At 38.0% G+C, this 72,089-nt stretch overlaps 1 protein-coding gene across 1 annotated transcript; it reads left to right on the top strand.

The window, feature by feature from the left end:
- The first annotated feature begins 25,650 nt into the window (after positions 1-25,650).
- Positions 25,651-34,468, top strand: VIP (vasoactive intestinal peptide). Its single transcript, XM_025861519.2, has 7 exons — positions 25,651-25,732; positions 26,941-27,054; positions 28,893-29,015; positions 29,834-29,938; positions 30,547-30,678; positions 31,755-31,843; positions 33,540-34,468. The coding sequence occupies exons 2-6, from the start codon at positions 26,948-26,950 to the stop codon at positions 31,798-31,800; spliced, it is 513 nt and encodes a 170-aa protein (XP_025717304.1). The 5' UTR covers positions 25,651-25,732; positions 26,941-26,947; the 3' UTR covers positions 31,801-31,843; positions 33,540-34,468.
- Positions 34,469-72,089: the final 37,621 nt, after the last annotated feature.

The following is a 72,089-nucleotide window of genomic DNA, read 5'->3' on the forward strand; positions in this document are numbered from 1 at the left end:
AAAAGGGAAGGAGATACTAGAATAGCAAAAACCTGGGGCAAAAACACAGCAGCATCCTTTAATAAACTCCTGTTACTTAAGGTTACTTATATATTTTATGATTCCAAAACTTGAAAGACATTAACCCTTAAACCAGTTCAAGAAGGAATAGACCCTTAGCATGTCTTTACTGGGATAATTCTGCCCTGGCCCAGACAGGTGGATTACTGCTCTGGGCCATATGTCTCATAAGACTCCACACTTTGGATTACTTTTCTTGAAATTTTCTAAGTCACAACTCAGTGTGTAGGATTGGCCACTATTGGCAATGTTACCCTGAATAAGATGCCCTGAGCCTAGATCAGAACCCATGTGGACCTTGGTCCCTGTTTCTTCTTTTTGGGAGTGTTCTTTGATCCTCTGTCCTATTGCGGGGTTGACAAGATGTCCCAGGAGCTCCCCAGCTCTCTCTCTCTCCACACACAAACACACACACACACACACACACACACACACACACACACAAGAAACATGCCCCATGCTCCTTGGCTTTTATGTATGGGGCTTCGTGGGTCCCTATGGTTGGGTTCCAGTTCCAGGCGGCAGCCTGGCAACCAGATCACTTCTACTGAATGGGGCATGTTGCTTTTGTAGAATCACAAATTGGATAACCTGAATGGTACCAACATGCTAATCTGGGGTAACTCACTCAGAATGGAGAATTTTTATGTGCATTTGACTGGATAATAAACAAATTTAAGCATTATTTCTCAACGCATTTAAAATATTTATGGGAAGATCACTATACCTCACATGTGCCCATGAATTTTGTAAAACATTTCATTTTTTATATTTTTCTAATTGGATTTATTAAGTGATTCATGAATGGGGCAGCATTCCATCTAGCAAGTAGAGGGGAGCTCCTGCCAACATTTTAAATCAATTTTTTAAAAATAGGGTAGGGTCCCACAAAAAATATTAACTAGAGCCTCATATACCCTAGATGTGCCCCTGAGATAATGTAGGGAGACATAAGACATTTGCCTAATCTGATTTGGAAAGTGAACAGTCCAAGCTTTCAGGTGATAAATGGTTACCACTTCTGATTCTTGTGATTCAGACATGATAGTTACTAAAGAGCTTGGAGTCTTGTAACTTTAGAGTGATTCCAAGGGGTGAAGCCATGCAGGAAAAACAAATCTCTGATCTCTCTTACGGTCTAAGTAAAATAGAAAGCAGCCAATTAAGTACACTAGCATACATGGTGGCCCTTGCAAGGTATGTTGTGGAAAAAATAGATCCTAGTTCCAAAGTAATTGACCAGGAGGAGATAGAACTCCAGTGCTTGTCTGCATCACTGCAGCCAGAAGTCCCTGCTGCTTGTAGCCTTCGCTTTGAGACTACTGAAAACTAGCTGCAGAAACGGATCTGTTTACGAATTGTGGGATTTCCAGAATGCCAGAGACTCTATGATTAAATAGGGTCTTTACTTATAAAATAAGTCAGGCTTATAGGTACGCCCTGGCTTAGCTAAAGGCAGGCAGCAAGAAGGGTAAAATTTAAATTGTGTTATTGGTTACAATTAGGATAGGAGGAACTAGGGCTGGCAGCTAGTAAGTAACAGAAGCCAAACGGCCAAATGGTCATGGAAATCCCAGAGTAAAGGTGTTCAGGGTACATGTTTGTTCAAAAATAAAGAGCAAATTGAGAGACAATATTGACAAAATGCACAACCAATGAGTTAATGATCTTTACATAAAGCACTCATATGATCAATGGGAAAAATCTTTACAAGAGAGAAATTAGAAAATTCACTGGTGAAATGAAAATAAAAAGTTCTGAATAGAAAACAAAACTCCAGGGACTCCTGGGTGGCTCAGTCGGTTAAGCGTCTGCCTTGGGCTCAGGTCATGATCCCGGGCTCCTGGGATCGAGTCCCTCCTCAGTGGGGAGCCCGATCCTCCCTCTGCCTGCTCTGCCTGCAGCTCCCCCTGCTTGTTCTCTCTCTCTCTCTCCCTCTGACAAAATAAATAAATAAAATCTTAAAAACAAAACAAAACAAAACTCCACCCCTAGTAAGAGAAACTAAAAACTCCTATTAAGAATCCACAAAGAATAACAACAAGACACAATAAACTTTGGTTGAGATTGACAAAGGATACAGAGAACAACAAGCAGTTTCCAGCTTGGGGACACAATGTGATATTATAGAGGATCAGCTAAATGGAGGGAATTCTAGCAGGAAATGTGAACACCGACTCTGGAGAGACGATGCCTAGAGATGTGAATGTGGGATTGGAAAGAATCACCATACCTTGCTTCAAACAGTTACCAATCAAGTGATTGGCCAGAGTTCAAGATAATTACTCTGCCCAGGAGGGTATTTGTTTCTGTTTTGGTTTTTCTCTAAGCAGACTTTCCACCAGGGACTGTTGAAGTCTAAAGACAAACTCTTTGTGACCTCAGAGAAATATATATACCTGAAGTTGGTTCTCCTACTTTGATGTAATTACCTCATACATAAAGGGTAGGTGGAATGATATTGGCAGAAAGTCCTACAAGATCATTTGGGATTTTTCCCAACACATTCATGTTTTGAAGTAATAAGCATAAACTCTCAAATTAAGGAAAAGGGCTCTAGCAACATCTGAAAACCACAAGAAAAATGCTGAAAATCTACACAAGTGCACTAAAATTAGTGCAGGTGGTAGCTGATTTACTGGCATTACAAAGCACTGGGTTCTCCATACGTTAAGCTGTCTGGCAAGGCTGTGATTATAGATGGAGAAGCTGCAAAAATATTTCTCCATACTAAAGCAAAGGTTAAGGAAGACAGCTATCACCTGGATCAGATTTTAAATTTATATGAAAATCGTCTCTTAATAGAGAATTAAATGTCCTCCAAGACTATATCTTGAATGAGGAAGCATAAGCTCTAGGCTTAAGGCTATAGTGGATTTACTTTGATCCTAGGTACAAATTCTGTTTAGAGATTTATCTGCCATAATAATACTATAAGGATTGTTATTGCTTTTGCTAGTGCTCTAGTTACAAAGTTCCACAGGTCTTTTGGGCTTTTGAGTGATTTTTTCCCCCAATCTTATCTTATTTGTAAGCAGTATTATCTGTAGTGCTTGATTTTGTAGAAACCAGGCTTTTTTGGGAATGTGTATATAGTCTTACAACAAAAACAAAACACACACACTCACACACACACACACACACAAAGTTTCAGAAATTAAGGGAACTTCCTCTAATATGAATGTCTTGTCACCAAAGTATCTAGCTAAACATTAGGCAGTGAACTAAATTGAAATTCAAGGTATGTCTACCTCAGAATGCAGGAGACTCTTCCAACGTGATAGAAATGGCCACAGTTGATGGAAATTTCACAAATTAAGGGAGAGACTGAGGAGTCAAAACTCAAGATTGCAGACTCTTACTGCTCTATCCACTTGGCATACCGAATATTCAAACCAACCTATTCTGTTCTCCGTCTCAGGTGCTCAGCAAAAGGTCAAAGGGCCCCAAGCAGAGAAGTAAGGGACACATGAAATTCCACCACACAGTAACTGGGCACATAGCAGATCTGGACAGAGCGTTCCCTATATTAGTTCCCAACAGTAATTCATTTGAGCCGGCTTTCCGATATGATTGCAGGAGGTGATTATAGGACTGTCTCAAGGAACCGCCAACAGGGAGAAGACAGGCTTTAGAAGCAACTGAAACGAACTGCAATCATGGATTCCAATACCACATCTCTTTCCCTCTCTCTCTTCTGTTTGCTCTTTTCTACATGTTATGCATCTCTTTTTCTTTTTATAATGTAAAAAAAAAAATGTCAACCACACACTAGGGGAAAAAGTAAAGCCAGAAATTTCCAAAGTTAATTAGCTACTGGAGGCTGGGAGCAAAAGATGGATAGCTTCATTACCTTTCATAGTATGAATGTATAGGACACACTATTTTGTCTGCCAAAACCCCTGCTGTTTTGAAAATCACATTCTTTCCCCTGACTACCTACCCACATGATTATGGCAGGAACAGTCACTGCATTAAATGTCACCTCACTGATTTGTCTCCAAGAACGTATCTGATCAAGCAAATCCAGCGGCCCTTTCCAAAGGATTTTGTGGGAGGAATCTTGAGAGAGATAAGCCAATATCTCTCAGATGGCTAAAACTGGAAGAAGTAAAATTTGAAAGCTCTTTTCTGTCATATGGTAAGGAAGACATTCAACTGATTCACAGAGAAAGCAGAATAAAATAGAAGTGCCAATGGCTTTGAAATTCCTAGTTCTGGTAGCTCCTGAAGCCTGCTTGTGTATATTCTTCTCCTTCCTATGGCATGAGTAATGAAATCTTTGTAGAACTTCACCAGATACCACAAAAGCTTTCTGGAAAATTTCCATTTTTATATAAAACAATTTGGCTTAGATTACAATAACTTGCCAAAAAGATTTGGCAACTAAATAGGGAACAATAGCACTGGGAACAGTATTGCTGGATTGTATAGTAAATCTATGTTTAACTCCACAAGAAACTAAAATTCTTTTCCAAAGTGGCTGCATTTCAAATTTCCATTAGCAATGTATGAGAATTTCCCTTATTCTATATCCTCATCAATATTTGTTATTTTCTGTGGTTTTTAACATTTTATTGATTCTAGTAGATGTACAGTGCCTCTCATTATAGTTTTAATTTACATTTTTCTGAGGCTAAAAACTCTGAGCAAATTTCATTGTGCTTATTAGCCACTTATATTTTCTTTGTGGCATATCTTCTCAAATATTTTACCACTTTAAAAAAAGCTGGGTTGTCTTCCTATTATAGATCTTTAAGAGTTTTTCATGTAATCTAGACAAAAGTCATTTATCAGATGCATGTATTGGAAAATGTTTTCTCCCAACTTTGGCTTGCCTTTTCATTTCTTAATGTGTATTTTGAAGAACACAAGTTCTTAATTTTTATGAAATGAGTTTCATCAACATGTCATGTTTTCTGATTTTAATCCACCCAAAGTCAGAAAGGTTTGAAAGCGGTTGGTTCCTGCTGTGTTATAACTATAGCAACTGGTAGCTACATCAGCCCCCCGAACTCTGAACTCTCTTCAACTCACTACCCTCAGTACCATGAGTATGCTCTATTTGGGAATCTCTCCTGCTCTGGAATGTGTCCTTCTTCAAAATTTGATTGTAGAACTAACTTCATTTGTTTTTCTTCTTTCAGGAATCCGACTCATGGGCTGCCTGTTGCCCAATATGTGGATTTACCATTCTGCTGGCCAGCTCTATTTTTTTTTATTTGACAAAACCTGTTTTGACTTCTCCAGTGACAGTTAGGCTGTTGGTTTTCACAGGTACCATGGTTGCGAGGCTGCTGATTCTCAAGACTGCCATGGAACTGGAAAGAACAAGCAAGGTAAACTGCCACACAGCCCACTGTTCTTACCGAGATTCAATTTATCTTGAATAAGTGCTCCTTGGGTTGTCACAAGTCTTTGGTTAATTTCCAGAGGACTGAAAAAGTTTTATGTATTTATATTTTTGCCTGCATTCTCACTGTTTTTGTGAAGGAGGAAATTTTCAGAGGTCATTAGCACTCCAGAAGTGCTTCTGTCAATAAGACTTATCTTGGTACTTAGACCATCTCACTATAAAAGTCTCCGGGCATAAAGCCCATAGGTCCTAAAAAATGGGAAATAGATCCCACCAGTCCTTCACCAGAGTACTGTAGTGGTTTCTCCAGGATCTGCTTTTCTTATGAAATGAAATAGCAGGTGGGAATGAAGACCATCCTTTGTAAGGAGTTGATAGATTTTAATGGCATACCTGCCCTCAACCATGAATCTCTTGTAAATGGGAACAAAATGTGGGATGCCTACTGATGGGCAAAAGACTGCCACATCATATCTCAGTTTCAAAGTCTGCACCACACATTCCAAGGCTTTCCATCCTCCAATTCTCCGGAATAAATCTCCAACTTTATTAAATTGATGCCTTCTGGACATTGTAGAATTTATTGATCCAATCCCTTCCGGAAAGGTCTCGGAATGAGGAGATGCTCATGTGTGATAAACATTAAAATCAAATATATTGCTTGAGGTAATTTCAGTCTTTGTGTTTAGACATTTCCATTCACCTGACCAAAAAGAAACCCAGTCAGAAGTGCTATTTTCCCTGGGTAGAAATAAACAGTGGGACCTGTGTGTAGTGACTGATTTGTCTCTGCCTTACCCCTAAGTGCATGCATTTTCAGTTTGTTCCTCACTAAAATTTTCATTAGAGGAGACACTTCAGTAACATTTCCCACATGCTTTGACATTTTTTTTTTTGAGGAAAATGTTTCATTCTATTAGATTAATTCTACCCTAAGGTATTTGCATAAGTGGTGTGGGTCTGGCTTTTGACGTTATCTTCCTGAATGATCTCTGATTGCTCACTCAGGCATATCAGAGACACACGGTCTCATTGAATCTTGTGCTATCTTTACCAAATCAAATCTGTAAAGTTCACTTGTAATTTAATGTATTGTTTTTGAGTCATCTTGACATTTTGACTTCATAAGTGTAAACTGAAAACTACATTTACTGGAAATTTGTTTTTAAAAATAAAACAACATATGCCAGATCCCTGATCTACAGATGCTTTATAAAATTAGGCAATGTTTATGATGAGGTAATGCTCCCAAAAGAAAAATTTTAAAAGGAAATTTATATCAATTATTTCTAAAGCACATAAAAGAACTACACTACTTTCAAGAGTGGAATATACAAGGAATGGCGTAAATTATTAGGATAGAATCCAGTTTTTTTTTTTTTTAAGGGAGACCAAGAGCATAATCAAATGATAAAAGAGTGACAATGTTTAGCATTGCTGAAAGAACTGGAAGAAAAGCTTTTTTATTTCAAAGTTATAAATATTGTTAATAAATAAGCTTTGTGATAGAGTGAGCCTATGTTAAAAATCAATGTCTATTGGTTATAATTAATAGAATCTTTGAATATTTTATATTAAATGGTATCTTATTTTATAGTAATATCAGAAGTTGAAATTTTCCTAGAGAATAATTTTTATTAGTGACCTGAATAGACTAGAGTTAACCCTTGATGCTGAATGGAATCCCAGCAGCATCAATCCCAACACTTCATTTTTATTTGCCATTTAGCTGAACCCATGCATGTTGGTGTTTAGAGGTGAAGGAAATGGCTAAACACAGATGAAGAGGAACTTGGAGTATGTTTCCATCACACCTTCTGAGGTTAAGAAGTTTTGGCAGTTATAAAAGGTATTTTTGGGAAGGGGATAAGTGGGGGATTTGAATCTAGACTAGGTTTTAGGTGATATTGGGAGATTATAATGACTTTATGAAAAATGCTATGTGATTATGTAGAAATAGGTCCTTATTTTCAGAGACACATGCTAAAATCTATAGGGGTGAGATATTGTTAATTGTTATTTACTCTAAAGTACTGTAGCAGAAACAAAGTTAAAGAAGCAAATACAGCGCAATATTAACAACTTTAAAATCTAGATGATAAGCATATGAAGGTTCATGATGCCATTTTCTCAACCTCTGTATGTTTGGAAGTTTTGTTTTGTTTTTTGTTTTTGCTTTTTTTTTTTTTAAAGGTTTTATTTATTTATTTATTTGAGAGAGAGAGTGAGCAGAAGGGAGAGGGAAGGAGAATCTGAGGTAGACTCTGTGGTCAGTGCAGAGCCTGATGCCGGGCTCGATCCCACAACCAAGAGACCATGACCTGAGCCGAAACTAAGTGTCAGATGTTTAACCAACTGAGCCACCCAGGTGCCCCTGTTTGGAAGTTTTAATAATAAAGATGTTTAAAATGTTTTGGAGCTAAAAAAATAAAATGAAGTTTTTGCCACTGAGTTTTAGCAACCATCAAGGGGACACATGGATTAGCAAAAGTATTATTACTTGTTTCTGTCTTCCAAATTTTCTAAAGTCTTATAAACTTTAAACTATAAGTCAGAGTTACTTAATTGCTTGCTTTGAAAGACCTTGAATATGAAGAAATATAACAGTTAAAAAAAACCTTTTTTTCCTTCTTCTTCCTATCTTTATGTCCACCTCTTTGCATTGTTATATAACACTTATTAAAGGACTTCTAAACAAGAAAATGTAAATCAGAAATAGACGATAAAGCTAGGAAGAAATAAAGTGGAGCCAGTAATTATGTTACTGCTCAAAAACACAGTCTTACAGTCCAAACACAGATGAGCCAAAGGCCACAGGTTGGACTTTTAGCTTTCTAGCCGTAAATTTTTAAAAAGGACCATGAGCGGATGTATTATTCAGAGTGCTCCTAAGATAAAGGCACATCATTCATCCAGGCAAAGCAAAGCAATTTCTGATTTTAAGTTCTAATAATCATTCGTTTGAAGCTTATCCTGAACAGGATCCCGTATGATGTAATGAACAAAACCCGAAATAACTGCCTTAGGATAGCTAGAGCAAGGAGTTTTATGGGGATGTGTCTTAATTCAGGCAGTTGTCATCATGACAAAAGGAAATTAATGAAAATAAACCTATTAGGGCAAATGGCACAGTATCTTCAAGGTAAACCACACTTCCATGGGCCTGGAAGGAGATTTTTGATGTATCTTGAATAGACCTTGTTAACCAGTTTCAAGAACCCAAAGGGAGTTGACAGATGAACTTTGAAGAAAGAGTTCTAGGAATCCTATAAATTCTATACATTAGCAGGCATTTATAACATGGATGTATTTTCCTGAGGACAGGGTTTGTATCTCTTATCAGAAGGGTATTTGCTTCAGAGAAAACTGAGAACCACTGATTCATAGAAATGAAAAGACTGCTCATCCGTTATGAATATCTTTTTCTTAATGAGCTTTCCAAAAATATATATGATAATGAGTTTTGGGGTTATGTTCTCTACCCACTTCTCAGAATGAAAAAAATCTGTCCACTAAAGAAAGAAAATGTATGCTCTGGGTCAGCTTACCAGAGGAGGCTTGACCTCCTGTCATGAAAGTTAAGGTACTGATTTAGGACTAATTGGTAGAAAAACCTACTTCACATATGCTTAGAGATGAGCCCAGGATATATTCTCTAGGTAAGATAAAGATTTTTACAGAAAATAATTTGGGGTGTGTTTCAAATAAAATTTAAAAAATAACTTCATGTAGTATGTTAAAGTTTAACATGAGCATTTTAAAAGCCGGTGTAGCCAAAAGCTTATCTAGACCATTACAAAAGAGAAGCTGAATAAATCACCCAAAGGCTGTCTAGCTTTAAGCAAAGCAATTTCCTGGAACAACATGCTAATATAAATTGCTTGCAAAATGTACTCCTCTGTAACTGAATAAGATACCTTGCTGAATATGGTTGTTAGCTATAAATGAATTAAAAGTTTTCCTTCTGGCAACAAGGAGTCAGGCCAAAAGTTTCTTAAGGTCTTAGGTAGATCATAAGCATACAAATTTATTATACCTCTGTGTGTGTGTGTGTGTATTTACATATGAATTAAGATTTCATATCTATATATTATAGATTAAGAAAAATATATTAAGTGTATATATGTATGTATGTAAATTTACACATGTATGTAAATGGTGGAGCTTGCATTCAAACCAAGGCAGTGTGACTCCAGCATGTATGCCTTAGCCATTGAGCAAGACTACCTCCATGTGAATAACACAATTCATATTACTTGCTAATAAAAGAATGTTGCCTTTTCACTGTCTGTAAAGAGATTTAATCGAGGAACAATGCATCTATTTCACTCAAAATACTATTCAGTCGTTAAAGAGGAAGTAAACATAAAAAAATTGCTATTATTTTCTCCTGGAGATAATTAACTGCTCTGTCAAGACCATTTGTAGAGTGAACATTTTGTTTAAGGTTTTGCAATTGAGAGAAATCTAGAACAGCTAATGTAATAGCTGGATGTCTTCTTTCAGTAGGCTACGGTCTAAGCATAGGAAGTATTGCTTCATTTGTACATAATTAAGAGAGTCCACTTAAATGGTTTATTCTTCTCACTCTCGAATTTCTCCAGCCAGTTTCATGACTGTTTACACAAGTTCACACAACAATAATACTACGAGGACTTTATCCCAATAAAATGATTTAGGGAAAGCAAAAAGCTATACTCATGGACAGATCCAGTCTATCTTTATAATCAAATATAAGAAAACATCAGGGGGAGGGAGGATCCCAGAAGTCTCATATTAAGGGGGATAAAGGCAGCTATATCAACACAATGGAATATTATTAAAAATATTATAAGTAATTATAAAAATTTTATAAAATCATGGAAAATGTCTAAGTATTGAGAAAAGATAGCAAATACTAATTTATAAATACACATTTAACATCTATTATAATTTTAACAATAAAAAATATAAACTGGTAAAAGGAAATGTGAAAAATGGAATTACGGTGTAATGGAATTATACACATTTTATTATCCTTTCCTTAATATTGTGATTTCTTTTTTTCCTTTCTGATTAACATTTGAAAGTTCCTTGACAGGTTTCTGGGTTTTCATTAGATGTCTTTTGAAGTTTCACTAGTTACTGGGGCACCTGGGTGGCTCAGTTAGGTGTCTGCCTTTGGCTCAGGTCATGATCCTGGGGTCCTGGGATCGGGTTCCCTGCTCAGTGGGGCGCCTGCTTCTCCCTCTCCTTCTGCCTGTCCCTCTGCCTGCCACTCTGCCTATTTATGCTCTCTCTGTCAAAAAACAAAACAAAACAAAACAAAACTTTAAAAAAACAAACAAAACAAGGATGCCTGGGTTGCTCAGTTGGTTAAGTGTCAGACTCTTGATCTGTTGGGCTCTGAGCTCAGTGGGGCATCTACTTAAGATTCTCTCTCTCCAAGAGATAGTCCTAGATGGCAGAAGAGTAGGAGACCTCAGTTTCATCTGGTCCCAGGAATTCAGCTAGATAGCTATTAAATCATTCTGAACATCTGTGAACTCAGCCAGAGATCTAAGAAAACAATACCTGCAACTCTACAAATAAAAAAGTGACCACTTACTGCAAGGTAGGAGGTGCGGAGAAGTGAATCCAAGGCGATATATTGGAAGATAAACCACAAGGGGAGGGAGCCTCCATAAGCCGGCTACCAGAATGTGCTACAGCAGTGGAAGGCAAATCAGGACTTCTGGAAGTCTGCTCAGGTGAGGGATGTCCCTGCCTGAAAGACTCTCAGGTTGCAAAGCTGGGTGGAATCCTAGCTAGGACAGTGTGGTCTCAGGATTCCCAGGGTCACAGGAAGACCGGGGATGCCTGAGTGTGGCAGAGTTCCCAGGCATTGGAGCAGGGAAACCAGCTGCAATCAGCGAGCCCAGGAGTGGGGTCTCAGCTCGGGGTTTCCATAAACTGTGAACCGTGGCACAGTTGGGTGACTGCTCTCCGAGCACGGGCCTGCCAAGTGGCCGATCTGCCTTGAGATCCCCCTCCCCCGCCCCCCCTCCCGCTTCCTCCCCGTGGGTGTGCACTGCAGGGGTCTGTAGTGTTTACAGACTTGAAACAGGGTCACATACCTGAGATAGAAACCCTCAGTCACAGGCTGGGTGAGCCCAGAGTGGGGACAGAGACCAGGGAGACAGGAGGGATTGACTGCTTTTCCCTGAGGGTGCACCGAGGAGAGGAGTCCGGAGGTTTCCGCTCCGGAACCAGAGATTGGGAGGCTGCCATTTTCATTCTCATCCTCTAAAGCTGTGCGGAAAGCCTTCAGGGAATAAGAGATACAGAGAGCAAAACCAAGCAGCTTACTTAGGCTGGCCCCTGGCAAGGGTGGTGCAATTCCACCTGGGGCAAAGACACCCGAGAATCACTGCAACAGGCCCCTCCCCCAGAAGATCAGCAAGAACGTCCAGCCAAGACCAAGTTTACCAATCAATAAGAACTGCAGAACTCCAGCGCTAGGGGAAAGTAGTATATAGAATTCATGGTTCTTTTCCCACAATTCTTTAGTCTTTCAACTTTAATTTTTTTTCTCTTTCCTTTTTCAGCCAATTTCTTATCAACTCTTTTTACGATTGTTTTTAATTTTTATTTTTACAGTTACATTCTATCTTTTCATTGTATTTAATTTTATTTTAGTATAAATATAAGTTTTTCTTTCTTTACAATTTTGGGATGCAGTTTCTTCTAACAAACAGACCAAAATACATCCAGAATCTAGTGTATGGCTCTGTTCTCTTCACCCATCTGATCAAATTCTCTCCCTTTTTTCTTCTTCTTCTTCTTTTTAAAGAAAATTAAGCCTTTCTTAATTTTCATCTTTACAGTTACATTTTATCTTTTCATTGTATTTAATTTTATTTTTGTATATATATGTTTTTCTTTCTTTACAATTTTGGGATGTACTTTCTTTTAACAAACTGACCAAAATACACTCAGGATATAGTGTATTGCTCTGTCCTATTCACCTGTTTATATTCCTTCTTTTTATTTTCCTTTTTTTGTTGCTTTTTAATTTTCATTTTTACAGTTACATTCTATCCTTTCATTGTATTTTATTTTATTTTTGTACATATATAAGTTTTTCTTTCCTTACAATTTTGGGATCTAGTTTTCTAAGAAACAGAACCAAATTCACATAGGATCCAGTGTACTGTTCTGTTCTGTTCACCTGTCTGATTATATTCTCTCTTTTTTTAATTTTTATATAATATTTTTCATTTTTGTGCCTCTTCTGATTCATTTAGTGTACATTTCTCTGGGGTTGTTGTTGCCATGTTAGTATTTTGTTCTCTTGTTCATCTATTCTTCTTTGGACAGAATGACAAGACGGAAAAACTCACCTCAAAAAAGAGGCATTACTGACTGCCAGGTACCTAACCAGTATGGATGTAAGTAAGATATTGGAACTAGAGTTCAGAAGAACAATTATGGAGATACTAGCTGGACTTGAAAAATGCACAAGAAGACACTAGAGAATCCCTTTCTGGAGAAATAAAAAGAACTAAAATCTAATCAAGTCAAAATCAAAAAAGCTATTAATGAGATGCAATAAAAAATGGTGGCTCTAACTGCAAAGAAAAATGAGGCAGAAGAGAGAATTAGTGACATAGAAAACAAAATGATGGAGAATAAAGAAGCTGAGAAAAAGAGAGGTAAACAACTACTGGATCATGAGGGGAGAATGAAAGAGATGGATGAAAACCATAAAGCAAAATAACATTAGAATAACTGGGATCCCAGAAGAAGATGGGGGGGTCAGAGGGTATATTAGAGCAAATTATAGCAGAGGACTTCCCTAATCTGGGGAAGGTATAAAATAGCTACTAAAAAATGCTCAGGTTTTTTGATTTTCTCCTATTTAAAAAACAAAAAATAACCATCCCTCTATATTCACATTTCTCTTGAACGATTGTCATGTCTCTCCTGCAGGACAAAATCAAACTCCCTTGAAAGCTTTCTTTTCAATTTCTCCACTTCCTCACCTCCCAGAAGCTACTGTGGTTTGACTTCAGCCCCTACAGTGCCACCAAAATGAGTCTTGCCAAAGATACTTCATGCTCATCAAATCCAGGGATACTCTTCAGTGATGACCTTTCTCATGCCCCAGAGATCTGATTGGCCATTCTTCCCTCCCTTAATTTCTCCCCTCTGCTTCCTCAGAACCATTCTGCAATTCTCCTACTTCTGTGCTGTTCTTTCTCAGTCCTATTTAAGTATTTTCCTTCTGTCCATGCCTTAAACATTGGTACTCCCCTACAAAGTCTGTTCTATGCTCTTCTAAATCTACACTCTCTTCCTGAGCAGGCTGTGCTACTCGTTTGACTTCTACTATGATATCAATGCTGATGATTCTCAAATCAGTATCTCCAGTTGAGATTATTTTCCTGGACTTTAGGCCCTCATAGCTACTGCCTTTTAAATATCTGCCGTGGGATGGCTCATACATGCCTCAAATTCAACCTCTCCAAAACATCATCTCTTTAAAATCTGTTCCCTTTCCTGGATTTCTCATTTTCCACCAAAGGACAAATGATTAATATCCTAATTCGTTGAGGTTCTCAACATTTCCTATATATTCCATTTCCTATATGTTCCCAACATTTCCTATATAGTCCTGTGTATTTCTAGTTACTTTAATTTTTTAAATGATATTTTCAACCCTTCTCTCTCACAAAACTGTCTTTTATCATAAAAATATTATACTTCTGCCTGCCCTCAAATTAAGATCTCACCTTCTCTTTTCCATAGAAGCCATAAAATGTAATTTGCTCAACTTCCTACTAATACATTCTCACATCTACATCAAACCTTTTCTCCTTCTCTTCAGGTGCCATGGAATAGGCCTTAATGACTTCTCAGAAACCTGGTGCTATTGTTTAGCCTCCTCCCCTGTCCTGAGACTTCAACATTTTGCTTTCCACTGGCTTCTTTCCATCATCACTAAAACATATGTAAGCCACTTCACCATGAAAATTCTCCCCTTTTCAATTACTAGGCTGTCTTCCTCCTCCCTTTTCAAGCCAGATTTTTTAATAGAGTTTCTGGCTTCTTTTACTTTTTTCTGACATTTGAATCTGGATTTCTCTCTCCCCATTTCATCAATATTGTTTTTGCTGAGAACCCCATGCCAAATAATTTTATGTAAAGTTTAAATTAGCATCTTACTTAAACCCTCAGAAAGATTCACTACTACTGATCACCTTAAAAAAGGAGTTTCTATTTACTTTTAAAACCCCTATTCTTTGGATTTATCCTGTACTACCCAGTCTTCTTTTCACTTGTCCTTCTAAACCCAGTGGTAAATCATGGAATACTGTAGGGTTTTGTTCTGATCTTTCTTGTATCTCTCTATAATTTGTCTTTAGGCAATCCAACCTAGCCCTGTGGTTTCCTTTACCTTAGTCAAGTTGGTGAATCTAATATATTTCTTTTTCTTATTTTTAAAGATTTATTTATTTATTTATAGAGCACAGGCAGGCCTGATCTGGGGGAGGGGCAGAGGGAGAGGGAGAGAGAATCTCAGGCATACTCTGTGGTGAGGGCGTGGAGCCCAATGCGGAGCTTGATCTCAAGATCACGACCTGAGCCGAAACCAAGAACCCAGAACTCAGATGCCCAACTGAGCCACCCAGGTGCCCAAATCTGATATATTTCTTACTCTTAGATTTCTCTTGAACTCCCAAGTCATACGTGTCTCCATCACCTCTCCATTTACATTAGGGATTTAGAGCTCCTTAAACTGAACATTAAGGACTTAATTTATAATCTTCGTTCTCCTCACCTAACTGTACCCATAATTAGTCTGTTTCTTCTCCCCTATATCTTATTCAAGTGGAAGCTATCAACACCTGCCCAGTCCAAGCTAGAAATCTAAGAAAAATCTGTCTTCTCTTTCACATCTCCCATTTCCAAAGAGTCCCCAAGTAACCCATCCACTGCTACCAGTTTAGGACAAACCACTATTATGTTTTCACTTGTACCACCTCTTAACTAGTTGCTTTAATAAAAATTGCTGGGAAAACCCAGCTGGGGGCCCATGATACCCTGTTAAGCAACTTTCACCTACATGTACTCACTACCACCCAAAACTGTTGTCTTGAAATATTCCTTCATTGTTTTAGATGATTATTAAATACTCAAATCTTACAGCCATCAGCTATAAAAGTTGCTATAGCAGGTTGACAGAAGTACAGCCATTCAAATTTAGACACCAACGCTATGGCTATGAAATATAAGCATGTATTGACATACTAGACATGTGCCTTCCAAGGACTGGTGAATTTTTCTTGGACTCCACACATGGAATACCTGCCCAGTCTAAACATTTAACGTCCAATCATCTTCAAATCAATTAACTCCCCAGCTTCTGCACATCATTCTACCTGAGAAAAGAGTAAGAATGCTGTCCAGCTGGTTTTAAAAAGGAGCAAAGGATGGCCAGCTCTCCAGCACATACACTAGGCCTATGCAGATTCTGTTGTACATCCTAAAAAATGTTCTGTTTACCAGACTAAAGACCCAGTTTTCTGAGGGACAGTGGGTACTAAGAGCATGCCCACCCATTCAACACTGCAAAATTACTATCCCCTTACCACCGAAGCTAAACAGCCTGGAACTTAATTCTCTTTGTGCCCAAAATGTCTCCACTTTTATTCCTGCTATGTACTGTGAGGCAGCATTAAGTTTGCTCTTATTTTTCTCATATTCTGTGAATTGAAGTACCTATAAAAGATCTGCTCATTCTGAGAAAGATATCTGCTTTAGTGCCCTTTGACACTTGAACTCCAGTCGTTCTCAGACTGCTATGTTGGTCTTTCTCTAGTCAGTATTTAACTAGTACTCCATGTAGCAGCCAGTCTGATCTCTTAAAAACAAATATCAGCTTGGGGCTCCTGAGTGGCTCAGTTGGTTAAGTATCTGATTCTTGATTTCAGCTCAGGTCCTAATCTCAGGTTCATGGGATTGAGCCCCAAGTTGGGCTCTACACTCAGTGCAGAGCCCACTTGTCCCTCTCCCTCTGCTCTTCCACATCCCTCTCTCTCTTTCACAAATAAATAAATACATACATACGTATCTTTAACAACAAATATCTGCTCTTATCATATCTCTACTTACCAGCTTTCCTTTCCCTTAGGATAAGGTCCCGTATCAATTTCCTACTTATGCCATACCTCCAGATCTTCTCAAATGTTCTTTGTTAAACCTGGAATATTCTTCTTTATTTCCCTTTTTTTATTATTATTTGTAAAGATGCTTCAGTCACTCAATCAATCTCACCTCAATATAACTTCCTCAGAAATACTTGCTCTAGTTCTCATAATACACAGTACTTCTTAGGTCAATCCACCTCATAATTACTTACGCATTGTCTGTATTTTCCTTTTTTTTTTTTCTTGCAGGCTGGACAGTGTCTGGCTTTTCAACTCTATGTTCCTAAATAAAATAGAAAGTGAAAGAATTACTTTTCCTTCACAGTTAGAAGCAACAGGTTGTACTATTATATTAAAGTGGTCTAGCAAATAAGTATGTTTTTCATTTTATTTATTCATTTACCTTTTAGAAAGAGATACTGTGAAATGTAGAGCATTAAGGAAACAAAGTTAAATGGCATTAAACATTCCATTTTGATTTTCTTTGAACACCTCAAATATGGAGTTCATGAAAAATTTAGTAAAACCAGGAAGGAGAACTATTTCACAGTTGTTGTCCATGAGACAATTTCTATAAATGCAGTACACGAGTGACTAATTTCAAGATTTCCACTAAAAAGAAAAAAAAATAATGGATGTTAAAAAAACCTTTTAGTTGATATAGAGCCAGGGTTGACAAGCTTTTTCTGTAAAGAGCCTGATAGTAAATATTTGTAGCTTTGTGGTCCTCACAGTTTCTGTCATAATGACTCCACTCTGCCATTGCAGCACAAAAGCAGCCATAGACAATATTTGAACAAATGGGCATGGCTGTGTTTCAATAAAACTTTATTTATAGACACTAAAATTTGAATTTATGTAATTGTCATGTGTCATAAAATATTATTCTTCTTTTGAATTTTTCAACCACTTAGAGTGTTTAGACCATTCTTATTTTGTAGGACATACAAACAGGTGGCAGGCTGGATTTGGTCATGAGTGATAGTTTGCCAACTCTTGCTGTAGAGTTAAAGTATAACCACATAATTGAAGAGATAGTTCTTTGGGACACAAGTCTGCAAACAACTCATTCTGCAAATTCAATGAATACAACTCTAAAGGTTTTATAAATTAAAACCAATAATTGGAACTCTTTTATAGAAAAGAATTTCTAGATTTTTTTCTTTTTGTTTCAACCTTAGAAGAAGAGATCCAACATTAAGATTAAATAATACCAGATGAAATTAATTTTTTATAAAAAAAATCTTTCCATTTTTCTCATTTAAATTATTAAGTTCCTTCTAATAAGTAAGCATTTTGGAGGAACTTATAATGTACAAAGTGTTGGGGATATAATGGTGCATAAAACTCAGTTTCAGTAAGGGACATAGTTAAATTAATTGTCATTTGAATGCAGTGTGAAAAATACTGTGAAAGAAAAATACAGATAGCAGGGTGAGAGCAAGTCTAGCAGGGTGAGAGAAGACATTCAAAAGGATTGATGAATCACTCACTTTTTAGAAAACATTCCCTTTTCTTTTGTGAAAATTTATTATTTTTATAATTCTACTGGCTTGGGCCAATGTTTATCCACGTTAAAATACCCACCAATGCACTAATCAAGCATTAATCAGAGGACTGCTAAAACCTAGTATTTCTTTTCAAGATTAAAAACAGCCTATTATTATTTAGTGAAGGCAGCCCTAGAGAATTAATAGACATGGCTGAGAATACTTTCAAAAGATAAAATCGGTAAGATTTTGGGAAAAAAAAATCTTGTACTAAGACTAAGTTGAATTTGAGGATGGGAAAGAAGTATTGGACACTGGGCTAAGAGAACAAAAAAGTAATAAAAATAAAAAGATTTGAGTTCCAAACCAAAAAACGTTGGAATGCATACAACTTCAAATTCATTCATTTATCTAAAATAATTACTGAGCACTTATGTATCAGGCACTGTACCTGCACATGTTAAAATTGTCTAAGGGTATATGAAATGTAATACTCTTACAATAATACAGTATGCTCAGCATTTTACTAGAGGAATTACAGAGTTAATGGGAGCCGCAAAGCAGGGCACCTGGCCCAGAATGAATGGAAGAGTGGTTTGAGATCTTTCTGGAAAAGTGTCCTGTAAGATGAGACCTAAAGGAACGGAAATTGGATTGGGTGTTCCTGAGGGAGGAAACGGTATTGTGTGAAAATCAGAAGCAACAGAGAACATGGCACTTCTGAGGAACTGAAGGTTGTTCAGCATGGCTTGAGAATAAATTATGGCCAGATGGGGTGAGGTCAGCAAGAAGCCATTGAAAGCAGCATGTACCAGGCTTGCATGCCTGTTACTGGGTCAGTACTTTGAGAGCAATGGGAAACCCATAGAAAGGCTTAAACAGGGGAGAGATATGATCAGAGATATGTTTTATGAAGATCACTTTGGCAGCCTTGTGAAGAAGGGATTGGAAGAAAGCCTGGACACAGTGCTAGAGACTAAGGCAGCGGCAGAGGAGAGAGAATGGCCATGTGGCCTTCTTCAGTGAGTCTTCAACTTTGTTTGCAGAGATCCTGGAGTCTCACATTTGATTTTTTTCCCCCTTCCTCAAATGGTAAGAACTCCCACATATGTACATACAAGTACAGTTGTCAGGTCATTGATTTCTGCACCTAGAAACACAGATAACTTTGAAAGTGTCTAATTCTTATTCCCTTTGACAAGAAAAATGCCCAGAACAACTCTTCTTATTATGAAGAGAAAGAAGCACTGTATGCTTTCTCTATCTAATATTTGATCTCAAAACTGTTATGACAAAAAAAGTAATCTAAAGATGCTGGAGCCGTAAAGAGGCTAGTGTGAACCCAGGAAGCCATTCCCTGTTGTGATACCACTCAACACATTTTCATTTGGTTATTATTTTGGGTAAGAACTCTTTCCAAACAAATGTACATCACTGGACGTAACTATCTGTGAATATCATCTCTACAGTCAAGTGTCTGTAATAAACCCACATTATCACAGCAGCAAAAGTAGTCATGCCCTCTCCCTTTCTCTTCCCTGTCACTTTGGTTTATACAACACATTCTCTATTCTGTGGGTTGCTAATCTCCTGGATTCACAGTCCAGTGAAAAGACAGTGAATTTGGAGAGAGAAAAGAAGGGTCTAAATTCCAGATTTGCTACTCATTTGAAGTCACTTGCCTCTTTGGGATGTGGAATTGCTATAATTTCCCAAAACAAGGGATGCTTGAGGGGCTCAGTCAGTTAAGCATCTGCCTTTGGCTCAGGTCATGATCCCAGGGTCCTGGGATGAGTACCACATGGGGTTCCTTGCTCAGTGGGGAGCCTGATTCTCCCTCTCCCTGCTTGTGTGTTCTCTCTCTGTCTGGCAAATAAATAAATACAATTTTAAAAAATTTGTTTTTCCCAAAATGAAGTAGCAGAACTAAATTATCTTAAATTCTTTCAAGCTAAAAAGTCATGGTTTTATGAGTCAGATAGAACATCAGTTTCCCAGGCTGGAAAGTCTAGTGAAATGACTACAGATACAGGATATTAGAATGATGATTTAAAGAAAAAAAAAGTTTATCAAATAGCCAGAGCTCCTGCTTCCTAGACAGTGAGGTTTTTCTTTCCTGAAGATGAGGTGCCAGGAGCCCTGGAGAGGTGCAGGCCATGTTTGCTCAGATCTCCTTCCCCAAGGCTGTTCTGCTACTTTATTCCTGGAAAATACCCCTATCAGAGCTTGGTGTTTGGCTTCTGGCAGCACACTGACCTTTCCTCGACACATGGATTAGCAATGGATCCAGCCTCTTTTCTTGAAGGGGCTTGAGTGGCACCAAGGGTCTGAATGGGCTTCTAGTTTCTTTGTGTTTTGGCCACAGTCTTCAAAAACCAACTGCTCACCAATCCGACAGACCTGCTCAGGGCAACAGTGACCTTCCTCCAAGCTTCCACATTGATTATTCTAAGGAGTCTCCCAACTTGAAATAAAAATATCAAAACTTAAAAAATGAGCAGGCTTTCTAAAGCTATTGAATCCCCAAATTAAATGTCTCCAGATATTCTTAGAAGTGTGAGGTCTGGTGCAGGAATGGGAGTGCACGGGTAGGGACTGGACAGGACACAAATGACTCTCTCCAAAGGTGAACGGACGTGAGTTTAGTAAAGATGTCAAGGACCGATGTAGTGGCAAAAGACCCATGGGCTAGCCTCAGCAGGAAGCTGTTGGCACCTCTCGGGCTGCTGTTGAAGGGGCCACCTACAGGGTCTTGGTCTTGGTGAAGGAATGTAACCTCTACCAAATTATGGTCTATGGCAAGTAAATACTCAGAGCTCTCTTTCCTTTCATCTTCCGTCCTTTTCATTTCCAACCACTGCCTCTCCTTGGCTTAGTCCAACAGAAGCCAGAGGACCTCAGGGCATGGATAGATCTGCAGGTCAGCCTCTAGGGAATAAAAAGCAATGTGGAGAAAAGTAGGTTCAAAGGGGCAATTGGAGAACATCCAGCAGGGAGGAGCATGTACTTTTGCAGCCTGTGGGATCAGATTTGTCCTAAGAACAAGTCCAAACTTAAGTGTACTAGAAGGTCGTAGAAGGACTGAGGCAAAATGAAAGAAACAGGCTGAGAACCTGAAAGCCCAGGAATTGGATGGGGAAGCCTAAGAAAGGAACAGAACTGAAGTTGGAGATCAACTAGGACTGAGGGACAAAGGGGCTGGGGTAAGACGCAAGGGCAGGCAGGCCTTGGTATTCTAGGAAGGGTCAATGGCTTCTGTCTCACAGTCTCTTATAAAGCGATTTTGATAGTAAGTAGGATACGGGGTCTGGACAGTTTCCTTCTATGCAAAGCGCGATCATACAAAACTCAAGTTCATTTGTACAGCGGTAGTAAGAACAAATTTTCACAAGCCACATTGTAGGACCTATTAAAAAATTAGCTTTAAAAGCTTTCCTCTAACTTAACCTCTATTTTAATCCCCATTCCACAGAAAATGTACAACGTACAATTACCATGTTTACCCAGAAATTACTAAGATTTAAAATTCTGTCAATTCAGGATTTGCTCTCCCCTTCTTTTTTCTCAGAGTAACCTCTAAGTTTCTGAGACTGTTTATAATAACATGAAACCTGGGAGGCTGCTTTTGGGTCCTCAAGAGATACTCCGTGCCTTGCTGTTACCTGCTGAGATGGGTGCTGGTCGCTGGGTATAGTCTGGCCTGGTAGACTGGTGGGACCTTTCCACTCTTTACTCCTGACAGTATTTAGGGTCTTACCAAACAGGGCATGGCAGGGGGAGCTTGTCCTACAGCTTTATCTACCACCTCCTGTACCATTGCAAAAAGTGCTTCTTCATGTTTTGCTGTAGCAATCAGAGAAGAAAAGAAGCAAATTAGCCTCTACTGTTTAGTCCCTAAGTGTAATAGGATGAGGTTCTGTCACTCATTCCTTCAACTCTACCATAAACTCCCACATAGGGGCAGAAGGTTGCCTCCTCATCTTGAATAATCTCTTCTCCCCATCTCAGAGGTTATTCCCTGTCTGGGGAGGATGGACATAGTGGTGCAGGGGACACGAGAACTCACTCAATACATATCTTTGCCAAATCTTTCATTTTAATATCTAGATTTCGGTGTTATTTAAGAGCCAGGAACAGGACACTTGTCTTTCACTTCCTTCACTGTGAACGTCTCCCTTTCCTTGTGGATCTCAGATATTCTGATCCCCAAGGTGAGGGGGTCAGTGAGTTTGTTACATGGAATGTGTCCATGGGGGAGTACATGTAGAGGACAGAGGATATTGTGAAGCAGATAAAATTTGGTCTTAAATCTTTAATAACTCTGTCTTTAAACGTTCCTACCTTGGAATTGTGTGCTTTTGTGATTTTCTCCACAGCATTCCTCCAAAATCTACTTTCATAAAATTATCTCATAAACACAACCCTAAAGTAAGGGATAGATGGCTCATTGCATTTAATACATTTTTCTTTCTGCGTGTGTTTTGGTTAAAACAAGAAAATTCTGAAATGTAGGAATGATTTTCTATAAGATACAGTCTTTGTCACAACCATTCAACTTGGCCATTTCCCCACAAAAGCAGCCATAGATAGTGCACATGTGATGAACATTTCCGTGTTCCATTAAAACTTTATTTATGGACACTGAAATTTAAGTTTCATATACTTTTCATGTATCATTAAATATTTTTTAATTTTTTCCAGCCTTTTAAAAATGTAAACATCATTCTTAGTTTAAAAGATATAAAAACTGGAGGGATAAGCCATATGTGACTCACAGACAGTGGTTTGCAGACTTCATCTTGACCTAACCCCTGAGGATTACCCTGGCAGGATGACCAGGTCTCAGGGCGGCGTGTGAGTTAGGCAAGGAAAGCTGTCACACCAAGAGGCCAGAGAGCACACATTGGCATATCATCCATAACAGCAGTAAGGACTCTCTATTAGCAATTTGCACTAAGAAGAAAGAGTGAATCTGGATTTCTGCCTATCTCCTGAGTTTGAAAATTCCTTCCATCTGACGAATGCCAGTTTTTTTTCTCTGCTCTTGGTTCTGTTAGTGAAAAAGGGAGAGGAGAGATGTCAATATTTTTATATGCTTTTATTTTCCTTCTCTGATGTGTTAGCATCGATAATGGTAGTAACAACAGTTACAGAAAATCAACAGTTGTTAACAGAAAAAAAGCTATTATCAAGATCAAAAGAGCTACCTTTCAATACCTTATTGTTATTAGCCACCTGAGTGACCTTGCAAAAATTACTTAAACTCTGGATGTCAGTTTACCTATTTGTAAAAAAAGGATCTTGGACATTTGTTCTAAGTGTACAAATGAATGACAGTTCTTATAAACATCCCTTCACTGAGAAGCCCTATGGTAGGAAATAAATTTTGCTAAAGATGTTAGAAAGTTATAGAAAGATATGTTAAAGTAGCAGAAAAGCAAATTAAAAGGCTAAATTCACATTTGTATTTTTGTATTTACTGAGTTTTATAGTAAAGTATTCAGAATAAATTCAGCTACAGTATTTTTTTATGTTTATTTTTCTGGAAGCATCTATAATTTAACTGGTTAAAGGACCTCTGGTTTACATCCATTTCCTTGAAAGAAAAGACAAGAAACACATAAAAACAAAAAACAAAAAATCAAAAAAACTTGTGAATTAAGACTTTGAACCTGCAGATGGTGCTATGATCCTATTATGAAATTCAGTTTTGCTTTCTAGTTTAAATTCATAGGAAAAAAACGCAGTTCTTTGATTTAGTTTATCTAGAAATAATAAAATTGAATTATTTCTCTTTACTTTTGTGTTTTATTATTATAATGGGAGAAACTGTCTTTACCACTGGAAAAATCTAATGTAGTTATTCTTTATGAATGCTAAGTGCTTCCTGAAACCAAATAATAATCAACTTTTTTGTCTTTTTTCATTTAGATTTTTCTGCTTATCTTTCAGCATTGGTTTTTCTGTGACTTTCAATCAACTTACTTTGCTGTTTCTGTTCTTAAATAAAATTGTCTCACTGAGAATTGAGTGATGAAGAGCTAAGGATAAAAAATTCCACATGAGAACCATTTCGACCTCTAGTTTGTAATAATCAGGTAAAAAAAGATTTCCTGGAATTAAGCCACAGGAACTCTGGCTAAAGTCAGAGCTGTCAACTGGGAAACAAATTTCCAGACATTTTGAAATTTAATTCATTTAATTTTTCTTGTAACTGGATTAGAAAATATGATTAAGCATAGCAGGATATTCTTTTACTGGATCAGTCTGGCTTTGAATGAAGCCAATAGATACTAAAATTTTAAAGTAGAAGAAAGAAAGGGGGCTTTAGAGTCTTTCTCTCTTGAGGAACTTCTGAACAAAAATGTAAAAGGATACACACAGCGGAGATTTTTAAAAATTATAGGGAAGATGGCATTTTACTTTATTGTCCAGAAAGTTGTTCGTGTGGCTGTATTTTTACCTGAAACTCTGAATGAATATATGCTAGTCTAATTTGAATTAAAACCCCCACAAACAGAAATTAAGTATTTATCAAAGTACTCCGCAGATGCTTTCCAACTAGTTCTTTGAAACCTGTCAACTGACTAAGTTGGAAATGTTCAAAAAGCTGGTGTGAGTATAGGTGTGTATTCAGGGATGGAAGGGAGAAACAGAATAATTCTGTATAGTGCAAGGACCTATACAAATGATGAAAATGTCTTCCTTTACAAAGGAGGGAAAATTGAATCCTTTGAGATATACAGTCTGATAGTTTATTTTTTGGATCATTTGAGGTTGTATATGTGAAAGTGTATTGGGAATTATGATAGTTTGAACAAATATGAAATAGCAGTACCACTATGACTTTATATAACAGTGTGTATATAATATCTTAACGCCTTTCTGAAACTTTTATCTTGGGAATAGTTTCAACACAAAGGAAATGTAATAATAGAGAAATGGGAAATTATTTCTAGATGCTTTTAAAATTAGAATAGATCTCAAGAAAGACTAAATTGGGATTTACATGAATAGTAGAAAACATTTTAAAAGGCTTTAGAATTGATACTTTATAATAAAGGAGAATTATACATTTGTAGGCATAATGAACATAAGTGTTTGTTTTTTTTCTGTATCTGTTTCTGCACATAAAACTCTTATTTTCTGAAGGAGCCCCAATGGCCCTGGCTATAACACTAATTATTCTCTAATTTCATTCCTGCTAATTAAAGATGAAAACATTTCATATTAAGCTTGGTACCTTTCTGTTGTTGTTGTTCATTTAAAGAAAAGTAAATTTCCTCTTTATGTCTTACATCTTGAAGTTACTCACTATAAATTTATATAAATCAGACATAATGAAAATTTAATAAGAACTCAAGCCTTATTCATCCTGTGGGAGTACTACTGTGACGTCTTTCAGAGAGCTTTGTGATTGCTCAGCCCTAAGTGTAAGCCCTATAAAATGATGGGCTTTGAAATGCTGGTCAGGGTAGAGTGAAAAGCAGTTGCCAGCAATAATAGCCAACCCGTAGCCAATACCAACTTCTGGTTCAGCTCTGAGGGCAGAGAACTAGTGGAGCCGTTCTTGGCCTCATACGACTTCAGCACCTAAGACAGCTCCAATATTCTCCTTCCATACAGAAAGCTCCGGAGAAACACTACTTGGCAAGGTGAGTAAAAACCCTACCTTTCTTCTTCTTTTTGTCCCTCCTCCTGCTTTGAAACTTTTCTCAGGGTATATTGAATATTTCTCTCTCTTGAAAAGAATTTTACAGTGTTTCTCCTTTACAACAACAAAAAAACAAGTTTCTCAAGTCACCTGGTAAGTGTAGAAAAGCTTTAACTTCTTATATATTTGTGGATTTTCTGAATTCTTTTGGTTGGAAGATGCTTTGCCCTGCTTGCTCAATACTTTTACTCAATACTGTCTTTTTAAAACTGTATTAAAGTAGGATGTGGATTTTTTTTTGCCTGTTATATACATTTTTAACTGAAGGGTTCAGTGGGTACATTTGTTTTACAAGTTTCAACTTGTTTTCTTTTTTTTTTACTGTTGCTCTTTCTATTTCATATGTTAGTTATGTGAACCAAGGAAGCATTCATTTTCCTCTTTAAGTCTAAATGCTGTGATTTTTATAGACAGCAAGAAAAACAAAGCTCAAATTCTAAGTTTCTATCTACAAACTATTTAGAAATGAAATCTGAAAGTGGATTAGATGTAAAATAGCACAAATATTATTTTAATATATTTTTCCTTTTGTAGCAAAAATTATTTCAATGGTAATATGCAGTTTAAAAATTTTTGGTATTAATTTTCATTATTGTTCAAACCCAGACATAAGCAAATAATTCCCTAATAATCTGTACAATTAAAAGAGGAAAAAGAAATGTATGTACAATTTTTATACTGATATGTATATGTACATATATATACATACACATATAGACACACATTATTAAATAGATGATACTCCAGTGTTCTATTAATTAGACACTAGAAACTTAAACTATTTCTTTAGTTAGAAAAGATACCAAATGTGGGTGCTACGACTCTGTTACAAGAAGACTGTTTCCATGGATACTTCCAGCACTATGGAAGCATAGCATTCCACATATACTTGGTCCAACTATGTGCCTAGTGAGAGATAGGCAGCAGTTGAAAAGGACCCTAATTTTTATTCAAGCAGCTGTCACCAAAAAAAAAAAACTTCTTGATTTAAAAATTAATTATATTGTAGTTTAACTCTTTCCATAAGATGAAAATTACTTTTTCCCAGCTCTGCAAGAGCCTTCAGAAATTACTACTAGACACTCAGAATTACTTTGTTGGGGCGATATCTTTGGTTGGAAAGCTGATGTGATTCTCTCTCTTTCAAAGTACAAAGATGGAAACCAGAAGTAAGTCCCAGCTACTTGTGCTGCTAACACTTGTCAGCATGCTCTTCTCTCACACGTTGGCATGGCCTCTTTTTGGAGCACCCTCTGCTCTGAGGTAAGTATTCTTGCAATTCAGAGAGTCGAACATTCCTTCTTTATGTATGTGGAAATTTCCTATATGTTATTTTGGACAACTCAATTTTTTAAGTTACGTATTATTTATTTAAATCTTTTGGCTGACATGTTAAGCAAGTTTTTTGAACATCAAATCAACACGACTATTCTATATCCTGGAATCCACTCTCAGGTCATGAGAGACAGTGTCAATGACTAGTTTTAAGGATAGGGTGGATCACTTTTCCAAACAGAGAGAAAGAAGGATTTGATTTTCTTTTCATTCAAAACCAGTTTTAGATAAGTAATAAGCTTTTATCCATTGTCATCTCAGTTCAGCTCAGTTTCTGATGGAAAAAAAATAGATGTTTAGTTGCATGCCTCATTCTATAGTTCATTTTCAAGATCATTCAGTAAATAATCTTAAGGTTAGTAGTTGATTAGTGAAACATATATACAATCATACTGGACAGATCTACCTATCTATCCAGAATCAATTTGCCAATATTGTAAATTGCAGAATAACTGATCTACTGAGATACCCTTCCCCAGTGAGTGAATTTTAATGCACTTGGTTTCAGCCCTAAATCCTTAGTTTCACTGTTCTTTATGTTGTATTTCATATCTCAAATTCAGAAATTATAACACAACTCTTATTTAAAATTTATCTCAAAGAAGTAAACAGTAAATGAAAACTACATTAGCTTTATTTTGTCTTTCCAATTTATAGGCACCACTATATCTAAGGGCAAAATTGTCATCTCTTTGCTCAAATTCCCATTTCTGATTCTTTTTTCAGGGTAAACTTATACTCAATAGGTTGAATAATCTCTTAGCTATTAGCATTTGTGAAATCTGCTTAAAGCCAGATCTTATGTTGCTTTATAACTAAACAGAATGATTCTATCTGAATGGTTATATCACATATCACAACAAACAATCACAAGAATGCTGAAGTTTGCTTTGATTGCTAGGCTTCATACAAAGAGGACTGCTTGTTACTTCCACCAACTACTACATCATCAAAAGATGCACAAGTACCCAGGAGCTGATACACTCCTTGGAGGTTTAATCTAATAGTGAAAATAGACACACTCATAATTTTAATAGTGTGCTGGTATTCAAAATGTGCATGCATTCAAAAATAATCATATTCCATGTATAAGCATGATATTCTTAGTCACTTAGTAAAACATTGCACATACCTCACTAAAATTGTATTAATACATAAGATTAGAAATAAGAAGACCCTGCAAAATTTATTGAATTTGAGTAACTACTCAGAGATGGAGAGATTCTTTGTACTTTATTAACACAGAGAAATATATCACACTAAAGTGAATCTTTGTGTGTAAAGCTTACAGACCTAGAGAAAGAAAACAGTTAATATCCACCTCTTAAGAAATGTTTGACAAATGATACCAAACACCAACAAATATATGAATTGTTCCCAATTTTTCATATTGAATATTGAAAATTTTTTGAAGTTTCTATTTTGTACAGAATTTTTCTACCTGTGAATAACTTTGCAAAGTGAAGACATTGCCAACAAAGTGTACTTTGTTTACTGCCAGTGCAGTAAACAAGTAGGATTGAACCTTTATGTTTGTTACATACAGCTTGTAAAAGTTGCATGGCATCTATCTTATGGGATAATAAAAAATTTCACTATTTATACTCTAAACCATAGAAGCTAGTAAATCTAACTATGCTATCCATATACTGTGAATGTGTAATACTTTTCAAGAATATTATCTTATTTCCAGTGATTGTAAAACCATAAACACTATCTTCTGAGAAAGAAATACATTATACCTCTACTATATGTTTTCCTAATAGATTGGATGACAGAATACCACTTGAAGAAGAAAATGAACCTGATCAAGTTTCATTAAAAGTAGACACTGACATCTTGCAAAATGCATTAGCTGAGAATGACACACCCTATTATGATGTGTCCAGGTGAGTTTGTTTTTTATTGAGTTTTATTTTAAAAAACATATTTTGAAATATAAATGTTTTACAATTTGCGTCACTGTGAAGCTATTCCTACAGTACTGTACCACAGGTTTCCATGTGCCATTGCTTCATTCAGCCTGATTTATTGAAACTCTAGCAGCTGTACATGATTTTCATGTAGAGAAGGTGTAACAAACCAAGATCAACAAATCCTTCACTTACACAGAACCATTTGTCTAGAGCAGCATTCAAGCATAGACAGAGTAGTTCTCTACTGAAGAAGACAAAGTATAAAAATTCCTGACTTGGGTGGGAAAGTTGGCTAATAGTCACTAAGGGCCTCTCTATCTTAAGAGATTTTGTTTCCAAGTATTTTGGCAGAAGAAATAGCAAAAAATATAATAAGGTTTTTGCTAAAAACCAGGATAGTTTCTCCTTGTATGTATCTCTATTTGGAGTAGAAGAAATAAAGCACCATAAATAAATAAAGAGAAACTAATTTTAATATATTATTTTCCCATCAATATTTATTGGAGAATTAGTTTTATAGACTCTACCAGAAGGCATTACTTAATATTGAGATATACTTCTAAAAATTTGAATTCTTTAATTTTTCAAAGTTTTGTGCTAGAAATATATAATGTATCTCAATATAAGTGGCTAGAAAATATCTTTTATTAGGTTGTCAAGAAACCTTTTGGATTCTAGTTTGCACAAGAAGCTTTCAAACAGCTGATAAATTTCTTTCTTGTTTAATGAGGCGAAGTAATATTTTAGGAAACCATTTACAAGATAATGGCTATCCTTCTTCCTTCTTTTAGGAATGCCAGACATGCTGATGGAGTTTTTACCAGTGACTTTAGTAGACTCTTGGGTCAACTTTCTGCCAAAAAATACCTTGAGTCCCTTATTGGAAAGCGTGTTGGGTAAAGAGAATTTATTATTTTATCAAACACATTATGATTATTTAATCTGATATCCTATGACTCATTGGCATATTTATTTTTCCTAAGTGACAATCATTTATAAATCTGCAATCAAGTTGAACTAGATGCAGTAAAAAATAAGGCATAGTATAAACTGAAGCAAATTTTAATATTTGCCACAGTATTTGTTTTTTAGTTCCTGATCAAACCAAGCATTGGAAGTTCTTTCTTTAAATGGCCAATTGCTGAATATTTAGATGGCACTATTCAGGGTGGCAAAGCTTGTAAAGAATTTAGTTTTAAAAAAATTTTCCTCCCAATGGGGCAGAACACAACTTCAAGTATTCCTCCTTTTTTTTTTGATAAATTATTTGCTCAATTAGTACAGAATGGTGTATTAAGTCTCCCAGTAAGTGCCAAAATATGTTGGATTATTCCTTGCTCCCCTATACTTAGGCTTAGATATATTTTTCTTTTAGTCTTTTTGTAATAAAAAAGACATCGGGCATTGGAATTCTTTTTTATCTGACTCCAAGAAATTTGGAACTTTGGCACATTTATCATTTCTTGTTAAAACCTTTTGATTTCCTTTCCCTTGCATTCCTTAGCAATAGCATCTCAGAAGACCAGGGCCCAATCAAACGCCACTCGGACGCAGTCTTCACGGACAACTATACCCGCCTCCGAAAACAAATGGCTGTAAAGAAATACCTGAACTCAATTCTGAATGGGAAGAGGAGGTAAAGAAACAGAGAACTTGTTAAAATGAGAAATTATAAACAAGTTCAGAAATAGAAGCTCCATATGAAGACTTATTTATCTATCTCTCTATCTCACTATCTATATTCTGTGAAGCAGTAATGCTCAGCCTTGACTGACATTAGATTACCCTGCAGAGTTTTTAAAATCCTGATGTGTGCCTTACCCAAAACCAACTGCCAAAAAATTAGGACCTACGGATTGGTATTTTTTTAGGCGCTCCCCCACTAGATTCTGCTGTGCATCCAGGATGGAAAATGAGACTGTAGAGACATCTACTCTGAATCTGGGGACAGGTTTTATCAGAAGGGCTAGTTTTTTGGCGGTTTTTATTGTGTGTGTGTTTCTTTTAGATTTTATTTATTTTAGAGAGAGAGAGAGAGAGAGAGTGTGTGTGTGTGTGTGTGTTTGTGTGTGTGTGTGTGTGTAGAGGGAGGGGCAGAGGGAGAGGGAAAGAATCTCAGGTAGACTCCATGCTGAGCCCAGAGCCTGCTGTGGGGCTCAATCTCACAATTCTGAGATCATGACTTGAGCAAAAACCGACTGAGCCACCCAGGCAACCCCAGAAGTACTAGTTTTTAAAATATGTAAAGTGCAGTCAATTAGCAATTTGATACCACAGGGAACTCCCTTCATATGCATACTGAATACCTTTTTTTTTTTTTTTTTTTTTTTACCAAATTAAGCCATGAGTTCTTTTGTAGTCTAAGATTCTGTAAGACCTATGTTTCTCTATGGTGTCTAAGTACTGGATTGTAATAAGTAGGAAGTGGGATGCTCTCTCTTTTTATTCCAATTATTTTTGTTTAGATGGTGAGTATTAAGAACAATCTTGCTTGGACAAGATCAGACAAGATGAATGCCTTTGCCCACCAGATTATAATTCTGCAAAAATTAAGGACAATCTTAGATAATAATTAAGCTCAAAGATAATTGTTTAGTCCTCAGTGCACTTTACAGAGCACAGAGAACAGCAAAAGTCACACATCATCAGTTCTGTGGAAGCTTTCTCAACAAAGAGCCTTCACATGCACACTTTTCATTTTCTGTTCTGCAGCAGTGAGGGAGAATTGCCTGACTTTCCTGAAGAGCTAGAAAAATAATGGAAAAGCTCTTTGAAGCAAAGCTGCTGACAACTTCCCAGTGGTGGGTATATCTATGCATTCTTATTCTTATTTTATTCTTAGAGCAAACATCTAATTATTTCAATAGGTAAGAGTCACTTGGTAAAGAACAGCTTAGGGTTCTCACAATGAGGCCTCATGGAAAAGGACACTTCTATCTGAAGCAGACCCCAACCCAGTAAACAGCTGAAAATGATTCATGCAGTGCTCTGATAGCAAAAAAGAGAAAGTTCACAATGGGCTAACAGTTTGCTACCTGAATGGTACTCCTAGTTTACTCAGACTTATTTCTAACCTTCTGTCGAGTTATAAACCAGAGGAATCTGACTCACACTAATGGGAAAAACTGGCTTTTTCTTGAGACTTGAGCCATTCTATTTTTATTAATTTAAGGTTTAGCCCCACGAATGACTATTAGCACCTCATTTAATTTAAGTACAGGGAAATACCGCCAAACTGCAGCATGGTTCATTATTATGAAAATATCAAGGCACTCTGGGTCTAATTGTATTCCTTGAATCATAGCAAGCTTTATGCAGCAAAGTTAAATGTGCTTCTTTTACCTATAAAGTGAGTGTAGGTGCTAATGATCCAATAGCATTTATATTCAAATATTTTTTGAATAGAGAAAACACAAGTAGGCTTTTTTCTTTAAGTGATAAGCTTGTTCGCCCAGTTGCTTTTTTGTACATGTGGATACAAGATATAATTCTTTCCTGAGTTACATTAATGTTTACATTAGCTCATAAAAATAAATTTATAATATTTGGCCAGTGCCTAAAGGAATTTTATGTCATCATTGTATCAGAGGTTGGTAAATTTTTTCTGTAAAGGGCTACTGAGTAAATATTTTTGGCTTTGTGAGTTATATGGTTTCTGTTACAACTACTCAAACTCTGCTCTTGTAGCATGAAAGCAGCCACAGATAATATGTAAGATGAATGGGAGCTGCTGTTACAATACTATTTTAATTGTAAAACCTCAAGGTAGGCTGGACTACAACCTCTGACTACGTCAAGGAGACTAAACTAGACCCACACTCAGACTGAAGGCAATCCATGGTCTTACTGAAGTTCCTGGAGCAGAGAGCTAAGAGAGTCATCAAGTGTGGGCAGAGTGTCTGAGAAGACACCTGCCTGATTGGTTGCTTTTGTCCACTGAGAGACAGATGCTCAGGGTCCTGCACTTGCCTGCTCCTTACCATGCACAGACATTTCAGAGAAACAAGTCCCTTTGCTCAAAGAAGAAAAAATCACATACAGCTTCTAAAAAACATTTATAAGAAGAAGCCTATTTCATTTAATTAAGAAATACAAGAGGCACTAAAATATAAAGGAGGATTAATTTCTCTGTCTTTTGTAAGCTGTAAGATAATTTATGAGATTCCATCCTCCCTTCTTTTCTTTTCTGAATGGGTAACTTTGGACAAATTCTTTTAATGGGAAATCCTCTGTGTCAACCATGTGTGAAAATTACAAATGGGTAATTACATATAATGACTAATTAAAACGCCTCTTCACATTTCCGTTTCTTTCTGACAATCAGTCCTTTGGAAGATACCTTTCTGATATCCCAGAACATGATTTCCTGTCATGACAGGCTGTTCACAAAGGGCAAAGGGAAATAGATGTGATCAAGTGAGTGGATAAGTGAATGAAACTAAGATGCTGTAAATAAAAATATTTTTATGCTTAAAACACCAATTCTTTCTTTTTCAGAATTCTTGGAGGAAAATGATAGGCGAAGTAATTATATTTTGAGTTCTAATATGTAATTCAAGAAAACAACTTCAATATCAAAACCAAATAAAATATATAGTGTTGTGAATGTTGTGGTTTACTTTATCCTAATGTAATAACTGTGATGTTTACATTGTAAATATTATTTGAGAGTCCTGAAACCTGTCTTTAACTCATAAAGTTCCTGTAATTTCATATGCTGTGTATCCTTTCTAACAAAAATATATTTAGTGATAAGTAAATACTAGGCTAATTCCAATTATGTGAAGCTTTTGAGGAGAGTAGTAATAGAACACAAATGATGTGTTTATTTATAGAGCACACTTAACTATTCAGAAGTGTGGAGCACATAATCAGTGTGTCTAAATTTGAATGTTAAGCAGCTAGAATGCTGTGTTAAATAAACTGCAAAATGTCTAAGGGAAAACCAAGAACAAAGATAAAAAGACATTCTTTGAAACTGATTTTCAGAAAGTGGTATATGTTTTCACATTTTTAGGCATCATTTATTTTGAGTAAGATGTAAAGTCTCTCCAATTTGGATCTGTAATTGCCGAAATCTCTCTCTGTCATGGTGTTTCAGTGAAAGAAAGTGGCCTCTGTTCCTGACATTTGACCTTTCCTTTCTGCTTGTGTGAAGTTATGTGTAAAAAGTAAACTGAATGGAACATTTGTTTTTCAGTAATAAATTTTTTTTCCATAACTACTCACATAATGCTTTGGTTATCAGCTTCCTTCAATGAAAGTACATTTGGAGACACAAATATTTTTCCAAAGGGATTGTAGGAAATTAAATAGAGAAAATAAAGAACTTTGATTATCATTGCAGACACTTTCTGTTGTTTTGATTCTGTTAAATGATGCAGCAGTAACTCGTTTTTAGCTCTCAAGTTCCAGGCATTAGATAGTTTTTGTGATGTTTGAGGTAGGACTATGTTTGAAGCTGTGCGAGTTCTAAAATCACAGTGACTTAAATACGAGAGAAATTTCTTTCTCACATAAGGCCAGAAGGAAGATATCACAGGTTAGTTTGAAGGTATTGCTCTGCGAAGCTCTCAGGAAACTAAACCTCTCCTCATGATCCAAAATTGCAGTTGGAGTTCCAGCCATCATCTCTGCATTCTAGGCAGTAAGATGGAAGAAAGAGCATAGAAAAAAAAAAAGGGCAAAGAGTGCATGCAGATTTTCTTTTAACTGATATTTTATGCTTAGGATCTCTTTGACTAGAACATAGTTTTATGATCAGAGTCATTTGGAAAACAGGGTAGAAAAAAATTTTTTTTCTTCTGGATAGTCATGTGCCCTACTAAAAACTGGGGTTCTAGTAATATAAAACAAGGAAAGAATAGACTTCTGTGGGAATTTGTTTTTTTTTTTTTAAATCTTGGGCTATGGATCTTAAATTCTTACAAAAAGCCTTAAAGAAATGATGAAGAAAGTGAGAGTCAATAGACCCTAACCATTAATGAGGAATCATTATCATCATAAGACAAAATTATGCTAAGGTTCATTTGCTACAATTAGAACAAATGGTTATATAAGGAAAGACTAGTCTAGAACTACCAGTAAATGCAAAGCAGTTGACAGAAGTTGAAATGAGTTGGACTAACTATATCTTCTGCTCATTTCTGATTCCACAGATCATTAAATATTTGTTAAGTGAACTTTCTACCAAAGCACTGCAGTGAAAACTGAAAACTTCTAGATGGTATTTGCACATAAGAAGCTTGTAAAGATCAAATGGGGATATAATTGTAATGCAATTCAAATGTGTATCTAAAGAGTTTTAATTATCTCTTATTAAAGTAAGTCTTTTCAATTCAGTCACTATTCCTTCAAGAAATATTGGTCAAATGAATCTGATGTGCAATTTAGATATCTGAGAGATGAGTGTTCTGGACAGAGAGAACAGCAGGTGCAAGTGAGGGGAAAATCCTGGCATATTTGGACAGTAAGGAAGTCCAGGGAGCTGGACCGGGCAGAGCAGGACATGAGATCAGGAAGCTTTCCCAGGACCTTGTGGGGCCTCCCAGGCCACCATAAGGACTTAGCCGTGAGATGAGGAGATGTGGCAGCGTTTCAGACAATGGTGTGATAGTATCTGAACTGCGTTTTAACAGGATCATTCTGGCTGCTGTGTTGGGAATATGGTGAAGGGGTGTTAAGGGTGAAAGTAGGAGGAGGAATGAGGAGGCTATTGCTAGAAATCAGGCAAATGATGGTAGTCGTGACCGGGGTCCACACAGTGCAGATGGTGAGAAGTGGAGTCTGCATATGTCTCAAAAGTAGGGTCAGATTTTTTGCTGATAGTTTGAAGATATGGAAGAGAAAAGTCCAGAATGATTCCAAGGTAAATTGCCTCAGCAACGAAGAATAAGGGCTATGAACTAGGATGAAAAAGACCAGGGGGGTTCGGGGAGGCGGTTTCAAGGGAGGACGGGTTTAGCCTTGGACATGTTATGTTCCTGAGGGGTTCTGAGGACATGCGGCGTTGCAGGCCGAAGGTTGAAAGACCTCAGTATAGCAGTAAGATTTAAAGACACAGATTGTGAGATCACAAGGGACTAAATGTAGCTAAAAAAGAATCTCAGCACATAACCCCTGGATATATTAATTAACTTGGGCTGCCATAACAAGGTGCCACGGACTGGGGAATAAGCAAGAGAAATTTATTGTCTCACAGTTCTGGAGATGAAATTCTGTGCAAGGTGTCAGCGAGGTTGGTTCTTCCTGAACACTGAGAGGGAGAATCTGATCCATGCCTCTCCTTGGCTTCTGGTGGTTTGTTGGCAGTCTTTGGTTTATAGAAGCATCACCTCGATCTCTGTCTTGATCTTCACATGGTGTCATCCCTATGTGTGCATCTCCAAATTTCCCCTTTTTATAAGGAGATGGATCATATTGGATTAAGGCCCATGCTAATTACCTCATTTTAACCTGGTTACCTCTGTAAAAACCTTATCTCCGAATAAGGTTACATTCAGAAGTACTGGGGGTTAAGACTTCAACATATGAATTTGTGGGGGTAGGGGATACAACTCAACTATAACCCTGAAACACTCCAACATTTTTGGATTGGGATGTTAAGGAAAAATTGGGATAAAAAGAACTGAAAGGAGAAGCTAGGAAAATAGGAGAAAAATTGGAAAAAGTATGTAGTTCTGGAAAACAAAAAGAAAGTCTTTCAAAGGAAGAAGGTATCACTGGCAGATTTATATATGTGCTACTATGTAAAATAAAATCCATTTGTCAATTTCTTAAACAAGTATTTATGTGTCCCACACTGTTCTAGGTTCTGACGATATAATAGTGAACAAAACAGACACAAATTCTTGCCCCACATAGAGCTTACATTCTATTGAGGGAAACAGATGATAAACAACATAGTTAAGTAAAATACATATGATAGAAAGTGATAAGTGCTTAAGGAAAAACAATAATGCAGGGAAAGAGGATATGAAGTGTTGAAAAATAAGGTTGAAATTTTAGATAAAGTTTCTATAGGAGGCCTAAAGAGAAGGTGAATTTGAGAAGAGCCCTGAAAGAAATGACGAAATTAGCTGAGAGTCTCTATGAGAAGAACATTCTAGACAAAGGGAATTCCAGATGCAAAAGCCCTTGGGTGGGGACTTCCCTAATATTTTAGGCAGAGAGGAGGCCAATTTGGCTTTAAATGGTGAAAATAACTAAGATATAATATAAGAGAGAAAGTATGAGGAACCAAGCCACCTAGGACATCCCAAGTCATAGCAAAACTGATTTATTTTGAATCAGATGGGAAACTATTAACAGAATTGGTTGTCATCAGTAGCCTTCACAATAATAGTATTGGTGGAATAATGTAGATAAAAGCTGGGTTGGAATGGGTCCGAGAGAATGGGGAAGGGGATGTCTAAACTGTGAATACTGATGACTCTTTGAGGTGTCTTCCTGCATAGGAAAGCAAAGAAGAGGGGAGGGATCTGGTGGGAAAAGAGAGATCAAGTAACTTGTTTTTATGTGGGAGAAATATCAAAAGCATGTTTGCATGCTGAAGGGAAAGATCCAGGAACAGGAAATCTGATGATGCTGCAGGTAAAAGGAGGTTTTGCTTGAGTGATACCCCTTAAGATGAAGAGCAAATGAATGACACACCAGGGGTGGACTTGACATTTGTGTGGCACAGTACTCTTCAATAGGCAGAGTGTTTGGGACAAAGGTGGAAGAATTGGGGGATGAGGTGGTAGTGTTATGGGTTCCAAAGTCAGGTTCAGCTGCTCGTCACTTGAAGATCAATACTTGAGAGACAAGTGAGGGTAGGGAAGGAATGTTTGCTTTATTCAAGATCTGACAACCTGGGAAGATGGCAGTCTAATGTCCCAAAGACTATCTTCCCCATCCAGGTAAAGCTGAAAGGTTTTAAAGGGGGAGACACAGGAAAAGGGAGAGGGGCTCCGTGCAGGAGAAGCTGGTGCCCAGTTGGTTACTCGTATGCTGGTGCCCAGGTGGTTACTCGTATGTCGACATGACCCTGAACAGATTTGTTGGCACCATTGGCAGCTATTCTCAAACGTGGTTAGGTCTTATCTTCTGGGAAAGTTTGATCCTTCGCTCCTTAAGGCCAGTGGTCTACAAGTCTCAAGGAAAGAAAGTTCTGCTATGGACAAGGGATTTAGGTTAGCAAGCAGGGAGTGCATAAGCTTGAATCAAGTGAACCCTTAAGACCTGTTTGGGGTTCTGTTACAGTGGAAACTCATAAAATGCATCTTGATGACATCTGTTTTCTCCAGGAAATAGCTTAGAGGTAGGTAAGGAGATGGTGGAGGTGTGAGAATAGTTAAAAGAGAATGAAATAGTTTAGTAGACGAGTGGGCATGTAAATGAGCTGGGAAAAATTCTTTTCTGATCTGAACAGTCCAGTGATGAATGAGGTGATTTAGACATGGATCAGTTTAAGTACTCTGAGATTATTGTTTTTATTATTTTGAAAGTTAAGCAGCCTTTCCCAGAAATATGCACATATTAATTTTTGTGCTTTTGGAACAGTCCCTGAATCTTGCTTGTGCTTGGAATTTTAAGGGCTTCATTGATTGGTCTTTAAGAATCACTAGGCTGGTAGTCATTCTGGTTGGAATTATGTGGAGACTCTGCAAATAGGGAAAATGGTATGTAGACTGTTAAAGTCATCCAAAGGTGAGACAATGAGTTTGGACTATACTAGTGGTCATGAGAAAGGAAAGGAGTGATAGTAAGAGTTAACACTTATTATATAGCAGGCACTTCCCTAGGGTCTTTATGCTGTTACATCATATCAAATATATGAGATATGTACTATTTATTCTTCCAGCCAGACGAGGAAGCAGAAGTACAAAGTAGATCACAAAAACCACGACCCTGGAAACTCACATAGAAAAGTTCCATGCAGTCCCCTAGTGAGTCTTACTTAAGACCCCAGAAAGACTAAGTGACTCTCCCCAGGTAACATAATTATTTAGTGGCAGAGCAGGGACTGGGGCTCAGAAGATTTCTTCCCCTCACTTTCTTTCATGCCCAGTACTGAAATTGTCAAAATTCAATGCATTCTACAGAGATTCCTTTGAAGACTACCCCAGTCTCGGTCCCATCTCTGCAGAGCCTGCCCTGCCTTCCTGGTATCCCAGAGGTCAGCCTGTTAAGAAGCCAGAGTATTCAACCTCAGCAGTCAGGCTTTTCCAAACACAGTGCTCTGCTTCTCTTCTCACACCAGGGAGCCTCAAGGACCAGACCCCACTCTATGTTTTAGCTGTGATACTGGATGGCAGCCTTTCCCATCTCACTCCTTCCATGGGGGTAGAGCATTGTCAGCCTGTGTGTCCCATTCTGCTAAGTCTCCTGTGTCCTCAACTTTCCTTATCTCGTAGATTTCAGAAGCCTTAGCCCAGAAATCCAGCCTTAGCTAGCTAGTGAACTGCTTTTTGCCAAACCCTTCCCAGAGGTCCCCTGTGGTTTTCCCTACCTTGTGTGGAACACAAGGATGACTTGGTAGTGCCTCAGATGGGTCTTATCTGTGAACATGGCTTCTTGCCCCTCTTCCCTGCCACATCACAGCTTTCTCTATGGAACTCCATCTCTGCCTGCCATTGGGCAAAAGTTGCAAAGCGTCACAAAGATTTTATTTGTGAGTGTAGGTCCCATTCTGAGCAGTCTGTACTATTTCCTACCTGTGATATTCTCACTTCAATTTTGTTCCCTCCCTCCAGCTTGCTGTCTCTTTGCTAGCTGCATGTTCTTTGTCATTGCAGACTGGTGTTCTCCTGTGAGTTATTAGAAAAGAGATCTCTAAGGGGTTTAGGTTTTGATATATTTCAAATAATAGAAAATGCCTACCATTTAACTTATCAGCCTATTGTGCCTGAAACAATACGAATAGCTTTTTTAGGGACACTCTCTAAAATGATAATCTCTAAAGAAGTTGCCTCTTGATTTACATATGACTTGAATTTAAAAGGACTTGTTTTAATGTATTATACAACATTCATCTCAGTGCTTTGGTCATTGAATGAGGTCCTTTCTGTGGCTTTGATGCTTGTTGCTGACTTGGAAAAAGAGGGACTTTCATTTTTAACCCAGCTTACATTTATAAATTAATATGTAGTGCACAATTAGCAATACATTATCTCTTTGCAATTTGAATTACATTTTAAGGTGCCTGTAATGTAAGAGTTAATTAGCAAAAAATTTAGTTTTGGGGACGCCTGGGTGGCTCAGTCAGTTAAGCATCTGCCTTCAGCTCAGGTCATGATCCCACAGTCCTGGAATCGAGTCCCGCATCAGGCTCCTTGCTCAGCAGAGAATCTGCTGCTCCCCCTGCCCCTGTTTCTGCTAGCTTGCTCTCTCTCTCTTAAAAAACAAAACAAAACAAAACTTATTTTTGGTTTACTCTGTAGTAAAATAAATATTTGAAATATTAACTACTGTGTTAGTATTTTATATACCATAGATTAAGTCTGTCACCTCATCGGGGTAGGCAGAAAAATGGCCCCTGAAGACATCCATCCCGTCATGTCTGAAACTTATGTTGCCTTACATGGCAAAAGAGACTGCAGATATGGTTAATTTAAAGATCTTAAAATAGGAAGATTATCCTGGATTATTCAAGTATCCCGGTGTAAACACAAAGGTCTTTAGAAGACTGAAATAGAAGTCAGTAGAGTCAGAGCAGATGTGACAATCAAGCAGAGATTGGAGAGATGCCAAGGCTTGAAGTAGATCAGGAATCAGAGAATGCTGGAGGTTTCTGGAAGCTGGAAAGGACAAGGAACAATTCTCTCCTTAGAGTTTCAGAAGGAATACAGCCCTGCCAATATCTTAATATTAGCCTCATAAGACAAATTTTTGGATTTTTCATCTCCAGAACTATGAAATAATAAATCTATGTTGTTTTCAGCCAGAAGGCATGTGGTAACTTGCTACAGCAGCAATAGGTTACCAATACAATTGTCCTCCAATTACAATAGAACTTGAGTCTGGGATCCACTGCTTTCGGGGTAGGTTGATATAATCACTGAAATTAAAATTTTCTTTGGATTTTATAGTATAACCCCAAGGGAAAAAGCAGGTGTCAAAACCTGAATTTGCTGAGGTAAACCTGAATTGACTGAGATGATAATAAATTGAGATTTTTTCAAAAAATAATAAACATAATGAATGCCTGAGACACAAATTAATTTCAGTTATAAAAAATAAAGTCATATTCTTATATACCGACTTCAAAATTTGACTAAGATTAATGTCCTTTAAAATTATATTAGAAATCGCTCTTTATTGACTTGAAAAGGATATTTATTTCTTCCTTTGCCTTCATTCGATACACACAAAATCTACCCAAAAAAATGACGTATTTCAAGGGTTTTTCAAATACAAAATGGTAGGCTGAGCGTATGAATGTGTCTCTCCTTATTCCCCAAATACCATTCACCTAATAGGAAGAGTAAGGAAATATTATTTCATATAACAAAGATAATTAAAAGGGAACCATGAGTGGTCAAGGGATTGCAATATATTTTGGGGGGAAGATGGGCAGTGTATTTAAGAAAGGATCCATGGAACATCTGCAGCTGATGATTTATCCTACAGACAGGCTCAGATATACTTGCATTTTCACAAGTACAATGACTACTGTTTTCATGTTGAAATTCCTCCCTGGCATTTATTGGAAAACTTGCATACTTCAACAAATGTTGAATCAAAAAAAAAAAAAAAGAGTCAATTGAGAAATTGGGAATGCAAGAATTAAAGTTTAACAATCTACATAGAAATGTTCCTTGTTTAGGGCACATTCTGCATGGAGCACTGGGTGTTATGAACAAACAATGAATCATGGAACAGTACACCAAAACAAATTATGTAATATATGGTGATTAACATAACAATAAAAAATTAAAAAAAAAAAAGAAATGTTCCTTGTTTGAAGGAATTCGCTTGTATTAGTTAGCTAGGGCTGTCGTAACAAAGTACCATAGACTGAGTGGTTTAAGCAACACAAAGGTAATGACTGACTGTTCTGAAGGCTAGAAGTCTAAGATCAAGGTATCAGCAGGGTGGTTCCTTTTGAGGATTCTCTCCTTGACTTGTAGATGGCCATTTTCTCCGTGTTGTCACATGGTCTTCCTTTTGTGCCTGTACATGTCTGTGGCCAAATTTCCTCTTCTTTATATGGGATTAAGATATACGGCATTAGGACCCTCCCTAAAGATCTGGTTTTTAACTTATTTACCTCTTTAAAGACGCTCTCTCCAAATGCAGTCACATTCTATGGTATCAGGGAGTTAGGACTTCAACATATGAAATTTAGGAGGACTTAATTCAGCCTGTGATACCACTGAAGTCAAGTCAAAAGCAAGAACAGGAAATGCTGACACATGGAGTTCACTTCTTATAATGTGTCCTGTTACAAAATGTTTATATTAGGAGTAAAAATGTTTTCCATCTTCTGAAATATATAATTTTGTCATAATGTATCAGTATAATAACAAACGGTACATTTATTATTATGTTATTTTTTGTTATAGAAAATCTCTGAAACTTTTAGTATGATCTTATCACAGAAAAATCATCACCTTTATTATGATTTTTATTTTAGAAATATGTAAATAATTGTAATGAAAAATATAAAACAACTTATAATTTTGGAAATTCCTGAGAATTTCTGCCATTGCTGATTAATCTTTCCTGAATACCCAACATAAATACTGGTCAGGAATTTCACAATAGTACAACTGAGGGCAAGATTCTGGAAGAGCTGAATATAGGGATATAAATAAGTTTATATAAAAGATTTTTGCTTTCCCATGCTTGCTAGAGAATGCTGAAACTCCTGATCCCCGAAGGATAAAAATTAAGAGTTATTCGTTAAAGAAATAATAAAAAAAAAAACTTCTGAGGGGAACTAGCATGGCTAGTGTGAGAGTTGATGCCCCAGAATTAAGCTTTCTTTCATTTGGGCTCATCTGGGTTACATCCAGCTCTCTCCCTGCTCAGCATGGAAAGAAACCTGCCTTCAGTTAACTTCATCCACATACAGTGATCCCTGTCAGACTTTCTAGCTTCTTTTGTTTTTCCTCCCTTTCTTCCTTTAATAATATATTTAAACAGAACTTAAGTTAATGGTAGTAGGTGATATTATAAATTCTGAATATGAGTGAAAAACCAAAGATCTCCAGACATCTGAGGAAAACTTGAAGAAGGAAAGACCAAAGTTCAAAAAGAGAGAGAGAGAGAGAATACAGAGGAAAAAGACACGTCAGAGAAGAAAAGATAAAATCAAATCTAAGAGATAATTAAGAAAAAAATAGCATATATAAAACAAGAAACTGATGTAGGAATAGAGAGAAGAAAAATCTCTTGGACTTTAAAACTGCCCAAATGCAAATAAAATTTAAAAGAAGAGTGATATGTCAAAATCAAGAAAATTACCTAAAATATTAGAGACAAATTTATAAAGAAAAAAAATGAGTCATAGATAATACATGGTCTTGCATCTGATAAGTAAAAGTTTCAGGAAAAGAAAATGGAGAAAAGGGATGGGAGAAAATATTCAAAGAAATATCAGAAAAGTCTTTTTTACCTTCTGTACATTCTACTTCACGTTGGATCTGACCATGAACTTCATCAATTCATCAGAGAATGCATATTGGGTACCATGGAAACTATCCCAGAATGTCTAGTTTGTTGAATTTGTCAATTTAGGACTACATGCCTTGGTGAGGGTATCAAATTTTCTCTATAGTGAGTTACGAATATAGCAAATGAACTCTTAACAATGTTTCTAGACATTTTAAACATGTTTATAATTTCTGGTAGTGTGGGGGGGCAGGGGGATAAATCCCAAATGTTTTGTTTTTTAACAACTCTACAAAAATTGAAGTGACTCTATCCAGTCTAGCAAGCAAAGTTACATCTTTTCTTCTGTTAGTTTTAATGTAAAAAACCTTATATATTACTTTTAATATATAGTACTATTATATAATATATATCATATTATATATAATTAATATATAATTAATATAATATGTAACTAATACATAGTTATATTAATATAACTATATTAATAGTAATACTACCACACACACTCTGTTTCTGGGTTTTAGAAACAGAAACTATTCTACAGGATATCTCAAAGATAGAGACTAAGAATTCTATAGTAATATCCATGAATTCTTGAGAATCCTTCGAGGCGCAAATTTTAGCCGATCTAGATTTGAGAAAAACGTACTCTATTTATTTGCCTCTTATTTGGTATTCCAAACTCAGATAGTACCCTCTCTGGTAAACTGATAGCAATTACACTTGTTTGAAAAAAGAGACAAGGAAAGACACATTAAAAGCATCTCCTTTTTCACAAGGTCTGTTTTATAGCTTTCTCTCTCTGACCTTGTCAGAGGGAAAACATTTCCTTGGTCCTTCTCTTTTGCCATATGTAATTGCAAGTTTCTTGCAAGATGCACCTCCTTTCATACTTTAACTTTTCTCATTTCTCCCCCCTCACAATTTTGCTCTTCCTTCTTCTCTTCCTTGGGAACTCGCCCTGGTTTCATAATTTTGCTGCTTTCTCTTTTACTCTTCTGTTCTCTATAGAGTTGTGGGTTCATTCACTTGGGCTTCTTGCTCAGCTCCTCGCCTTCCCCATGTTAACCTCATTTGTTCCAAAATTCACACAGATCTCCCAAGATTTCTCTTTGTCTCTTAGATTTTCTTTTCATTAGGACTTAGGCACACAGGTGACACTTTTAATGATATATTTTGTAATTTACATTTTATTTATCTTTTTGGTTAGAAAACATAGAATCTTTGACCTGGAAGTTGCCATTGTTTGTAAGGTTAAATTTTACTACTAGGGCATAATGATTTTGTCATTATTCTCTTTTTTTCCCCACTGAATTCCCTTTTACTATAAAATGTATCATACATACAAAAATGTATAGAATACATTATGGATATATATGTAAAAGAATATGAATAAGATGAGCGTATTTTTTGTAAGGTCTTCATTTTTATACCATTATTCTTAACATTTACTCCAGAGATGTTTTCCCCTTACCTTGTTGCTTACGCAGGTGAAGCAACTTTAGCCATATTCTTGTAGTCTTCAGTAGAGATTAGTGACACAGAGGTTTGGAGTAGCAGACATATTTTTTTTTAAAGATTGATTGATTGATTGATTGATTGATTTGTTTGTTTGTTTGTTTGTTTGAGAGAGAGAATGAGAGAGAGCGCACATGAGAAGGGGGAGGGTCAGAGAGAGAAGCAGACTCCCTGCCGAGCAGGGAGCCCGCGAGTCGCGGGACTCCAGGATCATGACCTGAGCTGAAGGCAGTCGCCTAACCAACTGAGCCACCCAGGCACCCGTAGCAGACATGTTTCAAAAAAAGATAGCCAACGTTGAGTTCAATGTAGAGGCTAGTGTAGTAATGTTGTTTTATTTTTTTTCTTAAAGATTTTATGTACTTATTTGACAGAGAGACGCAGCGAGAGAGGGAACACAAGCAGGGGGAGTGGGAGAGGGAGAAGCAGGCTTCCCACTGAGCAGGGAGCCCAATGTGGGGCTCAGTCCCCCAGGAATCTAGGATCATGACCTGAGCTGAAGGCAGACGCTTAATGACTGAGCCACCCAGGCACCCCAGTAATGTTGTTTTAAAATGCTATGAGGAGTAAGATGGCGGAGGAGTAGGAGACCTAGATTTCCTCTGGTCTCAGGAATTCAGCTGAATAGGGATCAAACCATTCTGAACACCTACGAACTCAACAGGAGATCAAAGAGGAGAGAAGCTACAACTATCTGAACAGAGAAGCGACCACTTACTGGAAGGTAGGACGTGCGGAGAAGTGAATCCGAGGCGATATTCGGGAGGATAGACGGCGGGGGAGGGGCCTCCATTGGCCGCTTCTGGCAAGTGCTAGAGCCGCGGAGCACAAAATCAGAACTGTTAGAAGTCGGCTCCGCTGAGGGACGTCGCTCCAGTGGCTAAGCAGGGGGTGGAACCCTCATGGGACAGTGTGGTCTCAGGACCCTTGGGGTCACAGAAAGACCGGGGGAGCCTGAGTACGCCAGAGCTCCCAGGTATCGGAGTGGGGAAGCTGGCTGCAGAGACGGAGCCGAGGCGCGGGTTCTCAGCTCGGGGTTGCCATAAACTGTGATCCGCGGCCCAGTCGGGCCACTGCTCCTCCAGCAGGGACCCAACAGGCGGCAGATCTGGGGAGACCCCCCTTCCTTCCCGGGGAGGAGCGGCGCGGAATGCACCGCAGGGATCTGCTGGGTTTGGAGACTCCACACGGGGTCGGGTGCCAGAGATAGAAACGCTCGGTCACAGGCCGGGTGAGCACGGAGTGCGGCCGGAGACCGGGGACACGGGAGTGACTGCTTTTCTCTGGGGGCGAACTGAGGAGCGGGGCCCCGAGTTCTCGGCTCCTCCGGGTGGAGATTGGGAAGCCACCATTTTTGCCCTGGTCCTCCAAGGCTGTACGGAGAGCTTGCAGGGAACAAAAGCTCCTGAGATCAAACCCAAGCAGCTTGCTTAGCCCGGACCGACAAGGGCGGGGCAATTCAGCCTCCGGCAAACACATTTGGGAACCACGGCAACAGGCCCCTCCCCCAGAAGATCAGCCCGAACAGCCAGCAAGCCAAGACCAAGTTTACCGATCAAGGAGAACGGGAGAACTCCAGCGCTAGGGGAATACTGCACATAGAATTCGTGGCTTTTTTTTTTACCATGATTCATTAGTTCATCAAAGTTAATTTTTGTTAACTGTTTTTTTTTCTCTTTTTCCCTTTTTCAACCAACATCTTATCAATCTCTTTTTAAATAAAAAACAAAACATTTTTTATTTTTCATTTTTAGAGTCATATTTTATCCCTTCATAGTAGTTACCCTTATTTTTGGCATATATATGTAAGTTGTTCCCTCTTTAAAATTTTGAGATACAGTTTCTTCTAACAGATCAAAATATACCCTAAATCACTAGTGTATGGCTCTGTTCTAGTCTCCTGCCTGATCACATTCTCTCCCTTTTTTCTTTTATTTTTTTTAAATCTTTCTTTTTTCAAACAACTTCTTATCTTATCAAGTCCTTTTATAAAATCTTTTATAATTTTCATCTTTACAGTCATCTTCTATCCTTTCATTGTATCAACCCTTATTTTGTACATATATGTCTTTCTTCCTTTAAAATTTTAGGAGGCACTTTTTTCTAACAGACCAAAATACGCCCAAAATCTAGTGTGTGGCACTGATCTATGCACTAGCCTGATCATATTTGATCACATTCTGCTTTTTTTGTATTGTTCTGTTTTTGTTTTTATCTTTTTTTTTTCCTCTTTCTTTTTTCTTTCTTTCCCTTTCTTTTCCCCTGGTTTCAGGTCTTTTCTGATTTGTATACAGTATATTTGCTGGGGATGTTGTAAACCTGTGAGGATTTTGTTCTCTCATTCATCTATTCTCCTCTGGACAAAATGACAAGATGAAAAATATCACCTCAGCAAAAAGAACAAGAGGTAGTACCGTCAGCCAGGGACCTACTCAATACGGACATTAGTACGATGTCAGACCTAGAGTTCAGAAACATGACTTTAAAGATATTAGCTGGGCTTGAAGAAAGCATGGAAGTTATTAGAGAAACCCTTTCTGGAGAAATAAAAGAACTAAAATCTAACCAAGTCGAAATCAAAAAGGCTATTGATGAGGTGCAATCAAAAATGGGGGCACTAACTGCTAGGATAAATGAGGCAGAAGAGAGAATCAGTGATATAGAAGACCAAATGATGGAAAATAAAGAGGCTGAGAAAAAGAGAGAGAAACAACTACAGGATCATGAGGGCAGAATTCGAGAGATAAGTGATACGATAAGACGAAACAACATTAGAATAATTGGGATCCCAGAAGAAGAAGAAAGAGAGAGAGGGGCAGAAGGTATATTGGAGCAAATAATAGCAGAGAACTTCCCTAATGTGAGGAAGGAAACAGGCATCAAAATCCAGGAGGCACAGAGAACCCCTCTCAAAATCAATAATAATAGGTCAACACCCCGACATCTAATAGTAAAACTTATGAGTCTCAGAGACAAAGAGAAAATCCTGAAAGCAGCTCGGGAGAAGAGATATGTAACCTACAATGGTAAAAATATTAGATTGACAACAGACCTACCCACAGAGACCTGGCAGGCCAGAAAGGACTGGCAAGATATCTTCAGAACACTAAACGAGAAAAATCTGCAGCCAAGAATACTATATCCAGCTAGGCTGCCATTGAAAATAGAAGGAGAGATAAAAAGCTTCCAGAACAAACAAAAACTAAAGGAATTTGCAAACTCAAAACCAGCCCTCCAAGAAATATTGAAAGGGGTCCTCTAAGCAAAGAGAGAGCCTAAAAGCAGCAAAGATCAGAAAGGAACACAGACAACATACAGTAACAGTCACCTTACAGGCAATACAATGGCACTAAATTCATACCTTTCAATAGTTACCCTGAATGTAAATGGGCTAAATGCCCCAATCAAAAGACACAGGCTATCAGATTGGATTAAAAAACAAGACCCATCGATATGCTGTCTGCAAGAGACTCATTTTAAACCCAAAGACACCCCCAGATTGAAAGTGAGTGGGTGGAAAACGATTTACCATGCTAATGGACACCAAAAGAAAGCTGGGGTGGCAATCCTTATATCAGACAAACTAGATTTTAAAACAAAGACTGTAATAAGAGATGAGGAAGGACACTATATCCTACTTAAAGGGTCTATCCAACAAAAAGATCTAACAATTGTAAATATCTATGCCCCGAACATGGGAGCAGCCAGTTATATAAGGCAATTAATAACAAAAGCAAAGAAACACATTGACAACAATACAATAATAGTGGGGGACTTTAACACCCCCCTGACTGAAATGGACAGATCATCTAAGCAAAAGATCAACAAGGTAATAAAGACTTTAAATGACACACTGGACCAAATGGACTTCACAGACATAGTCAGAACATTCCATCCCAAAGCAACGGAATACACATTCTTCTCTAGTGCCCATGGAACATTCTCCAGAATTGATCACATCCTAGGTCACAAATCAGGTCTCAACTGGTACCAAAAGTTTGGGATCATTCCCTGCATATTTTCAGACCACAATGCTTTGAAACTAGAACTCAATCACAAGAGGAAAGTCGGAAAGAACTCAAATACATGGAGGCTAAAGAGCATCCTACTAAAGAATGAATGGGTCAACCAGGAAATTAAAGAAGAATTAAAAAAATTCATGGAAACCAATGAAAATGAAAACACAACTGTCCAAAATCTTTGGGATACAGCAAAGGCAGTCCTGAGAGGAAAGTATATAGCAATACAAGCCTTTCTTCAAGAAACAAGAAAGGTCTCAGATACACAACCTAACCCTACACCTAAAGGAGCTGGCAAAAGAACAGCAAATAAAGCCTAAACCCAGCAGGAGAAGAGAAATCATAAAGATCAGAGCAGAAATCAATGAACTAGAAACCAAAAGAACAGTAGAACAGATCCACGAAACTAGGAGCTGGTTCTTTGAAAGAATGAACAAGATTGATAAACCCCTGGCCAGACTTATCCAAAAGAAAAGAGAAATGACCCAAATCCACAAAATCATGAATGAAAGAGGAGAGATCACAACCAACACCAAAGAAATACAAACAATTATAAGAACATATTATGAGCAACTCTATGCCAGCAAATTAGATAACCTGGAAGTAATGGGTGCATTCCTAGAGATGTATCAACTACCAAAATTGAACCAGGAAAAAATAGAAAACCTGAACAGACCTATAACCACTAAGGAAATTGAAGCAGTCATCAAAAATCTCCCAAGAAACAAAAGCCCAGGGTCAGATGGCTTCCCAGGGGAATTCTATCAGACATTTAAAGAAGAATTAATACCTATTCTCCTGAAACTGTTCCAAAAAATAGAAATGGAAGGAAAACTTCCAAACTCATTTTATGAGGCCACCATTACCTTGATCCCAAAACCAGACAAAGACCCCATCAAAAAGGAGAATTACAGACCAATATCCTTGATGAACATGGATGCAAAAATTCTCACCAAAATACTAGCCAATAGGATCCAACAGTACATTAAACGGATTATTCACCACGACCAAGTGGGATTTATCCCTGGGCTGCAAGGCTGGTTCAACATCCGCAAATCAATCAACGTGATACAATACATTAACAAAAGAAAGAACAAGAATCATATGATCCTCTCAATAGATGCAGAAAAAGCATTTGACAAAGCACAGCATCCTTTCTTGATCAAAACTCCTCAGAGTATAGGGATAGAGGGTACATACCTCAATATCATAAAAGCCATCTACGAAAAAATCTCCTAGAATATCATTCTCAATGGGGAAAAGCTGAGAGCTTTTCCCCTAAGGTCAGGAACGCAGCAGGGATGTCCACTCTCACCACTGCTATTCAACATAGTATTGGAAGTCCTAGCCACAGCAATCAGACAACAAAAAGAAATCAAAGGCATCCAAATCAGCAAAGAGGAAGTCAAACTCTCACTCTTTGCAGATGATATGATACTTTATGTGGAAAACCCAAAAGACCTCACCCCAAAACTGCTAGAACTCATACAGGAAATTCAGTCAAGTAGCAGGCTATAAAATCAATGCACAGAAATCAGTGGCATTCCTATACACCAACAACAAGAAAGAAGAGAGACAAATCAAGGAGTCGACCCCATTCACAATTGCACCCAAAACCATAAGATACCTAGGAATAAATTTAACCAAAGAGGCAAAGGATCTGTACTCAGAAAACTATAAAATACTCAGGAAAGAAATTGAGGAAGACACAAAGAAATGGAAAAACGTTCCATGCTCATGGATTGGGAGAACCAACATTGTGAAGATGTCAATGCTACCTAGAGCAATCTACACATTCAATGCAATCCCCATCAAAATACCATCCACTTTTTTCAAAGAAATGGAACAAATGATCCTAAAATTTGTATGGAGCCAGAAGAGACCCCGAATAGCCAGAGGAATATTGAAAAAGAAAAGCAAAGCTGGCGGCATCACAAGTCCGGACTTCCAGCTCTATTACAAAGCTGTCATCATCAAGACAGTATGGTACTGGCACAAAAACAGACACATAGATCAATGGAACAGAATCGAGAGTCCAGAAATGGACCCTCAACTCTATGGTCAACTTGTCTTCGACAAAGTAGGAAAGAATGTCCAATGGAAAAAACACAGTCTCTTCAACAAATGGTGTTGGGAAAATTGGACAGCCACATGCAGAAGAATGAAACTGGACCATTTCCTTACACCACACACCAAAATAGACTCCAAATGGTTGAAAGACCTAAATGTGAGACAGGAGTCCATCAAAATCCTAAAGGAGAACACAGGTAGCAACCTCTTTGACCTCAGCCGCAGCAACTTCTTCCTAGAAACATCACCAAAGGCACGGGAAGCCAGGGCAAAAATGAACTATTGGGATTTCATCAAGATAAAAAGCTTTTGCACAGCAAAAGAAACAGTCCACAAAACCAAAAGACAACCGACAGAATGGGAGAAAATATTTGCAAATGACATATCAGATAAAGGGCTAGTATCCAAAATCTATAAAGAACTTATCAAACTCAACACCCAAAGAACAAATAATCCAATCAAGAAATGGGCAGATGACATGAACAGACATTTTTCCAAAGAAGATATCCAAATGGCCAACAGGCACATGAAAAAGTGCTCAACATCGCTTGGCATCAGGGAAATCCAAATCAAAACCTCAATGAGATACCACCTCACACCAGTCAGAATAGCTAAAATTAACAAGTCAGGGAATGACAGATGTTGGCGGGGATGCGAAGAAAGGGGAACCCTCCTACACTGTTGGTGGGAATGCAAGCTGGTGCAACCACTCTGGAAAACAGTATGGAGGTTCCTCAAACAGTTGAAATTAGAGCTACCATTCGATCCAGCAATTGCACTACTGGTTATTTACCCCAAAGATACAAATATAGGGACCCGAAGGGGTACGTGCACCCCAATGTTTATAGCAGCAATGTCCACAATAGCCAAACTGTGGAAAGAGCCAAGATGTCCATCGACAGATGAATGGATAAAGAAGATGTGCTATATATACACAATGGAATATTATGCAGCCACCAAAAGGAATGAGATCTTGCCATTTGCAATGACATGGATGGAACTGGAGGGTGTTATGCTTAGTGAAATAAGTCAATCAGAGAAAGACATGTATCATATGACCTCACTGATATGAGGAATTCTTAATCTCAGGAACAAACAGTGTTACTGCAGTGGTTGGGGGTGGGAGGGATGGGGTGGCTGGGTGATAGACATTGGGGAGGGTATGTGCTATGTTGAGTGCTGTGAATTGTGCAAGACTGTTGAATCACAGATCTGTACTTCTGAAACCAATAACGCAACATATTTTAAGAAAAAAGAAAAAGAAGAAGATAGCAGGAGAGGAAGAATGAAGGGGAGTAAGTCAGAGGGGGAGACGAACCAGGAGAGATGATGGACTCTGAAAAACAAACTGAGGGTTCTAGAGGGGAGGAGGGTAGGGGGATGGGTTAGCCTGGTGATGGTTATTAAAGAGGGCACATTCTGCATGGAGCACTGGGTGTTATGAAGAAACAATGAATCATGGAACACTACACCAAAACAAATGATGTAATATATGGTGATTAACATAACAATAAAAAATTAAAAAAATTAAAAATTAAAAAAAATGCTATGATGAAGCTGTATAATGATTTTAAAAATGAAATATGTGAGTATTTTATTTTCCAAATTGAATGTCATTTACTAAATTGTGGGACATAACTGCCAAGTTATTTATAACTAGGAAACTAAATAACAATGACTAATTTTTATTGAAATAATAGTATACAGATCATTTCAATTCAGAGAATTAGAGGTGAAAAGGTGAATTTGAGTTTTTTCCAAGGTTCACACTTTCTTGAGGAAGTAATGCATAAGTATCTATGATAAGAGATGTATTGGAAGAAACAAGAAGGCAGAAATAGCATATTTGTTCTGTGTGTGATGGTTTTCAGTGAGCTACAGACAGCAGGGGCTAAAGAGAAAAGATTGTTTTTCACTGGGTAATATCCAGGTGACCAATGCCTTCTACACATTAGCTTGAATAAATGAGAAAATCAGTACCATTCGTCACTGTATGTTTAGGATAACCAAAACTGCTAACTGCTGACTCTTCCTTGCAGGACATATTGTGAAAAGGAAAACATGACTCTTTATAAAGAGACCGGTGGCTAACGAATAACACATCCAAGCATTCTATGGCTTTCTAAGTGCTGGAAAAATGCTAGCCCATGAAATTAAATGGCTTTGGAGTGTAAAGATGGATGCTCCAGGAACTTCTCTTTTCTATAACTTCTGATGTCTTTATATACCCAGGAACTCATTCTTGGGTTTGACAATGAAATATGAGTCTATCACTATGAAAATCAAGTATCAGAATAGAACTGGGAGCAAGAGTCCATTACAGAACCACAATGAACTTCACACAAGAGTAACCGAAGTGCTTGCTCCTAATTTGAGCACAGGAGCCATGGTTGAAGCAACTTTAGTGCCTACTTTATGTTTGTTTCCTTAAGGTTTTGAATTCCTACAAGAAAAAAATGGAGGCAACCTTTCCCCACTGAATTAAGGAGTTGTGAGGACATCAGTCTCACTACCTAGAATTCACAAGAATAACTAGATTTAGGACATTAAAATTCATGTTTAGGAACTGTGCTGCTCATCTCCAGCTGCAGTCAGGCCAAGAAGCAAGATTAACTTTTCCAGGAATCAAACACTAAGAGTATTAAAGCGGGAGCCTGTTTGCACCAGGGCTCCTTCCCTAGGGCTATTGAGCAGCTCAGGAGCTGCCTGAGTCGCAGATGGTATTTGGTCTCTATAGGTACAGTGACCTTTCTCAGGTCCATTCGCTAGCACAGGGCCAGAACCTCTGCTCTGAAGGGGGCTGAATGGCCTCCAGAGCCTGCCTCAAACTTGGTCAACAATTCATTCCTGCTCAGCGCCACACTGCAAAGATCAGTTGCTTACTGTTCCAACCCGCAGATCAACTTAGAGACAGAAATAGCTCTTCCGGCTCCTGTTTAACTAAAACACAAAGAATATTGACTCTCGGCCTTTATTTTTTCCTGAAACATGGCTACAAGGATTCACACAAATGGATCTCTCTTCCATGCTTAGTTTCCCTCATTTCTTTAGTTCTTTTTACTTATTATGCCAGAAATACTGACAAGGAAATCACAGAATAGGATTTGGGGAAAAGAAAATTATCAGTGAAAGTAGTTCATGTATAAAATGTAATAATAATTCATATTATTATAATTATCATAAAAATATATAATTTGGTTCAAATCAGAAGGAATCCAATCTTAAATTCTAACCATGATTCAGAACACAGAAAATTGTTTGGAATTTTGGATTATTCAACATGAGTTAATCCTGCTCTACCTCACTATAAAGAGCTCATTTTAATTCATAAATTATTATAATGGCCAAAGTTAAAGAAATTTTAATGGAAATATGTGGTAAATAGGACAATAAAAGTACTGCATATGTTTTACTGTGGTTAAAACCCAGTGTTCTCACCAGTAGCAGAGTGCACAAAAGCCCTACCAAATTCCAAATTCCCTATTCAAATAAAGTAGGAATTAGTTAACTTTGTTATCCTATAAATTTAGAACTGCACTTCTGTAGATTTTGCTATTATAAAAATTTCTTTCTCTGTCAATCTTCTCATTTAATGATAGTCTTCAGAAACAAAATAGAACAAAAACACAAAACTTGTGGTCCAGTAAGAGTAGAAATTAAAAAATTAAAAGCATTTGGGAAAATTGTGGCAATGACTGGATTTTCACAGCTACTACACAGTCTTCTTCCCTGTCCCTACTCTCTGAGGCTACTCAAGAATATAGAATTACATGAATATTTCCTATTATCTGTTGAACTAGAGGGGGCATAGTCTACAAGCTACATCTGAATTGCTGGGTCTCCATAGCCAAGTAAAGGTGAGACTGAGGCAGGTCTCTGTTTGAGGCTGAGGGTTTGTGGCAATGGGAAAGTTGTGAGGATCACTGCTCGCCTAGTCTCTCACTGCAATCTCTTAGACAAGTTAGTCCTACTGCCTTCTGAGAGATCTCAGCAGTTTGAATGGAATGGCTACCTTCTCACATAGAAGAAGATTGACTAGTTCTCTCAAATTCTCCTGCTCTGAGGGAAGCTTAATGAACTTCTGGACTCCTCCCTGACCCCTCTCATATTAAGAGGATATCTTGAAGGCCCTTCTAACATCAACCTTTTAGAAACAGAATCAGTCTTTCTAGTTCATACCTTAATAACCTACCTCTGCCCGAAGGAAATCATCAGCTAGATCTACGTAGTGTTGAGAAAATTCAAACCTAAAACATTAGGGTTTTCAAGTGTCTTCAAGAGTCAGGTAGTTAAATATATGAGAATTCACTTACTATTATATCATAGAGATTGGTGGAACTTTGATCTAATGGAGAGGGAATATGCTATATAAAAGAATTTATATAATTTTTAGAAAGCATGTATATTGGTGAAACACACCAAGTCTTTGGATCAAATTTAGACCATAAGGTTAGTTTATAATTCCTGAATTTTACACTGACATTTGAAGAATCAGCACACAACAATTATTCTTATACTGTTAAGGTATAATTAAAAGGTATAATTAAAATTCCCTTTTGAGAAGGGAACTTGAGGGAGATCTGGTTGAAAAATCAGAGTTAATGAAAGAAACAGGAGAGACCATGATGGGAGATCTCTAACAGGTATATAAATATATAAATGCATCATAGAGGATTTTATCTTAGTAAAACATAAGCCAGATCCCAATGGAAAGGCCATAGTATGAGTCCAACACCCAAGTCTTAGAAGTTAGAAAATATCAATAGATACAAATGAATAGTAAATAAAATGAACACTGTTGGAAAGTAATACCCCAAGAAACCAAATTAACTCAGAATGCAGAGAAATGAAAATTATGAGAGGAAAAAACTGTTAAAAACAAAAGACTTGAAGGCTAGATCCAGAAGAGCTAATATCTGAAAAAGAGACAAGGAAAGAAAGAGTAATCACAGGGAAAGTAAAACCAGAGATACTAAGAGAAAGACTTGATTCCATAGCTAACAGAAGCTCTCCACATACTAAGAAGGCACAGAAAAAGATGTTAATCAACTTAGTTCTTCAAAGAAATGGAAATTTTATAAGCTTCCTGACAGGTTAACTTCAAACAGTGAAACTCAGACTGGCCTTGGACTTCTGTTAAGAATTCATGTGAAACAACACTTAGAGAATTAGGAGTGAAAAAGAAAGAATAGAATTACACATTCAGCCAACTAAGTATTCATCTACGAATGTGAACAAATATATATTTGGGGTCATTAAGAAAACCGCTCAAGGAATTTCTTTTTCCAAGGGAAAATTGGATCTAAATTAACACTTCAATATAGAAAAAGAGATGACATGGAAGAAACCACGTTAAGTCAAGAACTTGCATAGATAGGCGCTAAGATGGTGGCAGAGTAGGAAGACCCTAGGCTGGTCTTGTCCATGGAACACAACGAGATAGCAATCAACTCATCCTAAATACTCCAGAAATCAGTCTGAAGACTGACAGAACAAACTCCATAACTAAAGGGAGAGAAGAGCCTCAGAAGAGGGTAGGAAGGGCAGAGATAGGGCTTGGGAGAGAAAGGGATTCAGACTGCTGTGCAACAGAGGGAGCCACGGTCGCGGAAATGAGAGAGACAGACAGACAGAGGAGAACACAGGGGAACCCACAAGGAGAACATTTCACCAAATCCATTTGCTGGGAAAAAGAGAGGGTCTGATTTTTGTGAGTTCTTGCCACCAGCGGGGCTTCGAGCCTGGAGTTTGAGCGGTAGATGAGCTTGGCTGGGATAGAGCACCGAGGGCGCGGTCCCGCTCCCGGACAGAAGGCAGAGTGCCTGTAGCCCATGGCAGGAGAGGATTTGCCCTTCCCGGAGGAAATATTCCTGGAGAGGCCTCACTGGGCACACAGTAACCCACCGGCGCCATTTCTCTCCAGACCTCCCCTCAGCAGAAACAGATACACCAGCAGGAGGCAGCACTCTGCCAGCACAGGCGGCTTCCCTTGGTTCCACCAAACCCTACTTCCCGGCACTCTGGTGAGACTGTCTTTCAAGGTCAAGCTTGCCTCAGTTCCAGCGCAGTGAGACCCTCCCCGAGAAGACCAGTGCAGGCCCCTGCCCACAGCACGACCCTAAAGCCTGGAGTTGCAAAGTCAGCGGGCTTGGCTGGGATAGAACCCGCAGGGTTGGTGAGGACGCAGGCCAACAAGCCGGGGGAGATGGCCTGGAAACAGCGATCTGGAAAAGGCCTGGGACACACCCAGCGGAGACGATTTGTTCTTCTCAGAGGATTGTGCTGAGAGGCAGCGGGCTCGAAGCCTGCTCTCTGGGAACAAAGGAGGTGGCCGGTGCCATTTTCCTCCCCTACCCCTCAGCATCAACACAGAGTCAGCCCGGGGTGGTAAGAAGCACAGCGAGGACAGGGCTGCCTAACCCGCTGACAGGGAAATGGGAAATTAATTGCACACAGAAAAGTGATTAGAAATACAATAAGAAGAACATCTTTTATGCCAATAAATTTGAAAATTCCTGGAAAATATAACTGATCAAAAGACATTCAAATAGGAATAGAAGAATAAATAACTTTATATCTATTAAGGAAATCAAAATCATTTTTAACATCGTCGTGGACTGAATGTTCTTGCCCTGCTCCTCCCCTTCATATGTTGAAGCCCTAATCCCCAATGTGATAATATTTGGAGATGGAGCCTTTGGGAGGTAATTACGGTTACATGAGGTCATCGGGGGTGGGACCCTGATGATGGGATTAGTGCCCTGATGAGACTAGGTACCAAAGAAATTGCTTTTATTTTCTTTCTTTTTTTTTTTCCCTGTCAATTGGGGACAGCAAGAAGATTGTCTATAAGCCAAGTAAAGTGCACTCACCAGAAACTGATCATGCTGGCACCTTGATCTTGGCCTTCTAGCCTCCAGAACCATAAAAAGATAAATTTCTCTTGTTTAAGCTACCTATTCTGTGGTATATGTTATGGCAGCCCCAGATGACTAAGACAAAAATAATTTCACAAAGGAAACTCCAGGTTCAGTGTCTTGCATATTTGCATTCTATCAAACATTCAAAGGACAGATCAGTCGATCTTAAATCCATTTCCAGACAACTGAAAGCAGATCCACGATTCAACTCATTCTATAACGTCACAACTTTTGAGAACAAAACTAGATAAAAAGCACATGGAAAAAAGAACAGTATAGGCTAATGTCACTCATGAACATAGATGCAAAATCCCAAAGGGGTGCATGGGTGACCAGTCCGTTAGGCATCCAAGTCTTGATTTTGACTCAGGTCACGATCCCAGGGTGGTTGAGATTAAGCCCTGAGTCAGACTCTGCCCAGTGGGGAGTTGGCTGGAGATTCTCTCTCTCCCTCTGTCCCTCTCCCTGTTGATGCGCACTCTCTCTCTCTCTAAAATAAATAAATCTTAAAAAAAAAAAAACCCAAACAAAGTGTTAGCAAACCACATTTGTTGCCAGATGAATTGGGAAGACCCTGGGACCCGAGGCCTTCACTTAGCCTGTCCCAAAGATGTTGCTGAAGACTCCTGGTCTCATCATGAGAAAGAATTGAATGACAGACACAACAGAGTGGATGAAAGACACAAGCAGGAAAACTTATTGAAGCAAAAGCGTTACAGGATTCCTTCTCCTTTAGTGCGCGCAGTTCTTGGTCATGCAACTTCAAAGAGTGAAGAGGTAGACCGGACAAAGTGTGGTGCGCAGCAAAGCAAAGTTTACTGAGCGATAGTAAAGTTTTTTTGAATGATAGTACAAATCTCCCGAGGAGGGAGGGGACCTGAGAGGGTTGCCATCTGAGTTTCTAAATCTAGGGGTTCTTATGGGCTTTTTGGCGGGCTGTTTTAACCTGATTAACCCTTCATGCACTTGTCACCCAATCAGGTTTTTGTCATCTACCTATCACATGGGAAAGGGTGGAGGGCTCCTTCCAGGGTGGTATAAAATCCTTTTAAGGGTGGTTTCCTTGTAGGGTGGGGAACCCCTGACTTTCTGCCAACTATTTTGCATCAGAACTATACTCTTGAGATGTGAGAGCAGGCAAGCTTTAGAGAGAGAGAGAGAGAGAGAGAGAGAGAGAGAGAGAGCTGAGTGCCCTGTTTGGGTTTTTATCTTTCATTAAGAGTTGTTAACTAAGGGGTGGAATATTTATTACTTGGGGCACGGATTTCTTGAAAGCAGGGTTTCACACTTTTTTTCCCCTTATTTGGTCAGGGGTTTCTTGTCATGGCACCCGCCATTTTGGGCCTGTCTGGTTTGATCCGATTTTTTGTGGCTTTGTTTGTAAGTTCTGTCAGGACCCGCCTCTTACTTCCTCAAAGCTGGCCATGATGTCTTCTTTGCCGGCCTCCAGACCTCCTGTTAGGACCTAACTAACTTCTTCTATAACAAATTCATCTCTGTTTAAGAAGATAAAACAAATAGATTAAGTCAGATTTATCCTAAGAACACAATTTAATATTAACAAAAAAAAATCTTTCCACTAATTTGTTAATTATTTTTTTTAAATACTTTAAAAATATGAGATGCCTGGGGGGCTCAATGGGTTAAGCATCTGCCTTTGGCTCAGGTCATGATCCCAGGGTCCTGGGATCCAGTCCCGTGTTAGGCTCCCTGCTCAGCGGGGAGTCTGCTTCTCCCTCTCCCTCTCCCCTCCCCCTGTTCATGCTCTCTCTCTCAAGTAATTGGTAAAATCTTTAAAAATAATTTTAAAGGATTCACCACATAAGCAGATGAAAGCACCTAAAATTGTGTGAAAATAGATTTGATAGATTTCGTTTAGGGTAAAAAAAAAAAAGCAAAATAAAAATATATAATTTAGTAAAAGTTATATATACCCAAAACCTACAGTACATGATTCCCAGTGGGAAAACATTAGAAACATCCCCTTTAAAATTAAGAACATGTCTGAGATGCTCAAAGTCATTGTTTCTATTCAAATTTGTACTCTAGGCCCCAGTCAGAGAAAGAACAAAAAATAAACTGCACATGTCCACTATACAAGAACGTTCTTGGCAGCACTGTTTGTAATATCCCCAAATTGGAAAGATAAGCATAAAATGCAGATACTGTTTAACTTACTTGTTTAGGATCCTTGTATAGTTTAATCTACTCTTCCGGTTATGTTAGCCTTTCCTTATTTGTGGGAGACAGATTTTTCTTTTGTGAATGCACAATGCTTAGTAGCTAAATCAATAATACATTGTTTAGAATAATAAATAGCAAATTAGTGGATTAATAGCAATAACAATTAGATATAAAGTTAATGTTTCATATTTTATATAAGTGGAGGTATATATTTTTATAGTGTATGCTTATAAAATTATCATGTAACATTTGAAGCTAACATCATTTTTAAAGAATTATACTTAGTATTTTTTTGTTCTGTGACTAGTTTCACATAATCCTCATTCAGATCTTCATAAATTTGAGAACGAATATAGATGTTTTGAATGAAAATAAGTATAAACATATTTGAATATCCTTGGTTCTTTATAGATGTATGGGTTATAAAATTACTCACATAGGAAAACATAATGATGCCTAAAGGGAACATAAATATTGCAGATCATGGCTAATTACACTCTAATGCTCATGGAATTGGTTAATCATATTCATGACTAGCAATGAACTTACTAGAATTTCTAATGCACCCTCTATGCTAGTGAACAATTGTAATGTTGCCAGTGTAACAATCCAATGCCAGGAATGTAAGTGATTTGAGTTGACTTGCATGGCTTAATGTAGTTCATGTGCAATTAAGATATCATTTAGAGCCTAAGAAGATAAGACAATAGAATGCTCTTGAGATGGCTCACTTCTTTTCAGTGAAGAGCATAAGCTGAGCTGAGACCACAAATTAGATTCTGAAGCAATGTGTTGTTAGGTCCCCCACCTCAGTCTGTTTTTCAGCCCCACCTCTAGCTCCCAGAACCTACAGGCTGCCTAGAGCCACCCCACTAGGGGCATCCTGTTTGTTGTCTCCCCTGGGTCACCCAGTAGGGTGGAGTAGAGCTCATTTTGAATTTTATTTAAAATCTCATGATATTGACTATTCTCCTGTTCTTTAATATGGTCTTTGAATTCATCTCTGGGAGGCAGAGACACATGTCTTTATGAGTGATGGTGAACATGTCGACAATCTCTGCGGAAATTTAGTGGGACTCTTTAGACCCAGCACTGAGCTGACATACACAAGCCATTTGTTTTTTAATTGCTCTGGAACTAAGATTTTGAATTGTCAGCTCCACCAAAAACTGATTGTATCTCTGCAATCTGATTTTAGAAAAGAAGTAAGGAAAGAAAGAAGGAATGTTATATTAGAATGTAAGGTCTATGATAACAGGATTTTTTTTTCAATTTGTTTTAGTTCACTAGTGTATCTTCAAGGCCTAGAAAAGTGGGCAGATATTTATTCAGTAAATATTTATCAAAGAAAAGATGGAAGAAAGGAAGAGAAAGAAAGAGAGGAGAGAAACACAAACGTTAGCAAATTTCTCTATGCAGACCATCCACCTGCACTTGTCCTTCCCTTGGTGGACCTGGCTTCCTATTTTTAAAAGATATTTTTTAGTACCCAGATACCTCCTAAGGATGAGTCAAACCTCAGATCTGCCCTGCTTACCAAGCCATCTTGAAAACATGTTCCAGTGAAGACTTTTGACCAGCAATTTAACATTTAATTAAGTGGCACGGACTAAATGATCAACTAGTTTAATTAAACATTTCAGTGGAATTAGTTATAGGTGTTGAAACTCCAAAACAATATAAAGCTATTGGACAACAAGGGAATGCCACAGATAGTGTGATGCAACTAAACCTAAGGAAATTTCAGGGAAAGAAACATGAAAAAACATCAGAAAATCATATTGTCAGATATAAATTTAATGGATAAGTCCTCTGTTTTTCTTTCTACATGTAGAGCTATCCCTTACACAATCCCAGCAGTTGAAGACCTTTCTTGTTCAAGAGTGGAAGGTAATCTGGCCAACTTCTCACCTCTGGTCATGGAAAGTCTATAGCGGTTAGGGAGCAAACATTCTTTTGACCTGCAAAGCAGAAGACTCTCCTCTGGCATATACCACCAAGCCAATGCTCAATTGAATCATGTCAAAGAAAAATTGCACCAGGCCGAGTTAAACAGGCAAGGGAGACTTTAGTCAAGACTATTGCCATAGGGGAGAGAGACTGACCTCAACTCTGCTGAAGCAAAAGGCAGGAAGGTTTTTAAGGGCTGAGATGAGCTAGTGGAGAAAGACTGCAGGACATTAGGAAAGAGACTGATCAATGAGAGTAGGCCATCTATGTTTGCTAATTGATACTCATCATATTTAGGCTCCTACTTTCCCACGACACTGGGAGACAGAGGCACTATCTCCTTCCATGATTACATTTCAAGGGGTTGGCTCCCAGATTCTTGTTAAAGACATTCCTGGGTTGTAAATCTGGCAGGAGGCTGGGAAAAGATGAATATACATTTCAAAAGGGGCAGAGAAACAATGCAATTTATCACAAATTTTCTGAAGTAAGAACTCTTTAAAAAAGGAATTCAGGAGCATATAGTTGGGAAGAAATCTGTCTAAAATTTTGTTGGGGTGAGGGTTCCTTAAGGCTGTCTTGGTTAATCGGTCATCACAGTTTATATGAAGCCCCCATATATCTTCATTTCTCTTCGCATCTCTGATAGACACACAACGAATTATTCGTGTATGCAACAAATTTACATCCAATACCAACCTTGTTCCAAGCATTGGGCCCTGGAAATAGAATCGGGGATACGGGTTTGTGGTGCACTGAGGAAACAGATAGAAGATAAATACTCACCTATGTAAATATAAATTACAAATAAAGCAAATTTCATCAATAAAGATCTATCATGGTCTATGAGTTTGTAACAGGGTAACCTGACACAGTTTGAGTGGCAGGGGAGAATTCCTTCAGGAAGCAACATTTGAGCAGAGATTGGAAGGACAAGTAGGAACTGAGTGAGGAAGGGAGGGAAATTTATAGGGTGAGTTGACAGCTAGTGGAAAGGCTCTGAGAGTGTGGCTGGAGAAGGGCTGGAAAACAGAGAGAAATGAAAGAAACCAGGGTGGCTGTAGCAGACATTGCCAGAGGCATCACAGCAGGAGATGAGCTAGAGGCCTGTCAACGCCTGTTAAGTGTTGTCACTCAATTCACTAGGGATCTGAGATGTTTAAAGAGAGGTCAGGATGCAGTTAGGAGTGTGAGCCAGGGAAGGCTGTCTCATGTAAACCTATGGCTTTATCTCCCACCCATTGGCACAGTTTGGAGCGTCCTTGCCTAGAACCAACTTCTCAGACTATAGTAGCAGGAGATGATTTGACTCACTTTGCTCTCTTACACCACCTCTCCAAGATAACTCACTGATGTTTTGGCTCTTGGTCTCTCTCACCCACCCCATAGCCAGATAGAGAGTAATGTCAGTATGAAATGGTTGAACTATTATCACATACACTGAAGAGTTATGCTAACACACAGAGATGTGCACTTGTGAGTAAGAGCAGCAGTGAGATATTCTCCTGAATTCCCCACATTCTACTTTGGCTCTGAGGCACCTCCTCAGTCCTGTTGTATCTACATAATCTTGGGCTTTCTGAAAAACCTAGGAATCAGACTATGGGTACTCACTAAAATGTTAAGCCTAACCAGTTATTATATGTGATGAAGATAGTTTCAAGTTATATTTGTCAAAAGCACTGTGAAGTTCTTATAAATGTATACATGTGACCTACAGCATGTGCTGAAACGAAGCATGCAGTAGTTGAAAGAAATAAAAATATTTCAAAGAATTATTTAATGTCACCTTTTCTAGGTGGCAGACTAGATGGAACACATAGGGTTCTCACGGAAAGGCAAGGAGTTTAGCTGAGTCTCAGGGCACAGCTCCTGGCATATAATGAGTGTGCAGTAATATCAGGGTTTTTAAAAAATCCTATTGTAATTTTTAAAAAATCATCATTATTATTACTGTGTTCTTCATTAATGCTCACGGTATTCTCATTAGCCTTATTGGGGGTCAGATGTGACAATTTCCTGAAGAACAGTGAAAGATGTACTTATAACTGGATACTACAAACTATTATGTATGTTATACTGAAAAACATACCAAACTTCTAGTTGGTCTGTCTGAAAATATCACATTAAAAACCACAAGCTAAGGTGAAGGCGGAAATGCCCACATGTTTTTAGAAAGTTGTAACAAGCAAAACTTTGCTAAAAGACTCAAAATCATATAATCTCACCACAAAGATTTTGACTACATGGGATCACATAATTTCAGTCTTTCTCTTCTCCTTTCCTGAAATAGAAAATCTTCTAAGAAACAGAACTTTTAAAGCATAAGAATGATCTTTGCTGAGTTGTGGCCATTTCACCAAGATTTCTATGAATGAGTTGGATCAATTTACTGTTTGTTCTTCCCTGTCAGAGATCAGGTGTACTTTGAATGTTTTTATGACATTATTCTAGCTATTATTTTAGAAAATCTTGGTGGGGGGGATAGCAAACAGAATGGGTAGACACCTATTGTAGATGATTTTAGAAGATGAAAGAATTTGGGCATGTTTTGGGTCATTTTTCAAAGCCGTGTCATTGTAATCATGATCCCTCAGTAACACAAGTTGTTTGAGGCTGACCAGCTGTGCTCTCTGAATACACAAAATCAAAGAAAATCGAACACTTTAGTTTTTAGAAGACATCTTAAGAATTTAGGTATAGGCCATGAGATGCTTTGTAGCTAAACTAATGGCCCCATCTTAATTATTGGATCTCTTCTGTAACAGGGGCAAACTAGATTAGTGTCCATGTATTTCTATTGGCATCATTTATTTCTATTGGCAGACTGTTGGATTTCACCAAATTAGCATATTTATCCATCTATTTTCAACTTATTCATCCATCCATCCATTTCATCATATATTTATTCTCTTACTCATTTATTCACTATTAATTCAGCACACATTTGTAGAACATCTATCTATTGTATAATTGGGAGAGAGTAAACTGTGAAAATAAATATGAATAAAACATGGTCCCTGCCCTCAAAGATATCATATTTGTATTTATTTACAAGTTTGAACAAAACTGGTTTCTGTTTTTTTGCAGTTACAAACTTATTTGCCCTGGCTTCTCTATCTTTCTCCCACATTGACCTCATTTCCCACATTTTGGTCACTTTTGGGTCTAATCTTTGTAACTTTAGTGTCTCATGCCAATTTAAGTGTACTAACAATTAACTAAACTTCAGTGGTCCCCCAACTTTCCCCCACATTGAAATGTCTAACACTAGAACAATACCCCACTTTCCTTTTGGGAGAATTATTTTTGCCCCACTGAATAGTCTGTTTAATGTCTTATTATATACAGTCTGCCAAACAAGGTACTTGGTGCTCTCCTAGCCAAAGAGTGAGTGTATGACTGAACTAGGCTAATCAGTTGTTCTTCCTAGAATTTATGTCACTAACAGAGTGAAAAGGAAAAAGGTAGAGCTGAAATTCATGCAGGCAAGTCTGTCTGTAGGTGCCCATAGCTGCACTGGGTTCCTGTCCAATTCTCTTGCTTTCCCTTTGAATCTGTGAGGAACCCCAGTCCCCTTCCCACACCCTGTACCCTACTCCCCATTGCCATCGCTCTAATGAATTTCTTTATTGTGAGATCACCTGAGTTCCTTTCTATAGTTCCCAAACAGAAACCCCTCACTGATAGAATCTCTATTTATGAAATCTTTATATCCCAGGATTATGTGTAGGGTCTTGCCACTAACATTTTCATGGAAACCCTGAAAAATATCTCATATGTGTTCACTATTCAGTCCTCTCGAGTTTATAATCATGCCTCTGGGCACCCCCTGAAGTGTCCCTGCCCACTGGAGCTCACCTCTGCTCAACTACACTCTTCAAGTCAAACTTGGTTCTGACCTTCTGGGACCTTCCCATACTGGAGCTACTCTCTGGTCTTTGTCAACATGGCACCAAACTCTTCACCGATAGTGCTGTTTTGCTATGTGGGTCTGCATTATGCTGCCTCTTCGTGGTCTTACAGGTACTTAAATTGAATAGTGCTTCCTATTTTCATTTCAATTTCTTGTCCAGATAACTGAGACAGAAGTCCATGGGGGCTGGGCCTTGGAAAGATAGTAATTAAACAAAACTTTGTGTCATTACACCATGCTAGAGTGATTAAAACTGTTCTTTGTGAGCTAAACATGTTTCCTTTCATTCTACACTGAGAGGTTTTGTTTTTTGTTTGTTTTTATTTTAAAGATTTTATTTATTTATTTGACAGAGAGAGAGACAGCGAGAGAGGGAACACAAGCAGAGGGAGTGGGAGAGGGAGAAGCAGGCTTCCTGCGGAGCGGGGATCCCAATGCAGGGCTCCATCCCAGGACCCTGGGATCATGACCTGAGCTGAAGGCAGATGCTTAACGACTGAGCCACCCAGGCGCCCCTACACTGAGAGGTTTTGAAACAACTCTGCGAAACAGACATCTGCTCACCTGAATAATGCATTTGAGTCTCATTGAAAATTTGCCTCAATGTCTAAAATATTTAACTGTTTAAACGGTCAGGTGGGAAACACTTATGAATTAGATGATTATATTTGGAATTTTTCCCTTTTATGATATTGAATAACGCCCATTCCTTCTGGTTAATAGGTGTGCCAATTTCTGAGTCTTCTGGAACATTAGTATTTTTTATCTAAATTGCCTCATGTATTCTGGATCATCATCAATTTCTATTTGCTTTGTTTAAAAATATGGTTACTACTGGGTGCCTGGGTGGCTCAGTTGGTTAAGCGACTGCCTTCGGCTCAGGTCATGATCTTGGAGTCCCCGGATCGAGTCCCGCATCGGACTCCCTGCTCGGTGGGGAGTCTGCTTCTCCCTCTGACCCTCTTCCCTCTCGTGCTGTCTCTCATTCTCTCTCTCTCAAATAAATAAATAAAATCTTTAAAAAAATATGGTTACTACTTCCAATTACTTATCTTTTGTTCACTGCAAGAAAAAAATATTCTATGGCTGTTGTATTAATCAAATACAAGCAATTATAAAACACACGATGTTTTTAGATTTTTTAAAAGTGTAATACCTCTTATTCTTTATCTCTCACAGTTTGCCTAATGAAGCATATTAGATCATTTCCTGTGTCACTTGTTCAAATGTTTTAACTTCTGCATGGAATATTAATCCTTACCAATATAGAATGTCCATTATTCATTCACATTTTCCTATTGATTTCCCATTGATTTTTGATTTTCAATTTCTTTCTTTTTTGTTTTATTTTTGATGGGGATATACTTTATAAAATGTATAATTTTTAAATTAAAATGTAAGTTTTATTTTAAAGTTTGTCCTTTGTAGTAAGCTGAACAAATATGAAACTTGCTCTTTTCTATGTGTTGTCCTAAGAAGCCAAAGGAGGTCTGCTGGGGTATTGGTGAGAAATAGACAGCTTGCTACAATTTCGTTTGATTTCATCTAGTTAGACTCTAGTCAGTATTTATATAAGCTTAGAAGAAATATAGCATTAATAGTTAATTATATACCATAGATTATTTGCCAACTCCACTAATCACCAAGTGTTTATTATGTTTCAACCAAGAATTCAAAACTGTGACTTAAGCTGTGAGAAAAGTCCAACCTGTTACCCAACTCTTATCCTTCAAATGCCAAGAAAGAGAGTTGGAGAGACAATTTATCATATATAAAATTATTGATGTACATAACAAAATGCACAAATTTAAACTCCTTGTGAGAAATGAACTCTAATGGTAGAAGAGTTATGAGTGGGGGAAATCAATGAAGAGAAGAGTAGAATAGTGTGGAGTTGGCCTCATGGAATCTGTTTGATGTGAGGTTGTTGGGGCCGACCCAGATCACCTTCACCAGTCCAATTACCTGTCCCTCCATTGATGAATGGGTGCTGCCTCTTCTATTAGGTCATTACTCCATACTCTCAGAGAACAACCAGAGGTTAATGACTGACTAATCCAAGAAGACAAAAGGCCAACTCTTTGTGTCAAGAAGGAACCAATTCTGGGGTATCATTCCTGATTTAGAGCCCTTCCTGGGAACAGATAGCCTGAGGTCCATTTCCAGCCAAGATGACCTTCTTGCTTGCTTTCTTACTGTTTTGCTTCCCTTACTCCCCCTCTTCTAGAGAACTCCTCAACACAACACTCTTGCAAGAATCCTTCTGTCAGGATTTGATCTGAGGAAATTCTATCTAAGACAGTATCAGAAGTGGACCTGGGAAGCAGACTCTAAGAATGGAATTCTAGAAGTGGACCAATCACTGACCAGATGGCAATCAGAGCACCATCCCTGATGGAAAGCAGGCTTTTGATAGTGCTGGCATGCTACAGCAGAGGGATTGCTAATACTTTCACCTGTGGTGATAGATGAGAGGAGGTGCACTAGCTGGCAAAAAGTCAAAAAAAGCATTTGAGAATTTCAAGGGAATAGTACCCAAGACTACAGAATTGAATGCTTTGATAAGTGCCATTGATGCACTGAAGAGGGCAGGCTTAAGTATACTGACCCACAATTTAAAACAAAGTATGTGTGTTGAGAGCCTCCTTAGCTGCATCGACAGAAACAGTTATGTCCTGCAGACAGGAGACCAACAGAGCTGAGACCAGACACTTGATCTAATTGGAAGAATGAGAGATTTTTCAAAGAAGACTTAATTTTGAACCTAGACCATTCTCCCAAGCCAAAGTCCTGCCCTGATGGGGAAGAAGTAGGATCTGAGACTTACGACAATGTTCTTGAGGACCTTGACTATGCAGAAATCTCAAATGAAACATTTCACAAGACAGCCGGTCGTTGCCCTACTCTGGATCTACCCTTACTTTTCCTCATGGCCACCAGAGAGAAAACCAAGGTTAAGGATCCACATGACCCTACTGGGAAGTGGGGGGTCTGCAAAAGGAGTAAAGGGCTCATACCCTAACAGAGCCACAAGCCTCACCTTCACATGTTGGCAGGAACCAGAAGACAGATTTTTGGAGAGAGATTCTCTTCTAGGATGTAAATAAAGCAAATTAACCCATAAGGGACTTTAGATATGGCTGGGCAATTAATGTCTCTGCTATGATTATCTACAAGTTCTATTCTGGTATAATGTTCTATGGATTATGGTGTTTTTCTGACTTAAAAAAAAATCCCATTAAGAGTTTCTTCATTTGAACAATAATAGCGCCTATTTTATAGTTTTTGAGACAGCTATGTGATGCCACTGGTTACCGGTATGGCTAATTGCATTCTTCTTGAAAAAAATGGAACAAAATAAAACTATACTTTATACCTCTCATCATTATATAATTTAGCAACATTTTTATTACTGGGGTACCAGAATAATAATAGTATTTTTGAGCTCTTCTTTGTTCCAAATTCTTGCTTAACACGATTTGCATTATTTATTTCATCTCTAAGGGAGGCCTTATTATTGTCTCTATTTTATAGATGAAGAAACTGAGTCACTGAAAGGTAAGGCTCCCAATCATCCTGCTTATAATTGCTGGGGCCAGAAGGCAAACCTAAGCTACCTTCCCCCAGACTGTGCCTTTCTTTATTTGTTTTTAAAGATTTATTTATTTATTTGAGAGAGAGAGATCTCAGGCGCATGCACTAGTTGGGGGAGGGACAGAGGGAAAGAATCTCAAGCAAACTCCCCACTGAGCATAGAGCCCAATCAGGGGCTCTATCTCACCAACCTGAGATCATGATCTGAGCTGAGCCACCCAGGCCCCCCCAAATTGTGCTTCTAAACACTATTCACCCAGCAACCATTGGCATGTTTTTACATTCTTAACTTTATACACTCTTTTAATTGTGCCTGTATTTTTAGTCGGTTCCGTTGTGTCTCATCTTTCAGAGCCACACCCTCTTTTCCTTGTTCCTCTCAGTAGCCTGGACCCTTTACAATCGTTGGCTCTCATCCTTTTTGGTTTCTCTGTGCTAGCTCTCCAGCCATCAGCAGAGTTTCTCTGCTGTACCTGAACAGGAAAATAGGAGCAGGGACTCCTTGAGTGCTCATGGATGATGATAGAACAGCCACATTAAAATGCCATTTCCTGTGTCCCTGGATAAGAAATGTCCTGTAGGTTTGCCTGTGCGCATGCTGTCTTTCAAACTGTGTTGCAGCAGTTCCATCCAGTCCTGCTTAAATAATCATGGACCAGGGGGAAATAATGTGAGTCCAAGGAATTGTTTCTGTGCATGAGGTAGTCATAACTGAAAACAGGCTTGCTAAACATTGGCCATCAACACGGAGTAAAGAATAAATTCTGTGTTCAGACTGTTTGTGAGCTATGTGTCATGAGGTATTTTACTTTCTGACAAATTCTTCATACATAATTACCATTCCCTACATATTGTTAAATTCAAATGAAAAGAACAGTCATACCTCTCAAGGTAATAGTTGGAACTGGCTCTTCTTAACAGTCCATCTACTTACAAACTAAAAGGAGAAAATTCTACGCTAACCATCCTAATTTGGAAAACTCGAATGCTATCCAGACACAATCTATTTAAGACGGAGTAGGGAAAGGAGCATTTGCTGGTAAAACTTTTTACAACCTTAGTATTTGGTGTAAGTATTCTCTTTTTTGTCATGTTTCAAATTTTTACTTAAATTCCAGTTAGTTAACATATAGTGTAATATTGGTTTCAGGAATAGAATTTACTGATTCATCACTTACATATAACACCCAGTGCTCCTAAGTGTTCTTTTGAGGGCAGTAACACTCTTAACAGAGGCAAATGCCTTAAACAGCTCTGGTAAAAGGTCAGACCTCCAGGGAATAGGTATTATCAGCAGTCAAGGCAACATAAGAAATGGCCAGTTTTGTAACAGAATGATTTGGGTTTGGGGGGCTTTATTTTTTATACTTTGAGAGAGGGAGTAAATGAGAGAGACAAAAAGAGCCACAGAAGAGAGAGAAAGAAGCCATGAACTTGGGTATTACTTGGAGAATGACAAGCAGAAGGCATGTCTGAGCTGGGTGATTGAAGGACTTGAGAACAGAGTGACTAGCATTAACATTGTGCTATAACACTAGGCATTCTGCTGTCTTCTTTCACCAAATTATTATGTCTGCTCTAGTTCTAACCTTCTGGGCAACATTTGTGGGGGAGGGGAGATCATAGATAGCATTAGTAAGATAAACTTCATTTCTGATTCAATGTGTTGTCCAAACAGAGACAGGGCATCATAGATAGTGAGTGGTCTCTCAACTTGAAATAATTTGACCAGGGTGGGAGTTTGAAGCCTGAAGCCGGAGGTGCATGTAGAAATTTTAGGGAAGCTTTAGACTTTTAAAGGGCATACTTTGGGGTGCAGGAGAATTCAAGGTAATCTCTTCCTATATTTCAAAGATCAACTGACACCTCATTATAGGAATACTCAGGATGGATAAAATGGGGTGGAAAGTGTTTATGTGAGAAACAATAATAAATGCAAATATTTAGTCAACATGTTGCATGTGGCTATCTCATTGTCAGTCAATTAATTAATGACTAAAATAAACATATAAACATATAATAAAGTTGATATTACTATTCTACCAGTGGATCCTTTATAAAAGGTTCCACAGTCCTCTATCTCCCTCTCTACTCTCAACATTAATATTCTCCTCCTGTAAAATAAAGAGCATTTCTTTTCCAGTGATACTGACTTTCTCAAAGGGAGATAGGCAACCATAAGTCTACAATGAATGAATAAAGAAATTGTGGTGGATGTACATATAATGAAATATTACTCAGCCTTAAAAAAGGAGATCCTGCCTTTTGCAACAAC

The sequence above is a fragment of the Callorhinus ursinus genome, unplaced genomic scaffold, assembly GCF_003265705.2.
Source record: "Callorhinus ursinus isolate GAN/ISIS: 27379988/994484 unplaced genomic scaffold, GSC_fseal_2.0 scaffold6, whole genome shotgun sequence".
Taxonomy (NCBI): domain Eukaryota; kingdom Metazoa; phylum Chordata; class Mammalia; order Carnivora; family Otariidae; genus Callorhinus; species Callorhinus ursinus.

Bases quoted from the DNA above. Each gene is read 5' to 3' on its own strand.
- VIP (XM_025861519.2), top strand. From the start codon at position 26,948: ATGGAAACCAGAAGTAAGTCCCAGCTACTTGTGCTGCTAACACTTGTC. The intron at 29,939-30,546 runs GTAAAGAGAATT...TGCATTCCTTAG, and splicing joins CTTATTGGAAAGCGTGTTGG to CAATAGCATCTCAGAAGACC. The intron at 30,679-31,754 runs GTAAAGAAACAG...TCTGTTCTGCAG, and splicing joins ATTCTGAATGGGAAGAGGAG to CAGTGAGGGAGAATTGCCTG.